This window comes from Macrobrachium nipponense, chromosome 35 (assembly GCF_015104395.2).
Source record: "Macrobrachium nipponense isolate FS-2020 chromosome 35, ASM1510439v2, whole genome shotgun sequence".
Taxonomy (NCBI): domain Eukaryota; kingdom Metazoa; phylum Arthropoda; class Malacostraca; order Decapoda; family Palaemonidae; genus Macrobrachium; species Macrobrachium nipponense.
In genome coordinates, this window is record NC_061096.1 from 59573307 (window position 1) to 59645395 (window position 72089).

Here is a 72089-nt window from a genome sequence, read left to right on the forward strand (position 1 = left end):
TATATTAAGTTCAATGTAGAAGGTATCGGGCCTGTTTATAATTGTTTTGGATTTCAAAGCATTAATTTTCTGGTACTGCATTATCATTTAATTTTTTTTTTTACCATATTAGCAATTATGAAATATGATAACCGATAATGATTATCTAGGAACTGGAGATCGCACAGAGATCGTACTTTACACTTAATTGCATTTTTAGTTCGTGTTTCGTGAAGTCATCAATGTAAATCTAAATGCCAGCAATATACGTGCACACACACACACACACACACACACACACACACACACACACACACACACACACATATATATATATATATATATATATATATATATATATATATATATATATATATATATATTATATAATAACAGGAGCCCATAAAAACACCAAAATATAGAGAGAAAAATACTATATTTCACAGAGTGCTGTCTCCCTCTTCAGGTATATGAATGAGAAAAGTTTACAGAAAAGGTGGTATTTATACCAAGAGATCCATCCACAGGTAAGTCAATTTAGGTCACCCCCACTGATAATCTTCCTTTAATCTTCTTAAGTGTTGGTTGAATGAAAATCTTTGTCTATCAATCTGAATCCCATGCTCCTTTTGAGTGTTCATTTTATATATATATATATATATATATATATATGTATATATATATATATATATATATATATAAAAGCAAATACCACAGGAAGATGATAGTCAGAAATCCAAGCGCTTTCGTCTTTACTAAGACATCGTCAAGGAACGAATGAAATACAATTGGAGAGAAAGTTATCAGGTAAACAACTATAATTTTCCTTGTAGGATTCGCTTATTTAATGAAGTCACGTGCATCTACTGTGATTTTTTAGCATATATATATATATATATATATATATATATATATATATATATATATCCACACATCAAAGGGTACTATAGTAGGCAGGAGAAGGGCGCAGGAACATATACACATCCATTTGATACATGGGTCAAGAAACGCGTTGACAATAAATGTATCAAATGGATGTGTATATGTTCCTGCGCCCTTCTCCTGCCTACTATATATATATATATATATATATATATATATATATATATATATATAGATATATATATATATATATATATATATATATATATATATATATATATATATATATATATATATAATTCAGTTCTGCCTGCCTTCCTTGTTAAAATCTGCTCCAGTACGTAACGGTAAATCTGTCAGCCTCATTTGTTTGAACAATACACACGAGAATTTTCCTTTTTGCTGATCGATACATTAGTTTCATGTCTGTTCCTATTGCAGTACCTATCTGTTTGTAAGTAACGTTGCAAAATTGGTAAGGGCTCTCTTACATGCAACTTTTATATATATATAAAAAAATAAAAAATAAAAATCTCTGAATATCATGATCAGCTGTTTTCACCAAAGTAGCAAAAGACCAGATCTGTGTTCATTTAACAGTTTAGCACATCCGTTGGGTGTGATTTTCATCGAGAAACCCTCCTCGTCCTCCTCTTGGCAAGTGTCGAAAACTCGAAATAATTGTCCTCTTCTCTCTTTGGAATCGTAAGCTTACTCCTCGTAGTGCGAATGAAAGTAAACATATTTTGCTTGAAAGAACCCTGTCACATTGTTGCAATATGATAAACTATTTGTCAGTATTGAACACATTCGCGTCCGAAGATTCTGGAATAAATGTTGCAAACGAAGATATCTGACAACATAAGTCTGGTGACCGAAAACGCGATGTTATTAAAAAAAATTGTATTGCTCTATGCCTCAGATTCTCTCTCTCTCTCTCTCTCTCTCTCTCTCTCTCTCTCTCTCTCTCTCTCTGCCTACATTGCACCACATTAGGTGCACTGATGGCAATAACCTCTACAGGGAGCTCGACAAACTCGCTTATTTGAGTGAACGATGCTCATAATTATGTGGCAAACTTTCTTAGTTTGAGCTAACGCAAAAATCACAATACACACACACAACTAGAGATAAGATCTATAGATTCTATACACACGCCCATACTTTAACGTATGAATCGTGGATTCAGAACATTAACTGCTTCGCACACGTATGCAGCATATACTCATCAGGAGCATGTCGAAACCCCTATAGACCTAAACTCACCCACACAGCCGCATTCACCGAAACCCTTCATAGATATCAATTAGGCCTCTCGTTTTCCTATGCCTCTTTCACTCACCTCTTCCTCTTCAACTTGAACTGTATGAATTATCTTAATTTTCATTTCAACCAAATCATAATAATTAATCATACTGTTCTTCTACCGTTACATCCATCAACTTGCTCTTCCATTTACTGTGTAATAGGAGATCATTTAGCAAACTCTTGTCTTTGACATTTCTTTTTCTTAAGTATATTTATGAGTTTTCTTTGGAAACCATATCTATCCCCAACTGCTGTTAATTGTCACGTGCAATTTAACCAAATTCTTGGCTATCTTCTTCCAGTTTGTTTCAGTATGAACGTCTAATACTTAGTCGTGGATACACTCCATGCACATGTATATATGTGATTTTAAGCCGTTATCGAGTTTACTAGGCGAACCATTTTTGTTCAGCTTAGAATGTTTATACTTTGGTCTAAAAATTTCTTTCGGGAGAAAAGACGATTGGAAGTAAATTCGTGATCTCTCTTGGCTCTGATTCAAGTACAAATTTAACAGTTCATGAGCTTAAATAAAAAAAACAACAACAGCACATTAATTCCAAACTAGAAAGCGATTACCGGGCCAGATTAAAACGGTTCTTGTAAGGAAATTAATCTCGTATACCTTCCAATGCAACCAAGAAACATAAAAGACTATAGTCCCATTAAATCTGAAAGTTCGACTCGGACCTACGATATCTGATTAGCGCATTAGGTGCAGATAAGACACCAGATATTCAAGCTTTCGGGTCTTCTCCTTGCCAATTTTCCTTATTTTTTCTTTTGTCGATCATATTATAGGAATATGATCGGAACTATGGTATTAGCAACGTGCCTGTCACGATGCCAAGCTACATTATTTACGCTTTTCGTATCTTGCAGTGACATATGTGTACTGGCAAGTCTACAAGGGTCCTTTTTGGCGCCAAAATGTTATATTTGTATTCCGAATACACTGAAGAAAGTTTTTTTTTTAAACCAACAATACAGTCTGTAGGGAAAAATTCTCTATCGCGAGAGTATATAAAATGTTCTGAAGGGTCCACAATAATAAAAAGTGTTAAGAGTCCGTGTATAAATTTCAAAACTTTATAAAAAGCTTTCGAACCCTTCCCTGGGTTTATCTTCAGTCAAAAAAAAAAAAAAAAAAAAAAAAGATGAGCCCAGGGAAGGGTTCGAAAGCTTTTTGTAAAGTTTTAAAAGTTACACACGGACTCTTAACACTTTTTATTACTGTGGACTCTTTAGAACAATACAGTCTGTCCTAGAATGACCTTCTCTTTGAGAGCCAGCAATATCTTTTCTTATCGTCCATTGCCTCACCTTGTTATCGTTGCTTTAGCTATCAAAGTGCTCACTTCCGCTGGAGATACTGATTGTTATAGCTGCATTCTCGACCAACTTTGGCAACTGAGCGATACATAACTTGGAATTACAACTATGCATGGAAGCACATTTCATGAATTTGACTGTGAAATAATGTAAAACAAAATGATGCATACCTTAGTATTATAATGTCAAGTGTCATGTCAATTATGACACGACAGATTATGGGATGGTGGAATGATTAGAATCATGGGATTATGCCTTGAGGCGTTTTTTTTCAACCATCACTCTTATACTTCAAAATAAATGTCAACAAACTCTGTTAAACAAGTTTGAATTTAGAAGCTAGATATAAATATTCAGTCGAAACAAAAAGAAAAGATGTTGTATAGTGCAAAGTTTCTTTTGTATTGTTAATATCGAAAATGCATAACACGTCAAATCTTCCTGCATGCATATATATATATATATATATATATATATATATATATATATATATATATATATATATATATATATATATATATATATATATATAATATATATATAATATAGATATATATATATATATATATATACATTATATATATATTTTTCTATATATATATATATATATATATATGATATATATATAATATATATATATATATATCATAGATATATATATATATATATATATATATATATATATATATATATATATAGTGTGTGTGTGTGTGCGTGTGTGTGCTGCATGTGTGAAAACCACGAACGCGATGACGACAGTTTAATCAAGTCTTTGTGCTCTTCATTAGTATGATATGGAATTTTCTCCCTTCCTTTGTGTTTCCTGAGTAATTACATTTAACTGCTTCATCTGAAAATAAATGCGTGTCTCCATATTCGAAGAGAAGACCAATGGCATAGTTTTTTTTCTTTTAAAGAAAAGTAAGTGAAACTGACGAGGATAAATCATTTTTGTTGAAGCACGTCACGACGAAGGGGCGGGGCCTTATTTTGCCAGGCACCGCGGCTGATGAAGGTAAACAAACACTTACACCTATACATTTCCGCCCCCTGCGACACTCGAAGCTATAACGATGACGAAATAAGAAATAAAGATTTTTTTTTCAAAACTGCATGCATACCGGAAAGCATTTCGTAATACATTGTGTATAACTTTTAATAAGCATCTCTTTCATGACGGAAAATATATCGAAGTTCTAACAAAGGACATTTCTGTGTAGTAGGTAGTCTGGTGGCTAACACACTAGAACCAGATGTGAAAAAGATGTGATATAAAAGAGAAATAAAGGACAGCAAAAGTAAAAATGATTTAAGGGAAGCGTCAATTGATTCGTAAATTGCAAAAGTGAAACCTACAATGTATGCCAATTTTGCGTCCGCAAATGAAGCTATGCATACATACATACGCACGAGATGGCGTACTTCCACAAGCGAAAGCCCCTACAGGAATATATTAAAGCTGAAAACGGTTTCATAGACCCACGACAACAAAGGAAACAACAAAAAATAAAAACCAGAACGTGTTTGAACACTAAATGACTTATTTAAAATGGGCACCGATTAGAACTTGAAACAACGAGAATCAGAAGATCAAAATAGAAACGTAACAGTGGAGAAACAAGATAAATCTTTGTCGAGAATGAAGAACATCGAAAAGAAAGACATGAAGGGTAACAATAGCATCGGCATATCGAGTAATAGTAAAAGGGCTACGCGTGCGCTCTCCAGCTTTTCCATTCACAACATTTGTGTTGGGGTTCCAACACTCCGCTGATTTGGCTGTTTCAATGAAATATCCTCTTTAATACATATGTATATTGTTCTCATCAATTGAATATATTTGAAAAATGATTACTGGAACACTTTCAGTGCACAATAGAACAAGTTATTATTTTTTTACATGACCAAAAACTCTTGGGTGGTGACTAACGCCGCTCGTATTTACTACCATAAATTTCAGTGACATGTTGGATTCAAAATTGGAGCTTTTAGTAAAAATAATGAATGATAAGGGTTATTAGAATTTAAGAAGTGTATTTACTGATTTTATAACGGGAACAAGAATATATGGGATGCATTTTTGCAAGCAAGGCGGTGACTTCTGTAGATATAACTCTGAAAGGACTCTTGGCAGTGGACTGTAGACCAAGTCTGACATTCTACTCGAGAGAATCACGAATTGCTGACACTAAGTAAGGTGTCTCACAAAAAAGATTAAAATCAGAACAACATCCGTACATCATTCTTTTACTAAATCTGCTTTTATCGAAATCGAATTTAATAAAATTACCCGTCATTTCTCTATGTAATGGGCAATGTACTATGGGCAGCGGTATGGAGTTTGCGTCTCAGTAAAACCAATACCACACACACACACACACACACACACACACACACACACACACACACACACAACACACATATATATATATATATATATATATATATATATATATATATATATATATATATATATGTGTGTGTGTGTGTGTGTGTGTGTGTGTGTGTGTGTGTGTGTGTGTGTGTGTGTGTCTGTGTCTGTGTGTGTAAACTGAGAACCTAAAGTCAATTTATACCCTCTGGCGAAAAAAATGATTATGATGTTATTGATTAGCTGTGTAAAAATAATCATTATATGTTGTGTCTGAGTGATTGATTGCACTGTAGAGTGGTTTCCTCCATGCATGACGTGTTGCGATCTTGGGGTTTGGTCATCATTTCCGTTACTTGATCTGAAGATCAGATTTTGGCGATATATGCTGAAACTTTAGGACGCAGTTTTGTGGTCGTATCAGTGTACAAGGTTTCTAATACTACAAATCTCTCTCTCTCTGTCTCTGTCTGCCTGTCTGTCTGTCTGTCTGTCTGTCTGTCTCTCTCTCTCTCTCGATATTTGTACGTGGATCTAAATCTATCTAAAATTGATAAAATTTTTAACAAAATTTCCAGTACTCTCCCCAGTCGTGAGACTCCATTAGACACGTGGACGATCACCATTGCATGCATGACGATAGTACCACTTCCAGCTGACAGGAACAATATTAATTTCCCTTTTGAAAAAAAAAAAAAAAAATCACTAGATATACTAAAGCGCTACAAAAGAGCCAAACGTACTAATATTAATCTCATTAATGTTTGGACGACTATATATATCTTACCGGTCGTGACTTGGCCATTCTTCACTATCATTCAATTTTTCAACATGCTCGAGTTCTGTGAGTCATACTAATACCGCATTTAATTTCAAAGAAAGGATTTGGGCGATAACGCAAAAATCTAAAGCTTTTGGATTAAGAGAATAGCGAATAATATTACACATACTTTCGGGGAAGTGTAGTGTGATTTTTGTAAATATCACTTACAAGAAAAATGATTATGAAGAACTTCCAAATCCGGCAATAATGTGGTCTGTTAATGATTGAAATTAACGGCAAAGGATATAATATTTCTTATAATCAGTTCATATTTTCGTCACCAATAGAAACACTAAACCCTGGATGGAGGGAAGAGACATAAACCGCAACGCCACATCAATCCAATTTACTGGAAGTGAATTTTAACCTATGTTAAACTTTGCTTTACTTTCATCCTTGCTAACTGAAAACCTTATTCAGAGTTACTACTAAAGCTTCTACCATTTCAATTATATGTTCTGGTAAATACTGAGGAAAAGGATATTTAAATAGGAAATTCTACAGTATTGAGTAACGATCCCAATAACCCTGGAGAAGCAATACAGCGTTCGACTGTTAGGCTAAAGGCACGTGGTAGAAAGCAATGAATCAGTAGCGGCCAGGATGGCAGATCTGGCGGTTGGAGGCCCTAGTTTACCTCTCACCCGCAATGTATCTGTCAGACCGAAGGACAAATTGCACGGCTCTCCCAGCACAGGCAGTGACGAAGGGCACGACGTGGGATTTGGGGATGACTTCGACCCCTTCCACGACGATCCTGACGAGCCAGATGAAGTGGACAGTTCTCTCTCGGCCCCCCCTGAGGAGAGGTGAGATGCCCACGGGTTGGGTTGTAAATAAACACTCGTCAAGCCTCATTTTGGCGTTCAATTCTCTCTTACGGGGATGTTACGGGGTCCTGGGTTATTTGACAGTTGTTGTACGCCACATTGACGCATATCTCGGTGCCCTTGAGGGCTGTGTAGCGTCGTGATTGCGAGGGCAAATCACGTCGTGGAGTTGTTATTGAAATAAACAGAACCAAGGAGTGTCAGATTTTGTGGAGTTTTCGCTCTTTGGAATGATTAGACGTGACGTTGATTGGGGCGGTTTCAGTGCAGTTGTTTTCTCTCGGTTTGCCTTGTAGTAAACTGCATCGGAAAGACTTTCATTCCTTGGTTAGTCCTGATTTTGGAAGATTGGAGAAAAGGGAGGTTGATGAAAGGGAAAAGTACGCAACCTAGGCTAGGACGTTTGCGGGCGTGATTCATTGCTGTTGAACCTCAGGAAGTCGTGTTTACCTCGCCCATATTATTTTGTACCCCCTTTGTCTTCTCTGCTTTATTCTATGTCCCACAGGCGCCTCAGTGGCATGGTCGGTTTGGTCGTGGCCTGTTACCTCGGTGGCCCAGAGTTCAATTCTCGGGCATTTCATAGAGGTGTGAGAGATGTTTATTTCTGGTGATAGAAGTTCACTCTCGATGTGGTTGTAATGTAAAAACACCATACAAACAAACAAGCAATCTATGTCCCTCAAAAATGCTGAGATGAACCAGGGATTCTGCCATCATAGCTGTGGCTGCTCAGCATAGGCTTCTGGAATATAAATGCCAAGTAGCCGAATCATCCTTTGTTTGTTAGGCAATTTATCTTGATTAAGCACATGGCTAAGATAGAGCACTTAATTAGTGATTACATAAGCCTTAGATAAAAAGCAATACTGGAAGCATTGCTCAGAATGAAATTTTAATATATATTTTATCATGGTCCAAGACTTACTGTGATGGATGTAGGTGTGTCAGAATTAAAACTTTGGTTCCTCTTGGAATGCGTGTAAAGGCTCTTGTTATACTCATCAGCTTACTGAACCCAAAGTTGAAACTGAGCCAGAAGATGTTTCACTGCTCATGAAACTCGGTTGATTCATTGCTTACGACAGTATTTCCAGATCATTGAAGTGGCTTTATTGCTGTTCCAGCAGACATTGTTGCAGTGAACAGTTATATTAATTTTGTAAACATACTTATGTTTTTATCATTTTACAGCATAAAGTTCATACACAGATCTATAGGCCATTTGTATTATATTAATTAGTAGTAACTTGTCCTTTTGGGAATTCATGTGTTCTGCTGTGTAGTCCTTTTGTAGTTCTTTGCTTTTCATTATCGGTAGTTGTTCTAGTCAAAGGGGCTTTTATTTTTTTCCATTGTTGATATTGAAACAATATATTTTATTCATTTTTAAGCATTATCTTATATTTGAAATTTAAGGATGTGCTCCTCTTTTGTTCAACAATGAATAACCGTGTACCTATGAATAAAACCAATAAGAAAATAAGTCTTGTACTTTGTACATTGTGAAAGTAAGTAGTACTAGTTAGATAGTTTATCACTTGTAAGTTTAGTAGGAAACATAGCATAGAATGTTTTATTTTATTTGATAGAGTATTCTGTAGTATTATAAGACATTAAAGATGGTGTGATTAGAAATTCTCATATTGTGTATGTTAAAATAATTTGAATGTAGATAGGAAGAATTAGCATAAGATTTACTGTGAGGAAACATTTGACCTCTAAAATTGATGATTTAGAACCATACAACAGCCTTGTCATTTCTTATCAGAGAGTGAGAATTAGTATTGCCTTAATATTCAAAGACATCTCCAGACACCCACTTCTGTTTGTTCTTAGGCATTCTGGGAGAAAAGTACAAGAGACATAGTGGGAGTAAGATAAATTGGAATCATGTTTCTTCTTCCTTATTAGAAGATCACAATGTTACGTGAATCTGCAGTTTTGTCCTAGAGAGTTGTTGATTTCCTGTAAAATGTTCTCTGTACTTTGAGGTCTGCGCTGTGCTATGGAAGTTATTGGGAACCCTTCAATAGACAGTTTTGCTGTCTATTTCGGCCTCAATGTTCCAACCTATATTTCAGCCCTGACAGAATAAGCAGCATGGTTTCTGTTGATAACTTGGAGCTATCTGTTCCTCTACCATTCATTCTGATCACTCCAGTTGAATGGTGTACATGAGATCTTGAGAGTGCCATTGACTTTGAAGAGTACATTTTAAGTGGCTTTGGCTTCTACCTGATGCAAGTTGTTTTTTTTATATGCTTTAACCAGCAAAATATGTTACACAAAGAATTGGAAGCACATTGGCTGTCCAATGAACTAAGCTTAGTAGCTGAAACAGACAACTACTTTCCATCCACCACTTTTGCCCTTCCCTATCTCTGTTCAGCTTGTACATGAAGAAGATAAGCTTGCATCTTGTATAAGCCATGAGAATATATTTTAAGACCAATTTGATGAGAATGTAGATGGTGATATGTAAAGCATATAGTGTACTTTCAACTGTTGAAAATGTTTTAATATTTAAACTATGGCTAATCATACCCATTAAGGAAAATAATGTGATATTCTTCAGACTTGTATCAGTCACCAGTCACTGGAGTCATTCAATCAATTTAGTTAAATAATTTCATGTCGGTGATATTAGAGCTAACTTTACTTTTTTATTTTAGATTACTGTTTTAGGTTATTAGTACTTTATGAAGGTTTTTGTTTAATTGTATTAAAGAATGCATTGTTGTAATGGTATAAAAAAAAGTTGTAGAATTTACCATAGCCATCTGCACATGTGTGTCTAAGTCATTCCTTTCACATGATGATGTGGTTTTGTATGTTGAAATACAAATTATTGTAGAAATTATTTGTGCTTTTTTCAGTTTACTTGTTCCTTGTGTTTGTAAATTCCTTTTCTTTAGGTATATTTCATTGTTATTGTTTAGTGGAGCATTTGACACTTGAATGATCATAAATATACTGTATATATATTCAAGGGACTAAGCCAATTTTCTTGATTTCAGCTGGTACCATGGAAGACTGGACAGAGCACAGAGTGAGGAAAGACTTCGGTTGTTTGGGAAGTTGGGGAGCTACTTGGTTCGGGAGTCCGACAGACGACCAGGCTCTTATGTTCTCTCCTACTTAGGGCGCTCAGGAGTTTCCCATTTCAAGTAATTATGTTCTTACTTTTATTTTGTTGTTTTCTGAATAAAATGATTAACTATACAGATTGATATTTAAGAGTTTTTTTTTCTTTAGTCTTAGGTAGGAAGGTACTTTTTCTAGTTTAATGGGACAAATATTTATTATGTCAGTATTGTCTGGTTACGAATTTTCATAATTTTTTAAGCTCTTGTATGGATAGTTATTTAATGTTGTTTCGGCAGGATCACAGCAGTATGTGGAGACTTCTACATCGGAGGCCGGCAGTTCAATGCCTTGAGCGACCTTGTAGGGTACTACACTAGTATGGCTGATCTGCTAAAACGTGAAAGATTAGTCCATCCTGTTCCTCCTCCAGAACCTGTGAATGATCTACGTAAAGTTGTTGCAATTCTTCCGTACACAAAGATGGCTGACACAGATGAACTCTCGTAAGTAGGCCATGATCCTGTTATCCTCATTGTCTGTACTTAATGAATTTCATTTGTAACTTGAGAGGTGAATATTTCTGCTTATGATTATTAAGAGTGGTTGTTTAAAAGGTTTCAGAAAGGTGATATTTTCTTCGTACACAACGAGCTAAGTGACGGTTGGGTGTGGGTGACTGCACATCGCACTGGTGAGCAGGGCACCATATTCTCTGACCTCGTGGAAACACTCGATGATGATATTGATCCTAACGTTGTCTTCTCGTGGTTTCATCCAGATATCACTAAAAATGATGCCATAGATCTTCTAATTAAGGGTTAGTGTGGATGTGTATGTGGAAAGGAATCTTAAAAGCAAGCTGATTTTATCCCTGTAATTACAGTAGGCATTTGATCTTGAGTTCTTGTCTCCTAAGGTCACCTATATGGTAACAATAGATACTTTTCTGATTCAGGAATCAAAAGTAAAGTCATTTAAGTTTACTAATTATGTATTGTTTCATGAACACATTTCAATATATAGTAATGTTTATTCATGGTTTCAGTACAAAAGCCATACCTGTATATTTACATAATTCAGAAGACTATTGTGTTTAGACTATACTCAATAATTTGTCATGTTTCTTGTAGATTTCTAAAAAAGCCTACTATATTAAATATTACTAAGTTTCTTGCGAAACTTTGCAAATTTTCCCATGCTTAAATGTTTAGTATACTTTTCATGTATATGTAATGATGATTTGTAGTCATTATAAATGGCCCATGCATTAGGCTGAGGTAAGTTATCAAAAAATAAGTTACTCAGAAGCCTCTTGGTCTTGATATTTCTGAATAAAAGACTGCAAATTTATGAATATAACAAATTCTTTTTCTTTAGGTAAGTCATTTTTCACAGCAAGTGTAACAATTGTGTTTATATTGTATTTTACAGCTGGTCAAGGTAGCTTTTTAGTACGACCAAGTGACAATTCCCCTGGGGACTACACGCTTTTCTTCCTAACCAATAATATTATACAGAGGTTTCGGATAGAAAAACGAGGAGTAAAGTATGTTAAGATTAAATCTTTTGCTGTTGTTTGTAATATCAAATCAAGCATGTACATTACTCTACAGTTGTCCCTTGAGATTTGCCGTGGGTTATAGGCATGTGAGGATGTGAATGTGCTAAATCTACCTCTCTGTCAATATGAAAAATGTCATAGTTAATATGAGAAACTTCTTGATCATGAATTTTGTACTATTTGGTTAATATGGACACTTTATCAGCCATTCACTAAATGGTAAATTTCTCATTAGTACAGTACAGTAAGGAAATACAGATAATGAAAAACCACAATGGTGTCTTTCAAATGAAAATGATGTAAAAGACTTGTCCTGCGCACTTATTGCTGAACAGTTGTGAGACTGGCACACAAATTATATATGTAGGCTAGACTTACCTGATTGTACATACGTATAACTATTTTTATTAATGAACATATGTATACATACTATACTGTGTTTATTGACTGCCATTGTTATCTCGTGTTAGAGTATTGGTTAAGGATCATAAGGGCCTTCATTGTTGTCTTGTACAGTTATCATTTATGTCAGTATTATGAATCTCGCCTTCTTTTGATCTTGATGTACTTTGTGACTTCTTCATGCCTTAGTGGCAAGGGACCACAGGAGCTGAATTAGTTCTTGATGGCTATCTCGTCAATTAAATCTTTTCTCAAATACTGGAAAAGATGCAAGAAGAGCAACATACTTGTGATTTAGGCCACTGAAAGTGTTCCAAACATGGCATTTGGTCTTTTATGTAGAGCATTTCCCAAATTTATCCATATTGCAAAACTTGGTTAAATTGTGTTTATGGCAGTTAGAAGATATTATACTAATATTATTGTTTTATTTTATACAACATTTATGACACTATACTGCATCTTTGGTTTTTCATGGTATGCTGCAAAACTCCCAAAAATGTGCCCATTATTCATGGTTTAATCATGAGTGAAAAATGTAAATATCTTGGGATAACTGTATAGTAAATAGTATCTGATGCTGTTTGTTGTTTGAATTACTGTAGAAATTTTAATAAGTAATTTCATCTAATAATTTAAATCCAATTGCTTGTTATGAGTGTAAGATACATATACTGAATCATTTCCCAGGTACCTGATGGGTGGGAGAACTTTCTCGTGCCTCGATGCTGTTATCAACAGGTATAAGACAGAACAGATTTTAGAAGGCCATACCCTTGGCAATCCTGTATGCAAGGTATGTGTATTCCCTGGATTTCTAGGTTGAGTTAGAGATTGAAGCTTTAATGGTTATAGTTTTTAATTTGGAATGCAAATAAGGACACTAAGTGATGGGTTACAAGGTTTTTTTTTATCAGTCGTTTGTTTTATTCCATTGATTTAGCTCCTTTTGGTTTACGGGGTTGCTATTTTATAAAAATTCGTCAATCTAGGATTGTTTGAGAATGTTATGTACTTTTTATTTATGACTGAATAGTTTAACAAGACTACCAAGCTGAATGGGAAAAATCAAAAGGAGCAGAGGAAAAATAAAATGAGAAAAGCAGTTTGCAAAGATCCTATATTAATGCCTACATGTTCTGTGCAAAATACACAGAAAGGAGCTCCTTATAGGGAGTTCTCATTATTGATTGCTTTATTTCCACAAAGAAGTAATCTTTTTTGCATTTAAGGTAGGATGGTTTTGTTCATTTATGGCTATTGTGGACTATCAGTACTTTCATCTTAAATCTTTTTTTAAATATTCATACCGTGGTTTTGCATTAGATGTATTATCATTACTTTTATCTTAAATATTTTTTTAAATATTAATATAGTGGTTTTGCATTAGATGAATTACTTTAAAAAATATTCATTCTGTGGTTTTGCATTAGATGTGTTACTTTTTTGGAGTGTTTGTTTGACTGTTTTGTGCTTAATTGTTTATTTAAAATTTATGAAACTTTTTTATGTTTTTTTGTTTTGTTGTTTTTGGTAGATATGATTTTAGTAGTTTTGAAAATCTTCCATTGCTTAGTACAGATTGGTGATGAATCTTTTTGCCATTTCAGCAATTGAGCTCTGGTGAGCGTTTAGGTCTGCCCATTGTCCCTGTGAAAGAAGTTGAGCAGCCAGAAAAGATATATGCTACGCTCAATGAAATCAGAGAAAAACTAGGTGTTACTAAGTTTAAAGGTAAGGCAGACCATGCTGTATCTTGTAAAACTTTGGTTACAGTGTAGAAATGTTTTCAAGTACTGTTAAAATGAAGAGATCTTGTGTTTCTTCTTTTTGATGTTTTCAGTGTTAAAAATGTTTCATAAAGAGTGCATAATACTTGGTAAACTGTTTCTTTTATAGACCTTATAAAAAATAGGTATATAGCAAATTCTTGGAATTTATAAGGTGTCGTGTGTGTGATACTACTGGTTAATTCTTTTTAAATTTTTCAGGTATTCAAAAGCAGGGTTGGCTTTATAAGAAGAGCAAGAAAAACAAGAAATGGAAATGCTTATATTTTGTTCTCACTGACATTCTTTATTATTATGATAACCCTAAGGTTAGTATAGAATTTATTATAATACACTGTATAGTACTTTGGATTACAGTGTTAATTGATTCATAGTATGTGGGTATGAGGTCTGCAAATGTCATGTTGCCACTAATCCTTCAGTCTTTAAACTCTGTTTTCATTAGATATAAATCTTGCAATTTGGGGAATATTTCAGGGAAGATAGAAATGTAACAGTTCTAAGTTTATTGTTACTAGTTGAAGCAAGTCGTGAATGTAGCCTTTTGTATAACGATTGCATTGTTATGTTTACAGAAGACATCAGATACTGTGCATTATCTGGGAATACTGTATACCGATCAAAACTATCTTAGGTAGTAACAAGTAAAATAAATAAAATAAAATTCTGGTGATTCTTCAAGTAGATAGATTTTGTGTGGAAAATGAAATATTTGTATGGTGAAGCTAAATTATATGATGTTTTTACGTTATTTTACAGCGCACTAAACCTCGAGGCGTGATCGACTTGAACTGTTCCTATCTTTACCAAGTTCATGACAGCTTTTTTGAGCGTCCTAATTGCTTCCAGCTGGTGGAGAGGGAACTTCCTTGTTTGGCCACCGTCACTTACTTGTGCTCTGACTCTCAGGTATCTTTTTTTGTCACATAGTTTTTTGGGTAAGTTTTTTATTTTTAAATGCTGTAGTAATCCAGCCCTTAATTTATTTTTTCTTATTTGCATTAAAACTTTTAATACATTATATTGCTATAGGATTCAACCTTTAACAATTATTAGTAGCTCAGTGTATACTTTATGGCTATGACATATAGATATAGTATTGATAATTTTCAATTACTGGGTGTGAGGTATTAGGTATTATGACGGAGTTGAATATTAATTTACATTGTTTGCGGTGTTCTGCCCATTCAAATGGAGATATATGGAATAAGTTTTTTCCTTAATTAATCCAGTTTCAGCCATAGCTTAATTCAATTTGTCACTGTACAGATTATATATTGCATACGGTTTTAACATTTGACTGATAAACTTGCTTTACTTGTTTCACCCAGGAATTAACCAACGACTGGATGGCTGTGCTGCGGCCTCTGTGTGTTCCCCAGATGGTGGGAGCACCCAAGCTACAGACCTTAAAGTTCATGAAATCCCTTCACCTTACCATCATGCAAGCTACACGTCTACCCTCCAAGATTGTTCCCAGCCCATATTGCCTTGTCTCTTTAAACCAGGTTTGCAAGTTAAAATTCAAGGTCTATATTTTTAGGTGTTCATGGCATAATTTTTTGTTAATTTGGGCAAGCAATATGACCTGTTAGCATGTTTCTGTTCTCAGGGATCTTTGGTCAAAGTTACTGGTGCTGTTATGCATAGTAAAGAGAGGTGGTACATTAGTTTCTGAATTCCTATTTGTTTTAGTAATCTTTTATATCACCTTGATTTTCCTGCCCTTATTGCTGATCTTCATCTTATTACTTCCAAATATACTTTTCTGACTGCCCTCACAATATGTTAAACACAGTCCAAAATTTTCATATGATAAAAATGTTACTTCCTCTGGGCTTATATCTTTCTTCACATTATAGTTCCTCAGATCAAACCCCATTTGCCTTTTCATACAGTTTTGCACACAACTTTATATAATTCAGAAAACTTTATGTAATTCACTACTTTTCTGTTTGATAATCCTGTATGCTTGAGGCAGAAAGTAATTGCATTTAAAGTTTTACAGTGCAATTTTGTGAGAGAAGTCATTGAAATATGTGAGTACAGAGCCTTGGTCTTCTGTCTCTGGCAGTACATAATTTGAAAAGACCTTCTAAATTTAATTGAAGGCTGAGACAAACTATTAATCAACTAGTATTTGAAGTTATTCTTTGGCATGTCGATTGTGTTCAGTCATGACCTGTTATAAAGTGGGAAAATGATAAATGTTAACTTTTTGGGAAAAATAAGGACGCATTCCAAGTGATTGTCACTCATTCCAGAATACAATTGAATATCTTTCATGTCACAGGACATAATTTCTATGCATTGAAATGTATTTGTATGTGAGAGTATTTCATAACATCATACATTCATTGCTATGATGGTGCTGAATGGCATTCTGGCAACAGCATTGGGCCTTATTGCCCAAATTTCTGATATTCATTCGTAGATGTCAGAGTATGATGAATCTCTGCTTGTGTAGACATTAAATGAAGGGAAAATGCAGATAATGCAACCAGTTCTGCAAAAGTCCTGGCTTTTTAGCTTAGAAAAGGGGGGAGGGAAGAGGATGCTGGCAGGTAACTCTTGGCTTATTTTGCTTGTTTCTTTTAACTGCATATATTTCCAAAGTTTACTGGTAATGTGTGTGTTCATCTGTAATGGTCATTATTAGATTAATAGTTAATCATAATTCCCTGTAGCAAGCATTAGTATATAAATAGTTTTTCATAATTTCCCTGTAGTGGTCATCAGTGCATAAATAGTTATTCATAGCAAATCAGTCAATCATGAATATCCCAAATCTTTATTTGTTATAACTCCAGACTTGCCACTTCTGAAATATTCAGCTTCTGAATAGGTATTGAAATTATGAATGGTAGTATAAACTTGTGCCCTGAAGATTATTATAAGATGTGAGAACCAAACTCAGTCTGTCACATGTCACACTGCTTTGCATTTCAGCAAGAGATGTCCCTAACTGTGCTTCTGTCCATCATATTATATAATTCATTCTAATTGATTTATCTTTCTACTTTATCAACCCACATTTTCACTTCCTCATTGTACGAGTGGGTTACGTGCTTGCCTACCGATTTGGTAGCCCAGGTTCGCTCCCCGCTCTGCCAATGCGGAATCAGAGGAACTTATTTCTGGTGATTAGAAATTCATTTTTATATTGTGGTTCGGATCCCACAATAAGTTTTAGGTCCGGTTGCTAAGTAACCAATCGGTTCCTAGCCACGTCAAAATATCTAATCCTTCTGGCCAGCCCTAGGAGAGTAGTTAGTGCTTAGTCATCTGGTTAAACTAAGATATATTTTTAATCCACATTCCTTGTGAATCCAGCTTCCATATGTCTTTATATTGGGAGATTATCAATCAAAATCTCAGGTGAGGCATTTTGGAGGTGGTGGTTTCAGGAATCACTCACTCCTTCCATCACTCAATTATCAACCTCTACCAGGCAAAATTTGGCATGTTCCTGCTTTGGTCCCCCTCATTTTGGGACCACCTTGACGTGGTGAGGGGGCTCTCGAACCTCAGGAATCTCTTCCCAGGTTCGAACCCAAGAGTCCCATATGACATTATATATTTTCGAGTAAACTTATGTGGACCTTTCCATTTTTTGCCAAAATTTTTGAAAGCAAATAAATGAGAAAACATATCATGGCTTAACGTGGAGTTAAATCCGAAGCTAAATAGTGAGAACTGTGGTAGATCCATCATCTACCCGACAATGTTCGGACCTGTTTTTCAGGCGGAACTATTCTGTGGAGCTGGACCACGGATTCCAGGGGGGGCCTGGTTCTAGGAATAGAACTCTCGGCATTCTATCCAGTTTGCCCATAATGTGATTAGGATGGGGATAATTGTATTAACATAATACTCTTAGTCCTAGCAAGCGGGTTCTGCTTACACTTGGGCCATACTAATCATGTTATGCCATCCCCTTTTGGGGTAGGTAGGATGCGGACATTTGGGAGTCCTTTCTCACTTGTGCCTTTGGCAGAAAATTTAACTTCGCGAAGGGCCAATGATATCTTTTCAAGAATTTTGTGTGTGTGTGTGTGTGTGTGTGTGTGTGTGTGTGTGTGTGTGTGTGTGTGTGTGTGTGTGTGTGTGTGTGTAAAAACTCAAAATTTATGAACTGTGAAATAAATGATTTGAGTACCCCTGGGCCCCATGATGGAAAAACTACGGCACAGTTGATGACCATTGGCACGTCACTCCCGAATTTCCTAGGTACTGCCACAAGTAGTGAAAGTACTATAAAAGATACAAAGGAACACCCTGTTCCAAGTAAAGCAGCAGAGCCAGAAAACCAAATAGAGTGCATAAATACAAAAGAAACAAACAAAAATAAATTGGTAAACTCCAATATCGTAACAATGGAACCATATGTGATGAACAATAATTCTGAATTAGAGACAAATAATCCTCTCAGCAATACAGAAAAATATAAAAATCATAATAGACAAGCAACATACATAAAACAAGGACCAGAAACAAAAATTACCGACTTAATCCCACATTGGTACATTTTGATGACCTCTTTGGACCAGATAATTGGTCAAGATTTCTAGTCCTCAAAGCTGACAACAAAATCTCAGCAGCGATGCTAGAAAACAAATTACTTAACATATATCCAACACAAGACATGGAATGCAGACACATCAAGGACAATGAATGGCTTATCCAAGTAACCAATAAAAAGCAGTCCACTGCCTTTTTAAGTATAACAGAAATAAATAATATAAAGGTAATAATTACAAGCCATGAAACATTGAATTATGTACAGGGTACAGTCATCCTACCCAATAGCGAGCAGGAGCTTCCTTCAAAACAACTATTGCTAGACTCCCTAAAATTGAGATATAACAATATCCACGATTTAGAAATATACTCTATTTTAAGTAGGAAAGATAAAAGTAAAAATATCAACATTGCCAAAATAAAATTTACAGGCCAAGACTTACCATTTAAAATAAAAATTCTTGGACAAAATAGAGAAGTTCGTCCTTTTGTTCCTAAACCATTACAATGTACACAGTGCTCAAGGTATGGACACACATACAAAAGATGCCGTAATAAAGCTATATGTGCAGTCTGTGCATCAGATGACCATACCACTAATTGGAACTGTAAACAATTAAAATGTATTAATTGTGGACTAGCCCATCACGCAAAATCTAAGGAGTGTTCATTTTACCAATATAACACAGAACTTCAGTTGTTAATAAATAGGACAGGAATGTCAGTCATGGAAGCCAGACTTGAGCTAAAAGTAAGAGGCGTTAACAATCCATCCAAAACCCCCACCTTTTCAAATGTGACTAAAAATCAAGACATCAAACAGCACAATGACAAACAAGATAGTATAAACATGGAAACTGGATTTCATACCAATAATACTGAAACCCAAAATAAAAGTGATATTACAACAACCAATACCACCACCAACATAGATGATTCAGTTATCCATGGAAAAGAACTTCCAATAGAAGAAGAATTAAATAATGATGATAATCGAACTGGCAAAAAGAAAAGAATTCTAGAAAGAACCCCACCTAAGGGAAAAAAAGTAAATATTGAAAATTACAATCAATCCAGAGAGACTCCAACTACACCAGGAGAACATTTTAAAAAAGATATTAAACTAACCTCATCACAAGTGGAAATACACAATTACCCTCAATCTCAATCAAACAGCCAACATCTGGACAGTAAAGATCACTCTTTACAATTTCCATCAAATAATACTAATGAAAATCATACCATTAAACCAAACCAAAATATATCTATCACCCCCCAACCATCCACAAGACCGAAATATCCCATTAACAACAACAAAACAAATAACCCCTCAAACCAACAGTCCTTATCACTACAGAAAAGGAACAATAGAATTACAAAACCAGACATTTCTAAAGCTAGACCAAAAACTTCTGAACCAATAATTAACATTACCAAACATGCTTCATCTTGTGGTTGTAATGAATGCTTTGTAAGTACATATAACCAACTAACTACCAAGACAGAGGACACAGTACGAAATTGTATTGACAATTTTACCAATTAAGGAGGTGCCCTTTAACACACCAACATAAGAACGAATTATGTTCTGAATCCTTAAAATACAAAAAGGAAATTATAAAATCAAAAATAGACTTATTAATATTCAACTATGAAAAACAAACAACTGCAGAATCTAATAACCAACATACAAATACAACGATTAAAAAACCACAAATAAATTCAAATGCATATAAACTACGAGATAAAGTAAAATCAGCAATCAATTTACAGAATTTAACACCAATTCCTCCCAATAATGGAATATAAAATCATTCAATGGAATATAAATGGTCTCTTAACCCGACTACGTCTGGGTGAATTACAAAGAATCATACGAGACCACAACCCAATGTGCATATGTCTATAACATATAGGAAGTAACCCTACAAATATCCAACACTATAAAATTGCCTGTTATTCACCAACTGACGGTGGAAAATTAGGCACAGCCATATACGTTCATAATAGCATTACATATGAACCTGTTGACATACCATCTATGCCATATCAAATAACATCAATTAAACTGTATATGCCTGATAAAAGTAAAATTACTATTTGTAATTTATATAACCAACCAAATTTCAATGCAAATTTCAGTGATTTTTCTGAACTTATTAGCAAAAGTATACAGGAACCACTACTTATAGTAGGAGATTTTAATGCACATAATCCATTATGGGATATTAATAACCCCACTGACACATCCGGAATCAACATAGAGAATACTATAATGAAACACAATCTGTATTGTCTCAATGAAAGCGAAGTTCCAACATATTTTTCAAATACACACCTAACCTTTTCTTCAATTGACATTTCATTATGTTCAAATGATGTAGCGGAGAAATTTGAATGGAACGTCCTAGACGATTCATACACAAGTGACCATTTCCCAATCATTCTGAACTACTTAAGTAATGTCAAAATATTGCCACCTACAAGATATAATATCCAAAAAGCTAACTGGGATAAATATTTTCCTATACACACGAAACATACCACCATTCCCACATAATGAAGATCACAATACTACATGTGAATCCTTCTCAAACTTCATAATAAATGCTGCAGATAAAAGTATTCCAAAAACCAAAACACATTCCACAAAATCCCCTGTCCCATGGTGGAATCCAACATTAACAACATTAAGTAAAATAAAACATATATTGAGTCGCAATCTAAACAGACTCAAAACTCGCCTTAAATCACTCAACAAAATGCCCTATAGTATAAACATATTAAACAAATAGTTATAACAAACATAACAATTAACCACATTAAACCACTATATAACAAATATACAGCCAAATTTAGAAAAACGGTAATAGCTGAAAAAATCGCATCATGGAAGGAATATGTCTCAAACATATCTTCAAACACATCCACAAGGGATGTCTGGCAAAAGATAAGGAAAATCAATGGAAAACATATAAGACCTCCAAGAAGTGCAATACATTTAAATGGAAAAATATACCATGATACTTATGAAATATCAAACATAATTGGGAAACATTTTGAAAACATCAGTGCTTACTCCAGCCTAGATACACATTTTCAAAGTATCAGAAAACAAAAAGAAAATATAATACTCAATTTTGAAACTTGAAGACCTGGAATATTAACTATATTTTTTAACATGGATGAACTAGATAATGCCATCAACTCTTGTCATCCCTCTGCACCAGGATATGATAAAATATCATTTGAAATGATAGAAAAATTAGCTCCTATAGCTAAATCATATTTATTAAAATTTTTACAATAGTATCTGGCTAAAACGTGTCTTTCCTGATAAATGGAAACATGCCATAATTATTCCAATAAACAAACCAGGAAAGGATGCAAGTAATCCATCCAATTATAGACCGATATCTCTAACAAGTTGCCTATGCAAAATCTTAGAAAAAATGGTTAATGCACGATTAACGTATGTAATAACCAAAGAATCCATTTTAACACCAACACAATCTGGTTCAATAGCTGGCAGATCAACCCTAGATCCCTTAACACATTTAGAAGATCATATCAAAAAAGGCTTTGAACAAAAGAAATTAACAGTAGCTATATTTTTTGATATAGAAAAAGCATACGATACAACATGGAAACATAACATCATGCAAAAACTCCACTCCAAGGGACTAAGAGGCCACTTACCAATATTTATTAAGAACTTCTTAACAAACAGAACTTTTCAAGTAAGAGTAGAAAATTCCTACTCAGTAACCTATAAACTGGAAGAAGGAATCCCTCAAGGTAGTGTCTTGAGCTGTACATTGTTTGCTTTAGCAATCAATGACATTACTATAAATTTACCAAGTGGTGTAAAAAACAGTTTATATGTTGATGACTTTGTCATTTACTATACGAGTAGTAATCTGAGACATGCTCAGAGAGTTCTCAGTACTGCCATTTCAAATATATGTAGTTGGGCAAATTCAGTTTGGATTTAAATTTTCAACTGATAAAACAAAAGCAATCGTCTTCTACAAAGACAAAAGGTGGATGAAGAACCAAACAATCAAACTGCATCTTTATAGCACTGAAATACAATTTTGTACAAAAATCAAGTATCTAGGAGTAATATTTGATCAACATTTAAATTGGAAAGAGCACATCAAATACATTAAAGCCAAGGGCATCAAAGCCCTTGCCATATTAAAAAAGTTATCACACACTAATTGGGGAGCAAAGCGAGACATTTTATTAATGATATATAAGGCAACAGTCTTATCCATAATAGATTACTGCTGTCCAATATATTCATCCGCCTCAGAATCTGCATTAAAATCTCTCGATGCAGTGCACCATGAAGGCGTGCGATTGTGCACAGGAGCTTTCCGATCGTCCCCAACAAACTCACTTTTGGTGGAGGCAGGTGTTTTGCCCTTAAAACATCACCGTAATTTAATAACAATACAAAGAGGTCTTTCAATGCAAGCAGGATCGTCTCCTGCAACTTACTGCTTCCAAAACTGTAATCAAGTAACAGCAGTTAATAGTACTAGCTCTTTCCCAAAAAGAGCTAGATACATAATGAACATACATAATATGAATCCAATTTTTCACCCACCAATGGAATTGCCACCACCATGGATTTTAAATAGAGTAAAGATATGTACCTCCCTGTCTTACCTACTCAAAAAACAAATGACAAGTACGGAAATGTACCGCCAACATGCTTTGGAGCACATTAGAAGAAAAAGGCGACAAATTTATGATATATACAGACGGCTCCAAAAATAATGTTGGAGTAGGAGCATCTGCATATTCGAAAAATATGTTAAGTAAAAAAAGCCTACCTTCAATATCATCAGTATTTACTGCTGAAGTCACAGCCATACAGATGGCTCTAGATATGATATCTGAGGCAAAAGCAAGTGTCTCTGTTATTTTCAGTGACTCACGTAGCGCTATAGATGCAATAAGACAGTATAAACCAGGAAACCAAATAGTACAGGAAATTCAAATAAAAATTCATCAACTCCTCCAATCAGGAATATCAATGGAAATATGTTGGATCCCAGCACACGTGGGAATAAAAGGAAATGAATATGCAGACTCTGCTGCCAAATTAGCCTGCACTATCCCTCCAACAATTTCATATGCCCCAGTGTCAAACTGGGTAAAATCAGTTAAAACATTAATTTACCAGGATTGGAAAGAAGAATGGGCCTCTGTGCCAACAACAAATAAACTTAAAAATATAAAAACTGGAGTCTATGCATGGAGGACATCCTCACAGGAGGAAAGAGCAAAAGAGGTGATCCTAGCAAGGCTACGTATAGGACACACAAGATTCTCACATGGTCACTTGATGTCAACACCACATGCTGACCCAGTGAAATGTAACAGATGTCAAACACCCATGACAGTACAGCATTTGCTTGTTGAGTGCCCAAATTGGACCCAGCAAAGATCTATTTATCTGCGGAGTTCGGAAATGAAAAATATTCTTGCGGAAAGCAGGGATTTTTCAATTAATAAAATCATAAATTTTTTAAATAAGACGGGTTTCTCAAATAAAGTCTAATTTTTTTTTTTTTTTTTTTTTTTCTCTCTCAGGATTGATCCCTGAGAACCAGCCCGAGAAGAGTCTACTTGAGACTCAGAGGTCTGGAAAAACTAACACCTATTAATAATAATAACCTGCTTTGGTGTCATTGGAAGGGCATTGGTCATCTCAGTGTATTTATTCTCACAATTGTGGGTTTTATCCTTTTGCTCTTGTAGAATGTTGATGTAGCAGCAATCATGAATGGGAGCACATGGCAATGCCAGCCTACCTTTGCTATCTTGTTGCTTTCAGACAAGCATAAGGAGATGGGTATATATTCATTCAAGCTATTAGTCTTGGTGGGTCAAACCTTATTGCTAGTGAATGTTGTACCCATCTCTTATCTTCTTTAATCATTTTACAAGTCTATTTTCATTGGCACAGATTAGGTTCTGGGCATCTGCATCGTATTGAATGGTTGATCTTCAGTGGTTTTGGTTGTAACCTATGAAGGTTCAATCCAGTGGTTTTATTTTTTGGTTGTCCAGCTTCTAATAGTACCCACTGGGAATATCTATGGTAGTTGTTACCTCTCCTGGCCCCAAGTAGTCTTCAAATCAGTCAGTTAACTTAAATATGGGATCCTTCTGTACTCATTCTGCCTCCATCACTCGATATGCCCTCTTTTATTAAATCACTACTTCTTTATTAATTGAAGATTTCAGAATTTGCTGATCTGGAGAAATTGCAACTGTGCTTTGGGCTAGGTTAGCATGAGAAAAAAAGTTCTGTTTTTAAAAACTATATAGGAGCTGTATTATCCTGTTAGAGAATTGGGATCACCCATCAAATACAGAGCTACATAAAGGCCACCCAATATGGCAAAATTCATATATTAAGAGTGCCATAACACATTATACATACTGTACTACAAGTAAAACACATTTTGTTTAAATGCCCAAATTTCAATAGACAGTGATAATTAAAGGACAGATCCTTCATAGTAATTTTATCAGGATCTAAAATATTTTCTGTCTATTCAGTTGTAGATTTTAATGAAACTGTAATTTGTCGTTTTTCAAGAACAAACCCTGTGTCATAATTCGAGAACCAACTGTTTGTTTCAACTCTGAAAGTGTCAAGATTTTTTGCTGGCTGGTTTGGTTAAACTGTTGCACCATCAACAAAGCACATCTTTTGTGATCTACTAAGGTATGATATTTCAAAGACAGAAGACAAGAAACCTGCTGTTGTGACAGGTGGACAGATCTTAGAAGTAGAGGAACATTTTGGTTATTATTCTTTATATGCTGCAATTTGTATGAAATGATAAGTAGCTAGACTACTAGTAAATGATGAGAGGGGCAAAAATGTGTGATTGGTACAAATGGCCTAGTGCACTAAACAGCTGAAACATTTACATTGGCAAGGAAAGTGAAGGGGATTTTAAGGTGTTACTATTAAAGATTAGATTCATGATTAGATTGCAGTGGGAAGATACATGTAAATGAGACACTCGGAGGGATGTGTTGCGCAGAGACTGGAAAGTAGACAGAGTTCTCAAAGCTTGAGGTGGTTTGGAAATCTGATGAGTAGGGAGGTAAAAACTGCAGTGGATATCAAAGTAGAAGGGCTACAAGTAGAAAGGCCAAGGAATCATTGAAAAGTGAACAGATGAAGACCTGGACCTGATGAAAGTTCAAGTTAGAAAGAGCACTGCACAGATAAGAGGAGAGAGAACTCATTACACATCTTAATGCATAAATGGAAAAGCTGACATAAAATTCCCCATCAAATTAGCTGTCACAGGGCAGCAGAACTGACAGTTTGAAAGAAATGTATAAATGTAGTGCCAGGTACAGATAGTACATACATTATATTTGTATATTGATTTATTTTGTTTCATTGTTGAGGAGGACATTCCATCAGTAAAGTGTTTTGTTTCTGGAGATCAGAAAATGGGATATTATCCATTATGTACATAAACTAGTTTGATGTAATTCTGTTTTGGATGTTTTCATTGCACAATGAAGTTTTTCCAACAAGGTTCAATAACAATAGGTACTGACAGAACTTTCAAAGCAGTTTTGTGATACTTGAAATTTCATGCCACTGTTAGTCTATATCAGTAGGTATTTACTAAATTATTATTTTTAATGTAGAGGATTAGTGTTATATGTGTTTTAATTATTTCCTTATTTAAATTATTAGATGCATCTGTTTTCTTAAATATGGTGTATTTTGCATAATTTTAATGTAGTTTAGCATTACAACAGTGTCTTCAAAAATATTCTAACATCCTTCCTTGTAGGTGAAAGTGTGTCGAACAAGACCCAAGCCAGGTCCTGACCCTGTTTGGGATGAGGAGTTCATCCTGGATGATATACCTCCAGATGTTGTTATGTTTACCATAACTGTATATAACCACGGCAAGCGAAGCAAAGACTCTGAGGTGAGCCGCCTTGCGTATGCTTTTATGTATGGTATAAATTAATACTCTTCATTTCTCTAAATGTGCATGAGTTTTAGGAAGTCACATCATCGAGATTTTTAACCAAAGACTGTTTATTGCTGTTTTATTGTACTGTATGTTTGTTCTGATTTGTCTTGTTTTGGGGGATTTACTAAGTAATTTCATTTGAATTTTCATAATTTTGCTGATTGAAATGTTTTATTAATAACAACAGGTAGCAGAAGTAATGGTTGAACTGAACACTTTACAAAATGGTGAAGAAGTGGAAGAGTGGCATCCGTTAACCGGTATCACCCCGGTCGGTGACTGGGGAGCTGTCAGGCTAAGATATAGGTATGAATAAATGGTAAAAATTTTTTACTCGTAAATTAGAAAATGATAGATAAGTTGGAGCCATGCATTCTTAGCTTACTACTGCTGATCTGTATATTAGACAAAGTCTGTAGAAGCTTGGGAAATTCAAAGCCCTGGATTGTGGGCATATATATGTTAGGTTTTTATGGAAAAAATAGCTTTATCGTAGAATTTCAGTGCTAATTTTTGTGTACTATGTAAAAATAGGTGCGAGAGTTCACTTGATTTTGTTTTATGTTTCAGATATTTCCATGACTTGATAATGCCTTGTGAAGAATACAACAGCTTGAAAGAGTTGCTCCTAGATCCAAGTCTAGAGGCAGTGCAGGCCCTTGCTGACGTTTCCCACCGGGATCGTAACCCCTTAGCTACCTCCTTACTTCGAATATTCAGGTTTGTTATGTTAATGTAATGCTTTCATTTTTTCCTTGAATTGTTTTGAACTAACACTGCTCCTGTCTTACACTGATGATTAACAACAAAGCAAGAAAGACAAAACATTTTAAGATTCAGGCAGTTACATAAACCCCGGAGCATTTATCAAAAGTCTTGAAATTTTAAAGGTTTTATGTACTTATGATCAGGTAATTATTGGTAAAGGTTCATAATTATTTTTTTTATTAGAGAGAGAGAGGCGAGGGTTGCAGGGTTGCAAAATCTTCTGGTTTAAAGCATTTTCAGGCAAACTTCAAGGAGTGAAACAAAGATTACAAACAACAATTAAGGTTAAATTGGTACATAACCATTTTAGCATACATGGGTCATTACATTTCGAATAACTTTCAGGTGAGGAACAGCTGTCTAGGATTAACTTTGGTACTTGGATAAAACCAGGTGAAGCAGTGGACAAGTAATAACTTAACACTAGTTTCTCTTTTAGATCTTCGACACTAGTTTCTCTTTTAGATCCTCGAACAGCTCAGTGTGATTAGGGTCAGAAGTGTATATACCTGAGCTTAATGCAGATTTAAGGAGATTTCTAGACGTAATAATTTTACATCTTATTAACTACTATGGGAGAGTTCAATCCTACGTAATTTTTTCTTTATGCACAAGAAGAGCATTATGTATTCAATTGGCCGGGTACCTCCATAAATTTTATGGCTCTGTGACAAACGCCTTGATTACGTTTAGGTATAGCTATTGAACCTTTCAGTATTGTAAATGGTTCTTGATCTTAGTTATCACTTTTCTACAGGAAGAAACAAACTGTTGAATTGTTTTAGGACCATGTGAATGATGTCTTCCCTTGATTTTGTCTCAATCCTTGATAATTTAGTGCAGAAATTTAAGATGCAAAATATGTCCATGTTTTCCTTGGCTATATGAATTTTTGTTTTAGGGAATTAATTGTCCAGGATTTGTGAAGACTGCAAAAGTGGGCAAATGTAAATGATGAGAGTTTTGTGGAATAATTAGTACTGATTTTAAGAAACTATTAATTTTGTCAAGTAAATGTTACCATGAAGTTCAGAAATTTATTTTTAGGTTCACTTTGACAAGAAATTTTTTATAATTGCTTTGCTTTTATTACTTCACTAATCTACAATTACGTACTGTATTCAGTTTTTTCTGAGGAAACCAAAACCAGTATAACCAATATGTTAGCATGAAAGCCAAGTTTTCTGAAAACAATATAAGGAAGTACTATTACCAAGCACAAACACATGGTTAGTGAGTTTTGTAGCACACATTTTGGCAAGGTTTTATAGAGATCCCTGTGCTGATGACACAGTGGCCAGAGGTGCCAGTAGCTTCAATACCTTATCACAACCAAGAAAAATTAGTAGTTTCTTATCAATTGGAGCCCTAGTGCCTTGCCATGCTGATCAGTCACCAGACATATTAAAGTGTTTTATGTTTAGCACTGAAATTTTTAAAGAGAGCAAACAGTGCTTTAGGGTTAAGTGGTTGTGCATAGTACAGTTCTTTCCGACAGAATTTCAGATCTGTAGTCTTCACTATGGGTTGTGATAAACCTCAAAAATAAACAAACAGAAATATCATGGCAATTGAGTCACATTTTTTTTATGATGAATAGGAAATCTTTCTCTGTAAGGAACAACAGTTCTATTAACTGTCATCTACTTTTAAGATACCTGAGTATATACATAGCCTCCAAGACCAAAGTTCTGAAGCTTATTTATAGTAACCATGTGGTTAACCAAGTAAAAGGAATTCCTGAAACTAGTTGGAAAGGTTTAATCATTCCATTGTCATGGATATAATATATAGGTAAAAGCTCTTGCACTGTATTCTATCTATAGGTTAGTTTACTAACATATTCATCTGAAAGATTGAAGGTAATGAAATTTATCTTCAGCAAAAGATCATCAATAAGGAAAAACCATGTGGTACTTCAGAAATATTTGTGTGATTTCTACAAAACAGTTCCTGCTGATGTTGTGGACTGTGGCATCATATCAAGATTAATATTCTCCTATCTAACAAGCAGTACTACTTCCCTTGTACAAGTTACATTGCTTTGTAAAGAGAGTCTTTGTTTTGTTGCTTGGCCCCAACCCCCTGTAAAAGCTTAAGTATTATTGGAAACATTGTGATGCTTTTGAACAGTTGATTAAAAATTATTTTTCCAGCAGGTGTAGAAGTTGATTTTGTTGGTGCTGTTCCTGTCCTTTACCGACATAATTATAAGAATATTTGGTCTGTCAACTTTGCAAGTCAAAGTGCACTCCATGGGAGCTCTTGAAAAAGTTATCAGTTTATCCCCTATTAGTTTTTCCCAGTCATAACCAAAAATTTGGCGTGTTAACATTTAGGAATGAATGCCGAGAGCATGATCTTCTCCAACGACTAACTGAGCACGAGATTGAACGAGAGCATGAAACTAGTACCCTGTTCCGTGCTGCCTCTCTCACCACAACGCTCCTTGACCTCTACATGAAGTCGACTTGCACCGAGTTCCTTACCGAAGCAATTTCTGACACCATACACAGGATCTTAGAAGCTAAACAGTCATGCGAGGTATTTGATAAAATTTTATTCACTGTATGTTATAGTTGGGTAAAAAAATTGTTCCTTATAGTGTCTAGGTAATTCATTTGCTTTTGTCTTCTATGTAGTTCAGTACTGATATTGAAATTGATTTAGTTTGTGCATTGCATTTACAGTAGATTGTAATCTGTTTTTAAATTTATTTACAGCTCAACCCTACAAAAATGGACAACCCGATGGATGCGTGTGCGAATGCCGAATTTTTGTTGAAAGTTTTAGATGACATTACACAAAGCATCTTCTCATCTGCCTCAGCTTGTCCTATGTAAATATTATTTTCTGTTTGTTTTACAACAAACCCATTTCACACCATTAGTGCATTTTAGCCAACCATATGAAAGGTAAAATAGATCTTCAACATGGTCCGGTTAAACTATTTTTCATTAATGACTCACTCATGGTCACAAAATTATCCCAGACACTTCAGGCCCTACTAGAATGTAAAAGAAGAAAACAAATGGCTGACAGTATTGTGCATGTTTGAGGAGATCCCAAACTTTGTTATTGATGTTCTTATTTGCTTTAGTTTTCATTTAATTTCTTTTGAATTCAGTTTACATCACAAATATAGTATTGTTAAAGTGGGTAATGTGTATGGGATGATTTCATGACCATCAGATTAGCTAATTATAAGTGTGAGTTTTATAAAATAATGTTTTAATAAAATTCTTACTTTTTGTTAGCTACACAAGAATGCTTCATTCATATCTCTTTGTCAAGTATGATTGATATTTTATCTTGGCTTTTACTTTCATGAAACTTTATTGAATGTTAGGAATATCCAAACTGTGCTTTATTTATTACATACATTTTCACAGGCCTTTAAGATACATATGTGGTTGCTTGCAACGTAAAGTCTCCGAAAAGTGGCCGGAAGACAGACTAGTAAAAACAAGAGTAGTATCAGGTTTCATTTTCCTGCGTTTGATTTGTCCAGCTATTCTCAACCCTCGACAGTTTAACTTATTACAAGGTTAGTAGTGATGTCTACTGTACTGGGAACATGTTTGATACAATAAAATTTTGCTTTTGAAGGTTGTAATAGTTTCCTTTTGAAAAGTGTACCCATTTGTGCCCTAGAAGTAAGATAAGAATTAAGATGAAAATGAAAGCCCTTCACTTGCTTTCAAATGATCTGAAACATTTACCTGCTTACAGAACCACCACACCAAGTTGCTTCACGATCGCTGATCATGATAGCCAAGTGCCTGCAAAATCTGGCCAACCTGGTGGAATTTGGTGGTAAGGAGCCTTACATGGAAGTCGTTAATCCATTTATCCTGAAAAACAAGGAGCGGATGATTTCATATCTTGACTTGTTGTCGGTAAGTTTTCTTCATAAGTGGATGAAGTATTTTGTGTATGCTTTGTTTTTCATTATTCCAATTATTGCAATTCAGTATTTTGGAATTTATTGGAGTACAGTCACTCAAGTATTCCGAGGGTCATGAAGTAATTGTTTGTAATTGAAGGGTAACATTTCAGTATAATAATAATAATAATAATGATAATATTAATAACAATGATAATAATAATAATAATCCCTACCTAAATTGAGATTTGGATAGCTGGTTTATTGGTGACCAAAAGTAATACATTCTTTGAAAACCAATGTTTTGTATACAAACCAATTACTTACAAAATTTTCTCTCCTCTCTACCTCTCTTTCATATTTACAAAGGTTAAAACTACATAAAAAATCAATTGGGTTAGCAGCCGTTAACTTATGGGCCTGTACACAAATGTCAATTTTTCGACAAAATGAAAAGTAATGACTTTGTGTGAAAAAATAAGCAAAAGTTATTTCCTTTAATACTGTATAGTTTTCTTGTTACTTTTGAATGTCAGGTTGCCCTTCTCTATTTGTTACTAATGGGCATAATGGAATTATCTTTGCAGAACGTGGGCGAGCGACCTGAAATTGAAGAGCAACCTGTCAAGAGTGAACCATCTCGAGACCTGGCTCAGTTACATCATATTTGTGTTACACACCTAAATGACCTCACAGCTAAAGCAAAAACACAGGTTAGTTTTTGTCAGTTTAGTACTTGTATGTTGTCCAAGCATATTTAAGAGTAAAACCCATTTTAATAGTAGTCTTGGCTTTTTTTAAGGATATTTACATTTTTTGTTGAAAACTGAATTACTTGCCATTTGTTGCATAACAATATTTGTACATCTTATTTTGTCCATTTCATGATATACATACACTCATTATTTAATATAAAGTATAAACCATTGTATTATTCAGTTACTGTATACAATAGGAGCATTTTTTAAATTTTTTATATTCCCTTATCCAATTTTCTGAAGGGTATGTAACATTTAACCCTTTGGCTTCCTGGCATAATAGACACGTCTGTTGTATGTGACTCTATGTGTTTGCACTATACAGTACCAAAAACAAAATCAGAAAATATTAAAATCTGTATAAAATTATTAAGTCTTAACAAGAGGAAATTACTCACTTTCCTCAAAAACTTACCAAAAAAAGTATTTGGAATAGAATTTTCATTTTTGTTTCATAATATAAGTATGATAGGTTGCTGTATATAACAAGATTGTGATTCATTATCATAAGGGCAATTATCATTTGGCTATTAATTAAATTTGGAACAGTTAGAGAGGGCTTTGCTTGATGAAGTGAGGTGCTATATTAATGGGTATATTTAAAATAAGATATTTTTCATAGATATTAAACCATGCAGACCATAATTGAAGACCAAATCTAGTTTTGGGACCAGCAAGGTAATCTTTTCTGCTGTCAGTGAAGTGATAAGCTCTAGTATAGTATTACTGTAGATAGTATTTATGAAGTGAACAAAATTTTTGTTTTGAAGTTCACTCATTATTATGATGAATGGCAGTTTGTTTCTTAAATCACTGATAGTTGGAGTATTGTATTTAAACTGTCTGAAAGCTCAGGTCAACATATTATGTAATTTCCTTATTATTTCTCTTTAGGTTACGTTGAAGAAGTTGGTGACTGTGACAGATATGTTGAAGAAACATAAAGAAAAGTATCAAGAGATGATGAGGTGATCCTCGCCAACTCCCGGCCCTGTGGACTGCTGAATTTCCAGCAATTTGTTTCAGAGCCGGGATGTTTGCGAGACAAGAGCCTGTGCCTGGCCCTGTAAAAGTGGTAATGCTAAACAGTGTACGGAACTGGGATGCACATGGTCAATACTGAAATGACTTACTATATCATCTGACCCTGTGGAATATAGCATTAGCCACGGTGCTTGAATTGAGTAAGGTGACTTTTTAGCTTTGCGTGTTAAGTTATAGTGCAATGCTGCGCGGAGGTGGAGTCATCCATTGTTACTCTTGAGTGCTCTGCTGCTGTGAGGTATTAGTATTAAATTGGTGTTACCACGCAGGGATCAGGCAATAAGTGTGTCATCAGCAGGACGAAGTTTGTGGCTGCACTTGATTTATCCTATAAACTACCCTCTTTTCCCTCCCATGTAGATACTAGTGTAGTGGAAGTGCAGCCTCAATATTGCATGGTGCCAGTCTCAAAGAAAACTTAATTTATTCACTGATAATGAAGCAGCCTAAGACATGCAATAATCATCATTTTGAGTATTTTGTAGACATGGTGCTTTTGTCTACTCTCGTATCATATGTTCAACAAGGACGCTCGAGAGGAAGGGAGTGAGAAAGAAAAAGTGCGCGTGTGTGTGCATTTGTGCAAGGGAGAGAGAGTTTGTAGGGTGAGTTGCTTCACCCAAGTTTGGAGTCTGGTGATCTTCCATGATTTCTTTTAGATTTTTTCTAGTATGGAGTTTTTTTTTTATAGTAATGAAATAGGTATATTAAAGGGCACAGGTATGATAGCAGAAGCACAATGTTAAGAGTCAGGTGTGCATATAGTCTGAGTACATTGTTATATTATTTTGAAATCCCTTGGTCTGTATCTTCAGACTTGGGAGAAAGAAAAGGAAATAATATTTCATCTGATGTGATATTGAACAATGTGACAGTGGAAAATTTAGTCATGGAAGTGACTGAATAACAGAAAAGCACAGTAGGTAGAAGTGCAAGGTCTAATTGTTTGCAACATTTTGGCACAAGTTCATACTGATGATTTAAAGATATTTTAATTGTGGTACATTGCAAGAATATGGGTAATCTTTTAAATTGGTAAAATATAGATTTTAGATATGATTTGAGCCAAATTGCTGTGATCTCTTATAACTTGTGGATTTTAACTGTGGACGTCTTGTATAAACTATTTAAAGGTATAAAAAGTGTATAGATGGCGTTGGTGCTAATACGATGGCTTTGGTGGTGGATGTGGATTGGCGAAAGTTAGCTCCAACCGTCACAACTGTACAAGGTTTTTTGATCTCACCAGTGGCCTATTATGTATTCTGTTGTATTGTGTACTTTTGTTTCATTGGTGCCATACAAAGGAAAATTTGAAAAAAATTCCAGAAAAAGTAGCTATTAAGGCTTTTGCAGTTCATTCAGTGAAAGAGAATGATGTCTGCATCTTTACTCTGCATGTATATATGTATGTATATGTATACACATATATGTATATATAGATATATATATTCAGAAGATTTATGACTATTTTTTAATTATAATGTTGACGAAGCTTTAATGATTTTTCTCCGTGCTTTGCGATTATATTTTATATGAGCAAATACTCAATTTTTTAATTATTGAAATTGATCAGACGATTCCTTGAACACACTTCTAATTATTTTTAGTGTTTATAATACTGTTATTATTTTTTTAATTATCATTATTGTTGATTATTCTAAATGCTCAATTTGTAACTTTTGATATCTTTTCCTCTTAACGTAGATGCAGTTGGTTGATGAAGATTAAAGGCAGTTTACCCATGAAGCAGTTGCTAAGGAGGCTATCCCAAGTCTGAAAAAAGAAGTAGAAGTTCAGGTTAGCATGTGTGTGCATTGATATTGCATAGGGTTATAAGGACACTTAGTTTTTTGTATTGCCTACGAATTTACCAAGGGGTTGATTGTCGTAAGATTTTATCGTGTTTCAAGGGGTTTCATCCTATGGGGCGTTACTATTCCTATGATTCTGCAATAGGGGAGAATGTTGTGAGACTGGATTTTTGGCAGTAGTGGTGTTGATACAAACGCGATGAAGAGTGAGGGAGTATTATTTTCAGTTAAGTGTTGAAACAGCAAATCGAATTCTGTTTGTCTTGAACGGAAGTGTTTTTTGGTTGCAGTCCTTAGATTACTATTTTGCTTGTATGGTCAAAGTTTTACTGTAATGGTGAATGGCAGACTATTTCATGTTCATAGTGAAGCCTTGAATCATACTTTGTGGCACATGAATGAAGTAAATAGATTAAGAAGAATTACCTTATTACTGAGCATTTCAGAGTCATTCCTTTGTCTTTGATTTGAACTTGTCATACCTAATTTTATTGTGGTGTTATAGTGGCATGTGTAGGTGACTGAGTAATGTTACTGCTATTGAAAATACCATTTGCTGGTAACTGATGTTTTTAATTTTTTTTTTTATATACAAATTACAGTTTGCATGTCAAGAACTGTAAGTTTTGTTTTATTTAGTTAGTTTTGTGTATCTGGGCTATCTTGGTGTTAGTTTTGTGCTCATGGTTGTCAAACAATTGGCATTGCTGCAGGTTTTCATTAGATGCTGGGGATAATCCTTTTGATGTTATGTATCTGAAGTCACATAAGCAAAGCTATTATTTTATCAAAATGCCTTTTGAAAGTACATTTGTTTTCCTCTTCAAGGATGTGATTTTTGAAAATATTAAGTCAGGAACTAAAGAATCTATTTAGCATGCCAGACACGCAACATATCTACTTCGAAAAGATGTCTTGATTTTTTTGTGATTGTCAGTGTTCAGTTTCACAGAGGTGGCTGTTTTACTTGTGAGGTGATGGAATATTTTTTGAGGATTTATTACAGTAATTTATTGAATTTTTTTGTTTGAAACTGAATTTTTGGAACTCAAAGAAAGACTTTCAAAGGAGTCTTATCTGTAAAGTCCTGGGGATCTGACAGTATATACATATATGCATGTTTACTAACTATGCATGATAATAAGTATGCCTTTCCCATAAAATGGGTATCTTTTATCGGGGACATGTTGGCAGGGATTACATGCTAAATATGTATAAATGTAATGGCCTGTTTTGCTTTCTTTTGAAAATTTACAATAATCTGACAAGATATTCATAGTAAGCTTATTACTTTCACCAAGATTTCTCCAGCAAATCTTTATCATTCAAATGTGAAACTGCAATAAACTTAAGAACTTGCTTATCTAAAAATAAGTAACATGCCTAGTGTTTCTGGAGCTATGCTTGTTTTGAAAGAAAAGTCAGAAATACTGCACCAACATCACACTCAGATGATGACATATTTGATTTTATAGGTTTCTAGAATTAGAACAGTCAAACCCTTTTGTTAGGTGGTACTAAAATTTGCATAAGTACATATTCATGGATTACATTTACTGTATGACTTTCATGATTTCTTATGTTACTGTTGATGGTAGCTACACACTCAGTTCACCTGAATACTACATTTTATTGCCCTAGATATTGAAGGGCTATATTTTATCACCCTAAATATTGAAGGGCATCATTTAATACATACTTTTCTATGTCAGAAGAGAGGAAATTTACACAAGCCCTGCAGTCATCTTTTTACGTGCTCAAGACCTATTACATTCTTAGTCAATAGCTACAAATACAGTGGGTTGATTGTTGAACTGAGTTTGTTATTCTTTGTCATGCGATCAGTCACAGTTGCACAATATTATTATTTATTCTCTTGGTCCCTTTTTTCTTATTTCAATTAATGGGAATCATATGAATCATTTATTTGCCCTCTCTACCCTGGTGATAAAGTTTAGTTGGTAATGAGCGCATATAGGAATAGTATGTGTATGTACTGAACATTTTTAGGTATTAGTAAGTGATTTGCTTTTGTTTACAATTTTTATAAATAAGTGCCATAGGTATGCCAAGAAAGGGTCAGATTTTTGAAAGAAGTAACATTAGACAGGGTAAGATTGCCAAATATGAAACGGCTGCCATCAATTGTGCCATTTTACTTTTATGGCTTTGCAATGTTTTGATTTTCAGCAGTATTGAGAGTCTGTAATCTTATTGGGTTGAGTATTTGTTGAAATCTCGTTAGTCTACTGCAGACTTTTTTCCTGTCACGTTGGTTTAACTACCATTACCTTTTCTGTTCAGTTATGAATTTCATATGAGTTATTTTTATTTATTCTACATTAACTTGAATATGTATAGTAAGGAAGTTTAGCTCCAGGTTATAACGAGATTCATCTTGCTTAAATTTAATAACTTACAGTTTTAAAAGCATTTAATGTCATTTCAGATTCATCTTAAACTCTTGCTCAATTTCATATTAATCTTCTATTTCTTGAGTTGCCTTATGTCTGGGAAATACTGCTTAACTCTTTTGTGAGTGTAAGCATTTTCCGGTGTTGCACATTCCTTGAATTTTTTAGTGACTGTTTGACATTAGTATGGTCTTGTTACAAAAAATTAAAATCTTCATTTATTCCCATTCCTCTCTTCAAGGAGGGAACCTCATTTGATCTAAAGATAAATTTATGATCCAGAGTTTTAGGTACTGAAAAATGAATATGAATATCATTCATATTTCTCATGTATTTGTGTTTTCATCTGTTATAGGAGTGGTAAGGTTTTTGTAGTAAAAATTATGTTAGGATGCAAAAAATGATTTGGTTGCCATCCACAGGAAATGCTAATGCCCCTTCTTTTAATTGCCACCTTTTGGTGTTCACTAATTTTGAAGGAATGATGAACAAGGATTATTTTTATAACAAATTGTTTGTTACCTTACACCTGCATTGCTCCTGTGCCTGTAATTGAATGATAGTATAGGTCAGGAGGTTATACATCAATAGAAATTTTATTTTCATTAGTTTTACATCAGCAATTGAAATCTGTAATTTTTGTTAATTAGAATTTTATACAAAAAATTGATGCGTAAATTTTAGTAGTTGAAGTGAAGCCTTTTGATGCAAAGGAATCTCAAAAAAGTACACTTCTGGATAATACTTTTGGCTCTGCTCAAAATTACCTTAGAGGAACAGTATGAATAAGTTGATATTTGATTGAGATACTCACCTGTCTGTGGGAGCCACACTAGACGAATGCAAGATGGCCAACACCTATATTGAGGAAGGGCTGTATCTCTACTCTTTGAACCAGTTTCATGGATAGTTGTATTAAAACACAGGTTTTCAAGGTTGTGAGAGAAATAACAGAAGTCTGGCAGCTGTTTGGGACCAGGGTAATATTCAAGGTCATTTTTCTCTTGGATTACACTTGGAGTTGAATTTAAAACCCAGTTGTAAATCTTTATATTGTACAAATTTATATGCATTTGCACTACACTAAAACTAGTTTAAACAATTGCAGGAAAGTACAAATTAAAATTCCAAATAACTATGGTAGAACTCTTTTAGAGTATCTTTATTGGAAATACTTTAGGATTGGTAGATTAGTTTGCTGGGCAGACTTTCTTACATCATTTGCGCCTGCATGCCCTTGGGGCAACTTTGAAAAACATATGCTCTGCTTGCTTCAGGCACATGAGTCCAGAAAGGTGACCACTTTTTGCCCTTCACTTGATGTTCCATGATGTGGGTGCAAGCAATGGCTTTGTAAAGAAAAGATCACAAGATGTACAGGAGAATACTCCATGATAGACTAAGCTGTATCATGAAAGATTTTGAAATTAGTCTTAAAGAATTAAATAGAATCCTTCAACAATCTAGGGATATCCATCTTGGGTTTGTTCAGGAAGCCAATCAGAAGGATAATTCACGTATGTCAATGAAGTCTGTTCTCCCTTGTGATCTGAGGTACTTAAGATAATGAACTTGATAGCATGAAAGCCTTGTACTGTTTTGAGATTACTAGAAAATTAAAGATAAGAGCAAGAGATTTGGTTGAATTTTGGAATTTTAAAGACTAATTATATAATGTAGAGCACTATACTGTAGTGAACTTTTACCATGAGCTAACTCTTGGCTAGATCATCTTGGTAACCTACCATCGTCATGTCTTGAATTAGTAAGGAAGGATGAGATACTTTGAATTTCAGCATTGTTTGTTTTTGTTTCTCTTACTGTTCCATTTTGAATTTCATAGGATACCAGCTTCCATTTACAGAACTAACATTTAACATTGTTCTTTTTATTTATTATAGAAAGAGGGAATAGATATTTTACCCATTTTCAAGGGTTTATGAATACATTATAGAGCAGGAAGTTTGTCTCCAGGTGGGTGCAGAAGTCATAGATAATTGAATTCCATGGTAACGTTTTGGGTACCTTGTTTATCATTTTTTTTCTTATGACTGACTTTGTTATAAGATTTAATGCTTTCATTGTATATGTACTGTAAATATGTTTGAAAATTTTCAGTTGGTCGTGCTTGAATTTTATCAAGACTATTTCTATATAAACTTGGGAACATGAAGTAGAGAGGTATAGCTTTGAAATACCATCAGCCAATTATTCCTTCCTGTATGTAGGAATTTTGAGTGTGATATACAACGCTTGGGGTATTATTATATTTAGAATTTTTCACTGGTGAATCTTTGCTTTTGTGGGCCTATGTATTTTTCTTCAGAGTCTTGTGTAAGTTGCATGTTGCTGTACAGCATATAAATAACCTCCAGTGACAAAGCTATTAACTGCCATGTTGGACTGCACTTGTAGTCCTTAGTAACAGATTTGTTCCCAGTAATCCATTCTCTTTGATGAATTTCCTGAGTTTATTGACACGTAATATGTGAACACTTCCTTTCCTCAACATAACCTCAATTATATGTCTTGATTCTCTTTTTTATTTCTTTATACCTATAAGTTTTGTATATTATAACTGATTTTGATGGGTTTTCCACTGTTGATGACCTCTGTTATTGCTCGTCGCACAATTTTTTCTGGTTAATTTTTTTTTCCCCTTTTTACTTTAGAATATCCTATTATACTTTGGGATACAAAGTAAAACTTGAAATTGTCTTCTTCTACTTCAGGGTAGTGGGTGTTGCCTCCCTTGAGGTTGGATAATCTACCATTTAATAACTTTTGTCAACTCTGTGCGCACAGTATGATGACCAGCCTTCTTAAAATGCAGTGACCCTTAGGTCAGGTCTCAAAAGTTATGGTTTTACAGTATTCAACTTCATTTTGTAACTTATTAATTATGATAATGTGATAGCTTAATTGGAAGGGTGTTCTCCCCTTCAGTCTGTACACCTTCCTTTCATTCCATTTGTACATCTTGAACATTATACAAGTGAATAAAGTTTGTGGAGGAGATATAATCCTTTTGTAGATATTTAAGGGTCAAGAATGAGTTAATAAACCTTCTTCTCAGCCTTCACTGTAAATAATATAATGCTGTTGAATATTGTGTTCATTATTTTTAAGTGGGTTATGTGAGAGGTTTGATGTAGAACTATTTGGGAATAGCTAATGTTCACTAGCCTCTTCCCTCTCATTTGTAAGAACTGGTGATTTTTTTTTTTTTTTTTTTTGTGGGGAAATGTAGTGTAAAAATGGAAAATAATATTGCACTATTATTGAAGTAACTGTGTAGGACATCCCATAGATTGGACTTGAATTTCATGCCAGAAAAACTCAGGATAAAATCTTGGTTATTTTATTCTTTTGAAGTTTGGAACAGCAGCTGAAACTGGGACCTTTTTGAGGATCCAAAAACATTTCAGGTTTGTTAGCTGAATTTGATTTTTGAACATGGGGAAATAAGTTCCTCCTTCCTATCTCCTCCCCATCTGAGCCTTCTCATCTGCTGTAACTATTCTTTTATTTGAGATTTTGATGTGGGAGTATAACTTATTCTGGTCTTGCATATATCTTATTTTATTCCTCTTTATGAACGATGCAAAATTTGCTTGGGACAATTACTTCCTGTAATGCTGTACTACTAGTTAACACATTAGCATGTGCTAGATTGTGGGTTTAAAACTGTCATTTTTATAATACTGAGTATACTTTGATTTACTTGATAAATATAAAAGGGAATCGTAAGATTGATGTTTAAAATTGAACTGCAAAAATTGTTCTAATTGCTTTACTAGGTTCATAAGCCCCATTATGCTCTCTCTCTCCTGTATTATCTCATATTCTCTCTCATAAAGAATTTTTTAAATTCTGTAATCAGATTTTTTTTAGTGTCCCATTTTATGCTCAAAACTGAATACGGTAATCTGCTTCCGCTTTCCTTGTATTTACATGGCTTCCTTTCTTATACCGTTTATTCAAGCCCGTAACGCTTAATAATTAGTAGGACTCGAGTCTTAATGCAACCATTAACACAATTACAAATGTCCCAACCATAAAGGAATGAGAAATGCCATTTCATTAAGAAGCAGTACTATTGTTAATAAGGCACTGGATTTTCATGAATATTCCTGTATAGTGGAATTTTTCAATATAAAGGGACCTTGAAGTGATCTTCACCAAGCCAAACATTAAATTATTAATTTTGATTAAGAATTGTATATTTACTCCATAGATTCAAAATCTCTAGAAATAGTGTATTACCCAAGGTCACAATACCAGGATTGACAGGAGTTTTTGTATCAATAAGTGTTGACGAATTTTGTATATTTGTGTATGTAGAATCACCCATAAAACTATTTTATACACTAAGCATCAGTATGTAATGTCACCTTTTGAATGATAAATAACTTACAGAGTTGATTTATGAGTACAGTTAAGTTGAATACTATAGTTATGTACAAGACAAGATTTTCTCATGTAGGTCCAGTGTTACTACGTTATGTTAAACTACCTTTTTACCAAGTATTGAATCATTATAATAGGAACAGTATAGAAATTATTTTTTTTTATTCTTAGCATTTATTCTTAGCAGAATACCCTGGCTGTAATTTTTTTTATATTTATATAATTCTTAGGAAAAACTCAAAATTTTCTGGCTATCACTAGAGTTACTTAGAATTTAGAAAGTTTAGTCCTCCATATTTTTACAAAGTGAGAAGGAAAAATTTTGTTTTTTCTTAAACAGGACGTTTGGATTTCATTGTACCATTTTTGAATTATTTCTTCCAGCCTCTCTGCCTACCTTTGTTACTAAAGAATCACTATTAGCAAGACAAAAGCCTTACAGTAAACAAAAATTAGAAATTTGTAAAGGATTTTTGTGCCTAAAGATTCAGAACTATAAGTGTGTTACAAATGTATTTGTTACTGGGTTGTATATGCTTAAGCTCTTGTTATAATTAATGTGTCATAAAATTCAAAACCTTGTGATTAATTTAAATTTCTAAGAGAGTTTCATGTGTTGCAGTTTCATTGAGAATTTTTTTTTTCAAATTTGATAGAAGTTTTAATTCTGGAAAAGCTCTCTAAATTTTAAAATTTATGTATTAATTTATTGAGTTCTTTGTATAGAAGGTAAGAAGGGTTGGTATTGCAATAGGCAGTGAATGTTTATGGAAATAAAATTTGATTGATTATGTATTATCTAATTTAGTTTTTACTCTGAAATTTTTACTTGATCTATCGAAAGGCAGTTTTCTTTTAGCGTAGAGGATACTGGCTTTTAAACAAAGATTTGATGCCCGATTGACCTACATTTTTCCTATCTTAGTGTATTTTGTATTGATTTTTGCCTTTTTTTTTATACATCTGGACCAAACAAACTTTTTTTAATAACTTAGGATTCCATTTAGGTTCGTAAAGATTGCCAAGATATGTATATATAATATTGTTTCCAAGTGATTTAAGACATTTTTTACCCAGTGAATGAGCAAGTAAAATACTGTATACATTTGTGTTCCTTAATGATGTAGCACTTTGAAGACTTCTTGGTTTCTATTGCCTGTTCCTAATTCTGACACATGTCTAGTTTCCATAGGTAAACTATTTTTGTGAATTTATAGGATGTAAAATAATTTCAGTCTTTTGTTATTGTTTATACAATGATGCTTTAACAATATAATATTAGAGTGTTGTGTGTCTTTTATGTCAGCCTGTTATGATTGTAGCAAAAGTTCCTTTTATATCCAACTGCATCACCTTTATATTTTTATTTTTATTCACATGACTTGCAATCAGTCCCAGTGTCTATCTTAGTGTACTTTATCCAGTGTTTTCAAATCACATTCCAGATTAACATAAGTTGGATTCTTTGATAGTGAAGTGGAAAATCTTTTACAGGATTTTCGCCTCTGTGGCGTGGTTGGTTTGGTGTTTGCTTCTCACCTCGGTGGTCGCGGGTTCGATTCCCAGCCATTCCATTGAGGCGTGAGAGATTGTATTTCTGGTGATAGAAGTTCACTCTCGACGTGGTTCGGAAGTCACGTAAAGCCGTTGGTCCCGTTGCTGAATAACCACTGGTTCCATGCAATGTTAAAACACCATACAAACAAACAAACAAACAAACATGATATATACGGGAGGAAAAGTTTTTGCTATGTTAGTAAGCCCTACTCATAAAATTTAGTCTTATCTTGGTGGCTAAAGTTACTAAAAGTGGTATGTATACCCAAATGGTAGTATTACTGAGGTGGCATGACTTTGAAGGATTTATATATATATGCTCCAATTTGTAAATTACTGATGGTTGTGGGAAGTTACCTAACATTTCATTACAGCTTCCCTGCATTATTGTTAACAAGTAAACTTGTTCTTGCAAAGGATGAAACTCATGTAGAAACTGCCATGAGTCTTTGAGGTTTTAACGTTCTTAAGACCATATGCCAGATTAGTACCAAAAATGCACAAGACCTTATTCATGGGACTACCATAGAGTCGGAGTGGGAAAACCTAATTCAGTTCCAACACCTCTGGAATTCAGTATGTGCTTATTTGGAACTGACAGCTTGTCAAAGATGTCATTTTTGCATGAGCAAGCTCAAGGACCATGGTACTAATTAGATTCTTAGAGTATCTAACAATATAGCTCACAAATTGTATGAACTTCCAAATTGTGAATATGCACAAAAATTAACCATACAGTTTGGCTTTAGTAATCTCCCTCTTAACTAACAATGCAGAAAAATTTTCACGTATAGCATGGTCATATTGCCACAAAATGATTGGAGAATTTTTTTTATTAAAGGTTCACTTGGTCACAAATCAGTTACAGGTGGAATCCAAATTGCTTCAGCATTGGCCAAAAATATAATTCATGCCTCACGAATTTCCATTCCACTTACACAATGTTGAATTGAAGTCATTAATGAACATAAGAGAAATGCCAGTGAAAAAAGTCAAACTGAAACGAAAATCTAATCGTTTCATAACAAACCCAACAATTACTTTAGATGGCCTGTTGGCTGGGTAGCTGTGCTTCAAGTGTATCGCCATGTATTGTAAGCTCTGGGCAGATAAAAATGTGGGATTCATGTAACGTGCTTCTTAACAAGCTCTAATCATAGCTTTTGTTAATTTAATTTTTTCATATTCATAATACTTATAAATGGTGCAAATGTATTATGATTATTCTCCTTTTGTCATTTGTCTACTACTCGTGTGTTTAGTGGATGATCTGGGGAATGTTACAGAGGAGAGAATTTGGTAAATTAAACAACATCCCTGCAAAATTAAAATAAATTTGATTCAGACTCTTCTCTAAACACTAGACTACAAATTATCAGGACAAGGAAATGATGTCTGATGTGTGAGACAGATAACTAAAATAATTTTTGGATATTAATGCCCTAAATATACTAAATAATGAGTACATACGTCATTGTTTTGAGGGTTAAGTACACGACTTATAAATTTCTGGCAAAGCTGTATAGGAGAAGCATTCACCAAGAGAAATACTAGCGAAGACTTTTTAGTCAATAAATAAAACCTTCAACCAATGAAAGGTGATTAAGAAGGTCGAATTGTAGGAAACTTTTGATTGACCACGGAAATTCTTTTGGCGCAGGCGCAGTTCTAAGTCTGTGTTGTGGTAGACTGGAAGTGGAAAGTTGCAATATCAAGTAGAAGCTTGTGTTACGAGGGAGGAACGTGAGGTAAGAATACGTGGTATTTTAAGCGTGTGTGTTTATAGTCTTAGGGAACATTCGTTCTTTACTTACAACTTTAAATAACTTGAAACTGTGTATTGGAAGGGTTATTATTGAGACGAAATTTTATTTGCAAATATTCGACAATATCTTTCGAAGCCAAGGGCCCATTATTTGATTTGGTAATATTGCCATACCTTGTGTTAATTAATATCTTATGACTGTTGAAAGTGTTTGCTGTCCGAGATAGAATTTTGATGTCAAGGAACGACCGTTAAAAATTTCAAGTGAAGACGGGGGCAGGAGTTCACGTCACCGATTTCTTCAAGGATTTTGTACTAGAACAGGAAGTAAACTCCCTTTCAATTAAATGAATGCCATGATAATTAATATAAAGAAAGTTACAAGAGATTGTTAAATTTTATGCAGATTTCTTTTTTTCTTGTTGCGTTTATGCTTCAAAACAAGTCGTTTACCTTGTTTTGAACTATTCATTTTGGGTAGTATCTAGGTAATGCAGTCACCATACCCTGTGAGTAGCCTTTTGAAGAACAAAAACCTTATCACAATCGTATTTTCTAAGTTTTGCATTCTTATTGTGCTTTAGTTTTGCCAGACTTTAAATGGAATCTTTCGTAGGTCTGCAGCCTCATTCGACAACTTAAGAGGCATAAGCCACAGAACATGTTTTCATTGTTTCAGTGGTATCTAGGCATAAAAGGCTCGAGACTGGGATACATACACACTAAAAAAAATCAGTTTCGCGCATGTTAAGTCCAGAATTTTGACATTGCGCCATGTCTCCAACAATCTATACTTGGCTGAAATATAAGTAAATAACGAATTACAATGAAGCAATACGTATAATTTTAGATAAAGCAACTTTTTTCTTATTAATCGTTAAGGTTACTTAGATACTTGAAATTGTAGGTGCTTGTATAAGTTGATGGCAGGTTCAACATCCTCATCCTCCTTTAACTGATAACAAAGGAATTTGGTCTTTTTACTTTTACTCCTTGTGGTCGAGAATATCGTGGTCAATCACAGAAAACACTTGTGGAGTGTTATACCACTGTAGCTGTCCTGTTAACAAATAATTTGTCTTGATTGGTGCCACTGAAAGGACTCGCTGTAGAGTTGAACATTTTATGTACCATTTCCCTCAACTGTCGCCTAAGCTATACTTTTTTTTTTTCCAACTGTCCATCCGCCTGTGGTGGTCGCGCATGGTAACACTGCGTCCCGGGCTTTAAATAGTTACGCTGTCTAAGTTTTATGTAAATAAAAGGATATCTGGGTGTACATTTGAAACTGAAAAGTGTTTTAATAATTTGCTGTATGCGAATTACACCGTTAATATTCGAAATAGGATATTATTATTATTGTTGAGTGTAAGCTGAATGTAACCATCTAAAGCCTGGGACGCAGTGTTACCATACGCAAACACCATAGGCGGATGGACAGAAGGAAAAAAAAACCAAGTATAGCTGTGATTTATTACCTTTTATGGTTAGCCAATGCTTGTGGGTTGTAGTCGGGGCCGAGAATGCCATAGACCTAGCAGCCTCATCCAGTTTGGAAGAAAGTTCAGGATAAACGCACATGTATAATGTGGGGATACATGCCTTTCCCTGTTGAAACTTATGCTTCACAAAGTTAAATTTCGCATTTTCGTTGTCAGCGTCGCCTGTTTTATGTGTCACCAGTATGTGATTAGTATGAATCCTTAGAGATTACACATCTTTCAAGAAAGTGCTGTATTATTAACAATAAAAATGTTAATGATATAATTTGTTATTTAAGAATGATTCAGTTTTAAGAAATAAGATTTTACAGACGTTTTAAGAATTATGAAGACAATAACTTTCTTTAAATGACCTGCAAACATGACAGAGTAGACGAAATGTTTGCATGGAAACAGGTTCAAAATAAAGATATGAAAAGATAATGGAATTGTTAAAAGAGACCATTTTTTTTTTTCATTTTGGTATTGCATCTTTGGCAAATTCTAGTTTTTATTCATTGTCGGTGTAATGATTAGATGTGAAATTTTGTATTTTAAAAACGTTCAAGTTTGGAAAAGTTGCTTGTTATTATTTTAAATAATAATTATATAACTAATTTCTGTAACTTTTACGACCGTGTCTTCATAGCAAACGAATAATAATGTATTTCATAATTGATACTATATACTGAGCAGAGAGAAATTTCACACTTGTCTGAAGACCATGGACTATTTCTTATGCACTTGGAAGATATCACCATTTACCTTAATGTCATTATTTTACAATGAGCTTTTAAATGATCTTGTTCTGACTCAGATAAGTTCTTCTAGATGCAATGTAAAACTTGTTAAATATAAATTCAGTCCAAGTTCTCTGTAAAGATGCAATTATTATTGTATCTTTTATTAGTTCCGTCTCCCACTGTGAATTATGTTTGTTTATTGTTTTACAAGTCGACTTATCAGAAGCTCCTTCAAGTAAAATCTAATTTATTCAGTGCTTAATACTTATTAAGGATTAATCTTATTTATATTCATTCCCCTGCAATTTCTGTTTATTGACATTTGATATTTTACTAAGTTTTACCTTTATCCTCTCGTCAACTTTTTCTACTTGCACAACTGCTAGTTTTACCAAACGAACAAAGGATATACAAAGCCTTTGTAAGCTCTAAATTTTTAATTAAATTACACCGTCAATGGGTACCATTACTACTCAATATTAATTAAATATGTAAATAATGTCTTCTAATTTGTGTGATGCATCAACAAAAAGCATATTATTCATGGAATTTTAACCACAGACAATAGTTACATATGGCAAAATTTACCAAAATTGCTACAGTTTCTATGTAATATTTACAGTTTGATTTGTTTTAGGAAATTTGCCTTAATATAGAAAATTTTATTGTCAAAGAGGGTAAAAATGTATTTTTAATCCAGATGTTCTATCACATTGGTAAAATTTCTTATCTTGCGTAAAATCGAATGCTGAACCTTCGGTATAAACAAATAAAGTTGTCAATTACTATTTACCGTTACTATTTTATAGTTATTTTAATTGTCAATAGATGTCTATAGCGACGTTTTCGCCTAGTTTCTAAGAAGACAACGAGCCTAGAATTAAATGTGACTATGAAGTATTGAAACTGCCAAATGAATCGAATAAGTTATAAATATGGGTTTATAATATAATATTAATGTAACTAAACATTTGAAAGGTATTAATTATGTTTCATCACTTTGTGACGAGGTTCGTTCGGTCCATTTTTTTTAGGGTCGCCGGCCGTCTTGCTGCTGCTCTTGTGGCGAGCCTGTCAAGTTTTCAACTACATTGCAACCGCCTTCTTTAATTTCTGGTAAAGTCTAGCTTCATTTTGGTGGATGTTTGTATATTCTCTAATTTCTTTGGTTAATCCAATTACGGCACTCTATTTAAACGTTTTTGTTATACTGTGTTGGTGTATCAGCTGTTGCTGCTTTGCCATTGAGGTTTGTAATCTTGGCCAATGTTCCCCATCATCGCCATGTAGAATTTGTTGCCCAAATTGGTCGTTCTTTATATTATACCGAAAGTAGGTAGTTGAGAACGTCGTTATTGCTAATAATTCCGAGAGCCTAATATTCCTAACTGGTCATGAGTTGTATTCCCTAGTGTTACCCTAGATATGCTGGCCATAAGTGCCATACTGCATTCATAGTGGGACTTCATAATGGTTAAGTGTTGTACGTGGGATAAGCATAATTTTAAGCTTAGCCCCATGACAGGTCAGTCAAATCAAGTCACATAACCAACTGATAATACTCAGTATATCAAGAGCATCGTTGGTTTATAAACAGTGCAGCGACCTTGGATTGAATTAATACCAATAAACACACATTGAATGACTAAAACAGCGTTTGAGTTCACCTGTTCCTTCGTTGAGAACGCGCCGCCGCGGGCTGATCAGCTGATAGTGACAGCTGGGCAGCCTGGGCTTCTGTCAGGAAGCCTAGAAGAAGAAGAAAAAGAAAAAAGTTCAATCCGTCAAAAAATGGAGAGAACATAATCAATATCTCTAAAATGTTCAATTTAATTTGTGTTATACTATATGTTTATGCACAAAAATTGAAGACATATCGAATATGTTAGGTACTTTCAGGACATTTTACTAATAATTTTTTAGGCTTGTTTTCCTCTTGCATAAGTGGCGTCGCTATAGACATCTATTGACAGTTAAAGTAACTACTGAAAATTAATGGTAACTGGCAACTTTTTTTGTTTACATTGAAGACACCTTTGATTTTAGGTAAGATATATGAAATTTTACCCTTGTCATATAAGAAATGCAAGGAAATACATTGTTATTTTCTTGGAAGTTAAAGTATATTAATTGGAAATACAACTTTCTACTGGAAGCGGCTGACATCTTGTGAAACCACCCATACCTAAGACATTGCTGCCATTGGAAGTGTTGTCATCAAAGCATTGTGGTATAGATATTCTTTAGAAATCACCAAATGGCCGAGTCCTAATCCCTGAAAAAACCAGAAAAAATGATAAAACGTATCTACATGTCTATCATATACTCTTTCTTCCATACAGGATGAAACTGCTACAACAATGCCCCCTCCCTCGCCTTGTTGCAGCCCAAAACAATCAGCTAACCACCAGGATCTAAATCACAGTTTTGTGTCAATTGAGGAACAACGGATATTTTGTGAAACAGGGCATATGATGCATGCCTTGGCCACCTGCCCACCTATGGGATTGCACTCCTTGGGCACTTAAAACATGTTATTTTGAGGTAATATTGGTAAAAATGTTCAAGTAAATCAACTTAATTAAAACCTACAAAAATATAATTAGTAAAATATGTCTTTCAATATTGCAACACACCCCAGCACTCACTAGAGATCAATTATCCCCCTCCCCTCTCTCTCTCTCTCTCTCTCTTCTTTGTATAAGGCAGTTACACACAGTAGCCCAAAAGAATGATTTAATTTGATACCTCCATACGGTTTGAGAGAATGACTAAATAGTGACACCACCACCCAGAGAGAGAGAGAGAGAGAGAGAAGAGAGAGAGAGAGAGAGAGAGAGAGAGAGAGAGAGAGAGAGAGAGAGCAATCCACTGGGAACTAGCTACACTTAAGCCTGTTTATTCATTCTTTCATAAGTTTGGTCTAAAACCTCAAAGGAATTTACTTCCGGAATGGTCATTAATATGCTCGGAAATTCGGAATGATTTATAACACTCACTGAATATTCTATGGATTAATGGAACCTCATAATGTATAATAATAATAATACAGTAAACATACGAAGGTAAACAGAAACAATACTACGTTTAAGGACTGAAGGGCTCATCTGAGAAATGGGGCAGACCCTCCTTCCAGCAAACGTCTTACTATTCATAGATCCGTCTAGATGGGAAAAAAAAAAAGGAATGAATTTATCGAAAACATATTTTACCACAGAAAAATTGTCTTTACCGTAAACAAGAGCAAACACAGGCAAAAATGAGAAGGAGCAGGGGAGCAGTTTCATAGGTACAGCCATGCTATTACTACTACTATCGCTACTTCTGCAATTTCTCAAGTTGTCAACAGGGAACCGTAACTAACACAGCTAAACGTTTCTCGTAATGTAAAGCTGCACTCTGGTAACTATTTCTTGACTTTTATGATAAAAATGCAGAAGAACTGCATACGCTTGGCCCATTTCATCACTCGCGACCTATTTAAATACTTATCCATCTCCTTCTAAGGCTAACAGTAATGGGACAGCCACTGTGGGAAAATGTTTATTCGGAGGGGAATATGAAAACTAATAAAATATATATACCTAGGGAAGCATCGTTACCTAACCTAGTGATTTAGTTACCGAGACCTACTATCTATTTGATCAGGAGCAAAAGTCTCTTACTAACCTAATCTACGGCGCCATAGTAAATCATAGTGTGATTAAAGGGATGCACCCAAGCAAACCTACTGGTTGGCGTTATGTCTCCCACCCAGCCTCACATGATCTAGGGCCTTTGAATTGTGAATAGGGTAAAAAACCGCACGGTACAGGGGTGGACCATGTACGATTAATGTGTACAACCCCAAGAAAAGTACATTATAACGCGTCCTGACACTGGAGTGGAGGTCTTTAGCTCCGTTTCTCACCAACAACAAGTCGCGTCTGATGCCCATCTCCGGTGTCAGGACGCGTTATAATGTACTTTTTTTGGGGTTGTACACATTGATCGTACATGGTCCACCCCTGTACCATGTGGTTTTTTACCCTAGTTACCGAGACCTACTATTTAATCAGGAGCAAAAGTCTCTTACTAACCTAATCAATGGCGCCATAAATCATAGTGTGATTAAAGGGATGCACCCAAACGTAAGCAAACCTACTGGTTGGCGTTATAAGTCTCCCACCCAGCCTCACATGATCTAGGGCCTTTAAACTGTGAATATATAGCCTGCCTACATACCTTGGTTATATGTTTTTGCCTTAACCTACCTTTACCTTAAGTTTAACCTACAGTCTGGCACTGGGGTTCCAATTTTTTTGTTAGGATTAAGGGAATTTATTGTTAGGATTAAGGGGAACATAGGCTAACTGGTAAATCCACTATTTTTCACAGAAATTAAGATCATATAAAAAATATCAGAAAATGTTATTTCACATTCAAAATTGCTAATTTCCTAGGCAATTATCATTTTTGGAATCAATATGTATGCATATACAGCACAGTTTTATGTTAGGTTATTTTAACCACTCAGGGAAACAAGCAGAAAACCTTATTCTATTTCATATTTAAAACCACTTACCTTCTAAGAAGGCTAATTGTTTTTACACCTCGCACTCATTCAAATTGGTTATAAGTATTGGGAGTAGGTATTTACGTCCCATTAGACAACATGCAAAAACTTGTGAGGGTAGAATAGGGTTATGTGAGTTTTCAAAAGTTTGTAATGGTTCAACACAAGTTGTAGCTAACACATGATTAACCAGCAAAGAAAGAATCATTTACTTTCAAACCAGAAATTATGCTATGCTGTTTTTCACTAAGGTTTTACTCTAAACTGGTGATAGGTTTTGATTCCTCATCTTCATTTATAAATAGTTGTGCACCAAGACGGGGAAAGGCAGATCAGCTGTATTTTGTTTCTTAAATTTCATATGATGTCTGTTTCTGTTTTATACCTGATGGGAAGACAGCACCTTATGAATTCCCTTATTTTTTTGTGAGATGAATACTGTACTGCAGGGTAATATAAGTCATTGTTTATCTTCTTGTAATTTTCAGTTTTGTTATTGTTACTGCATGATTGAGTTAGTAGTCCTGAGGTCTGTTTGATTTTGAGTGTAATAAGCTTTCACGAGAATTTTTTTTTTTCTTTCAGAAGCTCATGTGATTTCTGTCAAAAGATGGTGTGACAGCTTGAATGTTTATAATTATTTTGGACTCAAGAAAACAAGATGTCTTCTGGTAGTGGGCCCGAGGCTGCCGCCATTCAGGTCCTTACGCGAGCCGTTCAGCTTGACACAGAAAAGAAGTTTGCTGAAGCTTTAGCATGTTATGAACAAGGCATCAGATTGTTACTCCAGGCAGCTAAAGGTATTTTTTAAGTTTCATACAGTTGAAGTTAATTAAGTCGTGATGACTCTTGATGTCAAAAACCCTTTTGGCCTTATCACAATACTATACTGTATATTACAGAATCTTTTACCTTGTTATTAGTAATAACCTAATAATAGCATTGAAAAATGAATTAATTTTTTGTATAAATGACGCTTAATTTTTTTTAATATGTACTGTTCTATTAACTGCTGCATATTAATCATTTTGTGTAGAAGTGAAAGATGAAACCAAACGTAACCATTTCCGAAAGAAAACTGAAGAATATTTAGCACGCGCTGAAGCTATGAAAGAAGCTGTGAACAAGATACGTACGCTTGGACGCACTCACAAACAGGTGTCTTATTCAATTCTTTGCTTGTCTAACAAATGATTTGTCCTTCAAAGTCATTTAAAGTTTCATAATTATATATAATGTAATAAGTTTCCTTTGAATTATAGTGTGATGAATATGTTTTAAGTGTTCTAGTGTTGTGCAGCTGTGGCAGTATTAAAATGTGTAGATATTTTATTTAAACTTTATACCATAAACTAATATTACTGTATATAGTTTTTTTTAAAGTTTGTTATATCAAAGATTGTGATGATATTTCTATTTTACAGATTCAAATAGAAGATAATTCAACTGGCCACAGTTATGAAAGTATATTTGGGCCTCTAATTGACAAAACTCTCTCCTCTGTTGTAGTTGAAGATGCCTACATACGTTACACCCACCAGGCAAGGACTCTTAATGTTTTAGCAAATATTGTTAGTAAATATAATATATACTTAGTATTTATGTTACAAATCTGTTTCACTTGCTAAGATTATGGAACTTTTAATAATTTTTATGAGGTAATTTCTTTGGGATAATCTGTTGAGGACAAGTGTACTTAAAAAGAATGGCTTATTCTTATCTGTAGAGTCAGCGATATGTTATCCTATGCCTTTTGCAAGTTCAAAATTGATGTGCATGTAGCAGTGCATAACTGAATTTTAAAAAATTCATAGTTTACCTTAGAAACTGCTTTGTCAATGGACCTCTGTATTATCTGTAATGTACTATGTTGTTTTGTACATGAACTTCCCTGCCAGATATATACTTAGCTTAGGTCTCTGACGTCACGACAGAAAATTCAAAACTCGCGGCACACGCTACAGGTAGGTCAGGTGATCTACCTTACCCGCCGCTGGGTGGCGGGTGTAAGAACCAGTCCCCCTTTCTTGTCAGATTATTTTCTGTCGCCGGCTGGACAACACCTGTTGTTCAGTCCTTACGATAGTTAAATTCTTTCTCGTTGCCGACGAATTGGATTTTGGTGAAGTACCCTTTGTTTGTTGGCTTGGCATACGCTTTTTGGATTGTTATTTGGATTTTTCTTTTGGCTTTTTCTTAGAATTAATAATCATGGATGATTCTGAAGTTAAGAAACCTAGTTTATTTAGGGTTTGTTCAGTGAAGGAATGTAAAGTTAGACTTCCTAAAGCTGCATTAGATCCTCACTCTGTATGTACGTCTTGTAGAGGGAATGAATGCTCTTTTATTAACCCTTGCAAAGAGTGTGAGAATTTGGATGAGGATGGTTTGGAAGGTCTCTTTCTCTTATGTGAGAAAGTAGAGAAGGATAGGGCGCGCAAGGCTTCTTCAAGGAGCTCTAGTAGATCGAGGGTGAGTGAGATTGACGCTGAGAACCCTGTAGTAGTAGTTCCTTCTCCAGTTTCAGCCCCTGCGCCCAGCGTTGAACCCGAGATTCGTTTTCGGAAGTTCCTTCCGGGAGAGCCTCGATCAGGAGTAAGGAGAGCCTCGCTCGCTCTCGAACAAGGTAAGAGTGATAGTGCAAGTGATCAGTGCAGTGCCCTAGTGAAGTGGAGGGTGCGTCTGACCGGCTCACTAATGCTTCCAGGCCTAGACCTCTTCCAGACTCCCAGACCCAGTGGAGGAGGAAAGTCGAAAGCCCGCAGGAAGGTTAGGGAGAACCCCCACGGTCAGGCGTCCCCTTGGCAGATCCTGTTGCTCGTTCCCAGGCTGCCTTGGATCGAACCAAGAAGGAGTTATTGCGCCAGTGCTTCTCGTCATCTTCGTCGCCTTCTCCTAAGCGTAGATGGAGCGCCTCGGAGTCGTCTTGCCCTCTCAAGAGGCCCTGGAAAGCTCCTTGCGCCCTTCCTTCCAGCCCTGAATCCTTCGCGGAAGAGCCAGAAGTGGAACGCAAGAGAGCCAAGAATTCTTCTGTTTACGCTTCTCCTGTTCGGTCTCGGACTTCGTCTCCTGTAGAGGAATTTAAGAGATCTCCTGCGCGCATCCTGGCGGGTCTGCAAGCGCAGATTGCGGCTTTAGCTGATTCTATTGCCGGGACTTCTCATCGTCGGAAAGACGCCTCGCTTCCGGTGAAGAAGTCTAAGAACGTCCCTTCTGCTAGCTCTCCTCCGGCTAGAGAAGTTTTTGAACCTCGTAGCAGGAAGTCAGAAGTGCAGACTGAAGTTCGGGATCAAATCTCCGAGTAGGATCCCTCTCTTTCCAGCAAGAGTTTGAGCATGTCAGGCGTAAGGAGCCGGACAGGCTCTCTTCTCAGGATTTCCGCTCCTCTTCAGTTAGGCGTCAAGAGCTTGACAGACGTCAAGAGCCTCGTTATCGTCAGGAGCGAAGGAAGAGTTCTTCGCCTGGTTGCCGCTCTCCTTTTGACGGACGCTCGGAGCCTAGTAGGCGCCAAGGGCTTCGGACAGGGACTCCTCCGTGGATGTTTTCTCTCCCCGTGGCAGGCGTCAAGAGCTGGTAGGGGTTTGGAGTCTGATAGGCACCAAGAGCCTGGCAGGCGTTTTGAGGAGGGCAGGCGCCAAGAGCCTAGCAGGCGCAGAGAGCCTGATAGGCGCTCTCCCTTGTCCAGGCGCTCTTCTGTGGAATTAGACTTTGTTTCCGACAGGCGAGCTTCCACTAGTAGGGCGCTCTCCTAGCAGGCGCTCCCCTAGTAGGCGCTCTCTGGTAGGCGCTCCCCAAGTAGGCGCTCTCCTAGTAGGCTCTCTCCAAGTAGGGCGCTCTCCTAGTAAGGGCGCTCTCCAGGTAGGCGCTCTCCTGGTAGGCGTTCTCCTAGTAGGCGCTCTCCTTTTAGCGCTCTCCCAGTGGACATTCTCCCAGTAGGCGCTCTCCGAACAGGCGCTCTCCAAGTAATAGCTCTCCTCCTGGTAGTAGAGCTTCTAAACGTCATTCTTCTGAGGAATACCTTGGGGATTCTGAGGAAGATTTGCCCAAGGATGCTTCAGTTTCTTCATACAAGAGACTGACCGACCTCCTCTTGCAAGATTTTGGGGAGTCTCTTTCGGCCGTTGCTCCTCCGTCACCTCCGTCCTTATTTTCAACGACCAATACGTCTAAGAAGTCTTCAGTCGTTAAGATGAAACCGACAGTGTCGATGAAGAAGGCTCTTAAGAATTTTGACGACTGGTTGCTTTCCAAGGAAGAGAAAGGCAAGACCGTATTTTCTTTTCCCCCGTCCAAACTTACGGGTAAGATGGGGTTCTGGTACGAGTCAGGAGAGCCCTTGGGTCTGACTCTTCCCTCTTCAGCAGACTCGGGCTTCTCTTCGTTGGTTGATTTCCGCACGTCGCTCGGCGCTTAATTCTGCGAAGACGACGTGGGGTATGAGCGAGTTGGATCACCTTCTGAAGGAATGTTCCGAGTCTTAGAGGTTTTTAACTTTCTTGACTGGACCCTTGGAGTCATGGCTAAGAGGACTCAAGATCAAGACACTCTTTCACCTGAAGACCTTCACGGAGTGCTGTCTTGTATGGACAAGGCAGTGAGAGACGGATCCGGGGAGATTGCTTCCCTTTTTGGCGCAGGAGTAGTAAAGAAGAGGGCCGTTTTCTGCTCCTTTCTTACCAAGGTCTGTCTCTCATGCACAGAGAGCTTCCTTGTTTGTATTCCCAACTTTCTCCGCAACTCTTCCGAAGAAGATAATTAATGACATCTCCAGCTCGTTGTCAGCAAAAGCGACGCAGGATATGCTGGCTCGCTCAGCTAGAATACCGAAACCTTCGTTCCAACAGAAAACGAAGAAGGAAACTCAGACTAGGCAAGAGCCCTTTCGAGGAGGTCCTTCGTCCTGCTCTTCTTCCTCCAGAGGTTCGAGACCACCCAGAAGAGGAAAGACCTTCTCTCGTCTATTAGGGCCAAGAAGTAGCTCGCCTGTCCTCCAGACACTGTAGGTGCCAGACTTCTGAACTTTGCGGATGTCTGGGCACGGAAGGGGGTGGACAACTGGTCCCTCGCTATCATCAAGAGGGATACCTCATTCCCTTTATCTTGAGACCACCTTTGACCACCACTCCAAGGGAACTGGTGGCCAAATACAAAGACCCTCTAATGAATCAAGCCCTCGCTCTAGCAGTAGAGCTGATGTTGGAGAAAGAGGCAATAGAGATGGTACAGGACCCTCTTTCCGCGGGTTTCTACAACCGTCTGTTCTTAGTTCCCAAGAACTCAGGAGGATGGAGGCCGGTTTCTGGACGTAAGCGCCCTGAATGTCTTTGTGAAGAAGAGGAAGTTCGCTATGGAGACGACTTCATCAGTCTTAGCAGCTCTTCGTCCCGGGGACTGGATGGTCACTGGACCTTCAGGACGCTTACTTCCACATGCCGATCCATCCTTCTTCACGCAAATTTCTAAGATTCATGTGGGGAGGGAACGTTTTTCAGTTCAGGGCCCTATGCTTCAGCCTTTCCACAGCCCCCCAAGTCTTCACTGGGCTGATGAAGAACGTTGCTCAGTGGCTTCATCTCGAGGGAGTGAGGATTTCCCTCTACTTGGACGATTGGCTAATCAGGGCCAAGTCCAAGGAGAAATGTCTGGAGGACTTACGATTAACGCTGAATCTAGCAGCTTCTCTGGGTTTGCTAGTGAATTTCGAGAAGTCACAGCTAATCCCCAGTCAAGAGCGTATCTATCTGGGGATTCTGATGGCTTCTCAGGTTTTTCGGGCATATCCTTCCCCAGAGAGGATAACCCGAGGTTCAGAGAAGGTAGCAATCTTTCTAGAGAAAGATGTATGCACAGCGAGGGAGTGGATGAGTCTGTTGGGGACACTCTCCTCGCTGGAGCAATTCGTTTCTCTAGGGAGGTTGCACCTCAGACCCCTACAGTTCTTCCTGACGAGGAACTGGAACCGAAGATCTCAAGGTCTAGACTTTGCGTTCAAGATCTCGCAAGAGATAAAGGAGGATCTACGTTGGTGGCTAGACCCTCTCCTGTTCAAGGAGAGGGTCTAGCAGGAGAGGGTCTTGCAGGTTCGGAACCCCAGCCTAGTGTTATATGCGGACGCATCGGACATAGGTTGGGGAGCTACTCTCGGGTCGAGAGAAGTGTCAGGCACCTGGATGGGGGATCAGGTGTCCTGGCACATCAACAAGAAAGAGCTAACAGCAATTTGGTTCGCTCTCAAAACCTTCGAACCCCTCGTAAAGGGAAAGTCAGTTCAGATCAACTCGGACAACACTACAGCCCTGGCTTACATTCGGAAACAGGGGGGGACTCACTCTTTCTCCCTGTACAAGACAGCGAGATCGCTCCTCCTGTGGTCGGAGGAGAAGATAAGTCTTCTCACCAGGTTCGTACAGGGAGAAAGAAATGTCAGAGCGGATCTGCTAAGCAGAAGGAATCAAGTCCTTCCCTCAGAGTGGACTCTGCACTCAGACGTATGCCAGGAGCTGTGGAGGACGTGGGGCAGGCCCCATCTCGATCTATTTGCGACCTCCAGGAATGCGAGGATAGATCTATACTGCTCCCCTATTGCGGACCCAAGAGCAGTGGCAATAGATGCATTCCTGATGGATTGGAAAAACCTGGATCTTTACGCATTCCTGCCTTTCAAGATTCTAGGGGAAACGCTAAGGAAGTTCGCAGCTTCAGAGGGAGCAAGGATGACTTTGATAGCTCCGTTCTGGCCTGCCCAGGACTGGTTCACAGAGGTACTGGAATGGCTGGTGGATGTTCCAAGATCCCTACCACTAAGAGTCGATCTGCTCAAACAGCCCCACTTCGACAGGTTTCACAAAAACCTCCCCGCTCTCAGTCTGACTGGATTCAGACTATCAAGAGTCTCGTCAGAGCTAAGGGCTTTTCGGCAAAGTCTGCAAGGGCTATTGCCAATGCACGTAGACTTTCCACATCTAGAGTCTACCAGTCGAAGTGGGACGTTTTTCGACGTTGGTGCAGGACTCATAAAGTTTCCTCCTCTAGTACCTCTGTGACTCAGATAGCAGATTTCCTTATCTTCCTGAGGGAAAAATGCGGGTTAGTAGTCTCCACCATCAAGGGCTACAGGAGCATGCTTTCCTCAGTTTTTCGTCATAGAGGATTAAACATATCCGAAGACAAGGACCTCCATGACTTAATCAGATCATTTGAGACGGTTAAAAGAACCTCCTACTTAGTTCCTAGCTGGAATCTAGACGTCATGCTGCTCTTTCTGAGGTCCTCAAGATTCGAAGCTCCCCATACAGCTTCGTTCAGAGACCTTTCGATGAAAACTCTTTTTCTCTGTGCGTTAGCTTCAGCGAAGAGAGTCAGCGAGCTGCAGGCTCTAGAAGGTGAGGTAGGTTTTCAAGGAGGATCCGCGTTTTGCTCTTTTCTTCTGGCTTTCCTAGCCAAGAATGAAAACCCTTCTTCACCATGGCCCAGGAGCTTCGAAATTAAAAGCTTGTCCTCCTCAGTTGGGACAGAAGAGGAGAGATCTCTTTGCCCGGTGAGAAGCCTGAAATTTTATCTTCAAAGGAAGAGAAGACTTGCTGCTAATGAGAGCAATCTCTGGTGCTCTGTAAGGGACCCCAGTAGGCCCTTATCAAAAAATGCCCTCTCATTCTTTATCAGGAATGTTGTTAGAGAAGCCCACACATCGTGCAGTCAGCAACAGTTTAGTCTTCTGAAAGTCAAGGCGCACGAAGTGAGGGCCATCGTGACGTCTTTGGTTTTCAAGAAGAATATGTCTTTACAAAACCTCATGAAGGCCACTTTTTGGAGGTGTGAATCAGTCTTCTCCAATCCCTACCTAAAAGACGTATCGATTACGTATGAAAAGTGTTTTGGGCTAGGCCCTTACGTATCGGCGGATTCAGTGCTGGGGCAGGAAGCTGAAACACATCCTTTTTAATCTTTTTCCCTGTTAGTTTTTAATTTGCAGTTTTTGGTTGTACGAAGGAGGTTGCAGGAGGCAGCTCCTTCTTTCGTATACTAATATTAGTAATTGGTTAGGTGATCGGTTGTGCTTGAGGCTCCTTGCGGTTGGTAGTGATAGGCTCTGGCATGTAAGCGGGTTGATCCCCATTGACCAGACCCTGTTTGGATTCTGCCAAGTAAGTGGACTCAGTTCCCATTGGTAGACCCAAAGAGTTCTTCAGCTATAGGTCACGCCCTCGCTGAGACTCTTTAGGCAACGCAGACTAATAGACAGTAACTATGAAGTCTTCTGCCTAATTCAGGTAAGAACCAAGGGTTTATTTTTATTCCTTTAACATGTGTTGTCCCCACTTTCTAGGTGAGTATGTGTCTATTTCCCTCCACCAAGGGTGTCAATCAGCTAAGTATATATCTGGCAGGGAAGTTCATGTACAAAAATGATATTGTTAGTATACAATAAAGTTTTGTACATACTTACCTGGCAGATATATACGATTGATGGCCCGCCCAGCCTCCCCTCAGGAGACAGGTGGAAGAAAATAATCTGACAAGAAAGGGGGACTGGTTCTTACACCCGCCACCCAGCGGCGGGTAAGGTAGATCACCTGACCTACCTGTAGCGTGTGCCGCGAGTTTTGAATTTTCTGTCGTGACGTCAGAGACCTAAGCTAAGTATATATCTGCCAGGTAAGTATGTACAAAACTTTATTGTATACTAACAATATCATATTTACTGAAATTACCTAGTTTAGTAAATTAGCTGATGTAATTATTTACTTACAGATTTATAACTTTCTTCAGTTCTGTGAGCTCTTAGTGCATAAAGCTGAGTGCTTGCGGTCCATTTGTCTCCAAACCACGCGTGATCCTAACCCGGCAGAACATAAGTAAGCAGAATCTGTACTTGTGGCTTTCTTGGAATCTCATCTGTTAAAATTGAAAAAAAATTACAAAATAAATAGTTAATAGTACAGTGTATATATATTTGTGTTAGGTAAAAATAGTCTTAATGAATAAATATAAAAGAGGGTCATTCAGGTGCAATATGCGTTGAGAACATTATGCTGAACGATCCTAAGTTATCAAGCCTTACAAGACAAGATTACCTGTCCTAGTGCTTTTAATTTACTTAGTTCTTATGATGAAATTATAAAAACAAAGTTAATTTATTATTGTGCTATTAGACAAAGCCATTAGAAGTTATAGTTTATAAAAGAAACTGCTATCTCTTTTATAAACATAATGATATAGTATGTAGTTATAGTTTATAAAAGAGACTGCTATCTCTTTTATAAATGTAATGATATCATAGATATTAGCAAATATTTTTTATTAATGATCTATTAGCAAATACTTTTTATTAATGAAGTTAGTTTGTTTAAACTTGTGCCCTTGTAATATATACCGTATTATTTTCATACAAATCCAATTAGAATTAGCCTCATAAGCAGTTTTTATTTGACTCCTAATTTGATTTGAAATAAATAGCAAAATAGAAAGCGATAGTGAGAACCAGATCAGTACAAATATAAAAAAAAACATGCAAACTACAACCTGGTATTGTATAACGACTATTGCCAATCAGACATAGGAATGTACAACAACATACTAAAATTTAAAATTACCTGTATCAAGTAAGATAAACTATGCTGGTATGTTAAAATTTTGTATGAGAAATAACTTTGTTGATTTTAAGAATTTTTTCAGAACTCAGCATCAGAGATTAGAAGAGATTGGAGCATCTCTGGCAAAGCACAATGTTAAGTTATCCATTGAATATTCTGACTCTATTCATGACCGAGAAATCAGGTAAGCATTGGTTTCTTTGATGCATGGTTTTATTAATAGCATTTAAAAACCAAAGTTTTACAAATGCCAATTACTATTTCATGTTAGACTAAAAGTGTTTACTCTAGAACTGACATTGATTGCAAATTTTTTACACTCCTTGAAGTGACAGCATTTGTTAGGCCTTATCATCTGTGTAGGGGTTACTGTTATTCAATATGTCATTCAGTCACGGCTTGTGTATAATCTTGTGGTAACCATGTGACTACAGTAGGAATATATGTTGCATAAAAACTAATCCAGATCACTGAATAAAACGTCTGGATTCTCATTGGGCTGGCCCAAAAGACATATTGAATAACAATCTAACCTTTGAGTTTTAGAGAGTTAAAGCTGAACGCATGTGGGAAGACAGTAAAGGATAAAAAATTGAAAACAAAGGCACAGAATCTACATTAATGCTTACAGTTCTCTGTGCATGACACTGTAAGTACTCCTGTAGCCCCATTTGAGTTGATTCTGTGTAGTGGTATCTTCAGGTACTTTTTCCCAGGTTAATTCTTTTTAGGTCCACACCTCACCTATAGTTTTGGTACAGTTAATTTCACCAGGATGCAAGATGGTACTGCTAGACAATTGGTAATTATCCAGTGAAGTTTTTTAAGCTCAGATGTTTTACCTGTCATCAGCCTCTGTCTTAGAAATTTGCAGTCAAATGCAGGATGTCTTTGTTCAGCAATACCATGCTAACACAGTAATTTTTCCTTATAATTTCAGATTTGACAATGGCTGGATTATCAAGATTGGACGAGGACTTGACTATTTTAAAAGGCCCGAGTCAAAGTTTTCAATAGGCTGGTCAAATCACCACTTTCGAAAGTGTCACCAGACAACTGTAGACATATTTCATCAACAGACTGTGAGATAAGAATTCCCCAGTTTATCTGCCTTCGATTCTGCAGATTAGAAAGTGCCTTGTATTTTATATCAGTGATTACAAGAATGCATTTTATTACCACTCCGTAGAACAGTCTTAAATCTCATGTTCAATTTCATAGATTTCATTTATACATTGAGATTCAGAGGTACTATAATATAGTGTAGGGAAATAAATGGACTGTGATAAGAAAAGGCTTCAATGAGATGTATTGTTATCCCTGTTTCATCCAAGGTGAACATTTTTCCTTTAGATAATTTTAGGTTAGCTTTTACTGACGGTATCACAAAACCTGATCTCATAGTATAGTGCTGGCACGGGTTTAGAAAAACTTGTTTTTTAAAGGGCCTTCACCTCTAGATATATTTTAAAGAACTCTATACTGGAACACAATGAAATGGTGATTTTCTTGCCACATTACAAATACAGTAGTAACTGTACTCATATGTTGCAGTGAATGCATGAACATATGTATGATGAATTATTAGGGCACTTTTAAACTTGACTTGAAGAGTTGTGATGATGAAGAGATCAAATTCTTACCCTAAAAGATTTTTACAGTAACAAAATGAATTGTATCGATATCAAAGTTTCAAGTAGTATTTTCGTACATGCTCAACCTGACCAATAAAGTTCCATTGACACTGCATTAAACTTTGGTGTAACAGAATATATTCACGCTCACATTTATCCCACAATAAATTAAGGTTTGCACAGTTAAAAAGTGAAATATAGTGTTAAGTACCAGTATTATTAAAGTATAACAGTGATTAATTCTGATTATGAATGGGTTACGTTCTACATACATAACATTTAATTTCCCCTTACAATTTAGAGGGCAAGGAAATTAATGGTGTGCCATATAATATGATTGTTAAAGTATGGTCAAGTGTACAAATTTAGCCTGCTGACTATACCACATGTGATTTTTGTTATGCCTAGCAGGTCCAACCATGAGACATCAATTTAAAATAGTGTGGTTTCATAACTAGTTTAGTGTAGATATTAGATCAGTTTAACAAAATGTATTTCTATTTATTTTGAAATTTCTATTTCCCATTGCAAAGATAGTGTAGGGAGATCTAAAACTGAATACAATTAGCTGACAAGTAAAATCAAATACAAAAAGTTGTATCATTTGTTATTAGTACCCTGTGATTGATACACTTGAAAGATGTCTAGAAAAGGCGTCAGAAGTAATAATACAGTACATACCAGGCATCCTTTCTACTTATAACTGGCTATATTATCCACATAGGCTAGTTTGAGAAGTTCTTACAACTGCCCAAGTTCATTCGTAAGATTATACTCTATTTCAAGTAACGATAATGTGTTTCGATGATGTAATGATAAATCTTTCATGTACCCTGCCACACAAATATAGAACAATAATGTGTTAGCAGGCCTAAAATCTCATATCAGAAATGAACGCAGTAGTACATTAGGCTTATACTTATTGTTTAGGTAGGCAACTGTCATTATTATTATTCAGAAAAATGAATACTTTGGGAGAGCAGACCCATGGCATGGTTAAAAATGAAAGTTTCACTGTTTGTTTTTCTTTACCATCTAGATAATAACAGATAAGAAACTTAATAATAACCTATAGCTGGGAGAGAGTGAAAATCAAGGAAAAGAGGGCTATTCATAATTTTTCAAGAACATGCTTCCCAGAATAGGGATGCATTTTATATGATGGAAAATATGGTATTTATGTTACCTGAGATCTAAGGATTACAAAGTCATAGGTTTCTTAATCTTTTATCATAGTAAAAATACTACATGTGCTTGTAGGACTGTTTTTTATAATTTTTTAACTAAATATAGGAAGGGTGTCTCTGTCTTTAATGTCATGAGAATTGATAATAAACTTTGTGACGAGCAAGTTCTAGTTTCATTATGGATCCTAATTAAGTATATAATAGAAATTGCAAAGAGTTACTTTTAGGATATGCATTTTTGCAGTGTCGTATCCAAAGGGGTTATTGTTTGTCCTTGCACATTTTCAGCTGGAGATATAGCTTGGTTATGCCTAGACTCAGAGTGGTTTTGATTCTAGCAAAGGTAGAGTCCTTGATGTTGCAGGTAACTGAGAGAATTTAAAAAAGGCTAGGACAATAGTGGTATCTCTGAGATGAGTGTTTATCCTCAGTGTCCAGATGGTCACCAGTCCATTTCTAACATCGTAAGAGCAATATATAGCAACCGTTGTGTGGTTCAGACCATGAAACAAAGTTTGGTTATCCTTTGTTCAGACAAGCCCTCGAATGGCGTAAGGGCCTACTTACTTTGTCACATGCAAGGATGAGATGTTTCTTGCCGTTGACAGAGGGGAAGGAATAATGGTGTGAGTAACTATAGAGGATGAAACTGGCAATTGCTGGGGGTTTTACAGCTGGTTGTCATTCGTTCCCAGTATCTCAGAGGGATGGAAGCCCATTACTGACCTTACTGCAATGTTATTCGCAGCTGATTCGTTTCTGGATGAAGAAATTTGATTGGATCATTGCTCTATACAGAATGGCAAATTTTGGCTTCCCTAGACCTGAAAGATTTTTTTTTTTCATTCTTAAGGCCTTTCAGTTCAAGGTCCTTTATTCTGGTCTGGCTTCACCCCCACGTGTTCAGGTGTGAGTCACAAGAGCCCTCTGGTAGTTCAGGTAACTCTGCAGAACTTTGGTGAAATCTCAGCTACCTCATCAATATTTGCCAACACTTTGGCCTATCCATCACCAGTGACAAGTAAGATCTGACCCCAGCAAAAGACAATTCAACTGTGAATGGTGTTGTGGTACATCAACATTTCTGCCACAGACTGTGATCAAGAGGATACGCAGTCGCTATGGTTTCTTAAAAGAGTACTTAAAAACCTCATACCGCTAGTTTGAAAGTGGATGGCTGAGCTGTGGTTAATACCTTAAATTGTAAAAATATCAATGTGCCAAAATGAGGCTGGAGAGTCATTGGAGTGAATGAAAATTGATCACGCAAACAACTAGAGGGAATCATAACTAAAAATGATTGAATGCCTATCATGATTGCTTATGGAAATTAATGAAATTGAAAAAGATGCCAATTGCTGGAAATGAAGTGAATATTTCCGTATTATTCTAAGAGACACTAGAGAAATGTAAAGGCTAGCAATCCTTTACATTTGCCCAATGCAGAGTTCAATGGGGACTGGTAAATAAGTTCCCCATTTGATTCAAGGTTTACAGGTTATGCAGAAAAATGCTGGTAGTTAGGTAATGAATGACCCATGAGAAGGAACTGGGAACTAAAGGAAAACGGTAAACCAGTTTGATTAACACACTTTGCTGGCTTCAAAACAGCAACTTGGGAAGATGTGGTCTGCTGGGTACCTTAATATCACATCTCCACCTAAGAGTTGGGGCGACCCCATAATTACCTTTAGGAAGGTAAGTGATTTTTGCCTTTGAATGGTCTGTAAACAGTAATGACCATGATGAAATAAAACTATCAAAGTTTGATATCTATTACGAAAACTATTCCTTTGGCAAGGAATTCGTATTCCACAAATGAGGAAAAAAAAAAAAATCATGAGATTTTAAAATTGAACCAGAATGGAGCCAACAAAAATACTACCGATGGTAAGATTCAGGAATCTGCTGAATGCGAGTTAAAGAGAGATGCTTCCAGCCAAAAATTTTAAAGAAATGGACGGAAACCAGTCTTGCGCAACATCAATCAAAGCTGGGAAGGTTGGATTACCTGCACCATGGCAATATAATGCAAATGCAAAAGGATAACATTGAAACGCGTAAACCGAGTCACTGCTTTTACACCAGATCAACACAATTTTACATTAATGTATGATTATTATTGTTGCGCTGGGAAAAGTTAGTTACGAGAATTATGTCTGAATATGAAGTGCTTTTGTTTCACATTAGGATGTAGTATAATGGACTCGCAACGGCGCATTATGAGCGCTGTATCCGAACCATTATCGCTCAACGCCAGGCATCGGCCAAAATTCTATAATGCAATCCATTCCAATGAAAGCTGATTATGCGGAAAAGCTTTCAGCAGCTGTCCGTACAATAAGCATATCGCGAGAGCATTCTTTCCCCCATCTTTGTTCTCGCTGGCATCCACGGAGCCTTGCTGTTGTTGCAGATTAAGCTGGGTATGTGCCAGCAGGGACTCTTGCCCCTTTGAGCACTTTATTATAATACGGTTCAAGAGCAAGAATATAAAGTTAGGAGAGAAAAAAAATAGTCACTAGACATCGTCCTTGGAAGCTAGGCTGAAAATTTCAAGATACGAACATCATCAACACTAATACACTAGGTCTAGGATAAACCAACCACCAAGGCGCACATCACAAACACTCGAATAAACCTCTAACATATCTAAATATACCTTTAGTGTGAAGGGCTATACCTCCAAAACTCTTTCATGTACTTCATACGCAACTGGATGTACTACATCCAACCGAAAAATACATTGATATTACAATATATTACAAAATAATATACACGAGGTAGCCTCGTAAGCGTGTACTAAGTCACATCAGATAAGTTAGTCCCAACCCATCTGTAGAGAGAGAGAGAGAGAGAGAGAGAGAGAGAGAGAGAGAGTGTCGCGCTCGTGATTGTCTTCAGTGTTATTGCAGTCTTGCTTTCTGTTACATTTAATCAAAAAAGATTTGGTGTTCGAAACTTGAACGACATTCCCATTAAACCATCTCTCGGTCTAGTTGTGCTTAGAAAGGAATTAACCGCCGCATTCTTTATGTTCGAATTGATTAGGAAAGAAGTTGGGAGAATTCTGAGCATTTTAATCGAGCAGAGATTAATTATTTGACTAGATCTGTGCTTCCCGCCAGCCCGGTCAATCTCATCATTTTACTTGTTTTCTTTGATGGAGAATTGATTCTAATATCTTGAAATGTAGATGGAAAAGAACTTCGAGGAGCAGACTTTTCTTTGACGCATATCATAGACTATATATATATATATATATATATATATATATATATATATATATATATATATATATGATATATATATATATATATATATATATATATATATAAATTATATATATATATATATAATATATTATATATAAAAATGTATATATATTTACAATCAATATTAAAGGCTTATCACCCAGAAAATATAGATAACTAATCTAGTTACTCTGATTTTCTAGAGTCCCTGAAGCAGCCATCGATCTAAACATATTTAGAAAGTTTTGCAAGATAAAAGACCCATCACACATCAGAAGAGAGAGAGAGAGAGAGAGAGAGAGAGAGAGAGAGAGAGAGAGAGAGAGAGAGAGAGAGAGAGAATATTTGCGTTATAATCACACGTAATTTTTGTTTTATTTCAATTGCAATACAAATACCTAGCCATTCTGATAAAACGGCAGTAGCCTAGCCTAGGATATGTCGCTCCAACATCAAATGACCTCTAATCGCACCGTCCCGGCAAATCCAGAGAGGCTCTTGTTGCTCTATTACATTTAAGATTTATCAGCCAGAAATGAACAGCTTCGAATTTCTGGTGTAATCAAGAAACCGGATCCACGAAGCCTCTTTGACATTTCGAGGGGAAGGGGAGGGGAGGGGGAGGCGGTTGTTTGTCGCCTTTCGTAATCTCGGTTAAATTGCATCGCTGCGATTCAAGGTGGAGAAATAGTACTAGTCCTTTTGATACGTAAGGTTCTGACGAGTGAAATCTTCATTTGTCAGATGTTGCATTGCTGGATTATTTCTAATAGTTTGCCTTCTTCGTTTTAATATTAGTTTTTTCCTAGTTTTTCCTCTTTTGTGAATGGGGTTTCTAGTCTGTGAGAGACTGATTACTACCGGATCTTTCCGGTGGTAATCAGGATGATCTATTCAATTACCAATTAAACACTCACCTCTCCTTGTCTTCTTCAACAACGGCCCTGATTATCCGTTCGTTAGTAATAAGGCCCTTTAATCGTAGAGAACTTCGTGTTTCATTGACGGAATGAAATGTATATCTAAGTTTACTACTGAACACACGCATTTGGGTGGGTTATATTAATCTTGCCATTTTTACCTCGCTACCTATTTCGACTAGCTATTTTCGCTATATATATATATATATATATATATATATATATATATATATTATATATATACATATATATATATATATATATTCAATGAAAATGGGACAGCTAATCTGATAATGAATAAATCTACATGCGATGGTCACGCCCTACCTTATAGAACATTATACGAAATATGTCCCTTGATAAACAAAACGATACCCAAACAGGAAAAAAATCTCCATGAGAAGTCTACCACCAATAAATTTCCATACTTAGAGCAATTAGGCTAAACACTGATTGATACAAGGGACATAACAGAAGCGCAGACAATCCTACAGGATACGAAGAAGAAAAAAAAAACGCTGTACTGATACTGCAATAAAGTCATCATCATGAAAAGATAAAACTTTCTCTGGAATGTACAAGATCCGAGCGCGTTTTTGACTGGAATACTGGAATGGTGCTTGGCAAATTGACAAGGAATCAACTGGTATCAGCGGTGATGGGTCGCGTTAGGCGTGAGAGCGAATGGGGCTACTTACTGGTCGTCAAATTTTGTAGAATTAAAAAAAGCTCAGTTTGAGATTCAACCACGAGCGTAATATTTCTCACGTTATGGGAATTCATGTCAGGCGCTTGCATCTGTAATCCTACAATCAGGATGCATGATTCTAGAACTGAGTAGTAATAAAATAAAACCAGATGGTTGGTTAAACTACCAAATAATCAGGGAATACAGAATGTACAATAATTCGCTGATGAAAAAGAAAAATGAAAATACAGAAGAGAGAGAGAGAGAGAGAAGAGAGAGAGTAGAGAGAGAGAGAGAGAGAGAGAGAGAGAGAGAGAGAGAGAGAGACGGTAGAATAAACTACCAAATAATCAGGAAATAAAGTACAATAATCCACTGATGAAAAAGAATGATGAGAATACAGAAGAGAGAGAGAGAGAGAGAGAGAGAGAGAGAGAGAGAGAGAGAGAGAGATGTAAACTGTAATTGCCACTGCGATCGGATGACAATATTCCATCATGAACACAATTGACTCTCTCTTCTTTGTAATGGGTTTAATTTATCAGAACACAAACGGTCTACTGACGGTGAATGTCCCAACCTCTAAAGATTTAATTATGGCATCTGGCTCTCCCGATATTAAATCATGTTAACAAACATGAACGAGCGACTGTGTGGAACCGGACCGAAGGCTATCAAGTTTCCGCAAAATACAGAACCTTTTTTGTAAATTAAAATGAGGCTGCAAAGTATCTGATTTCTTTTTAGCCGTAAGACAACGGCTCCCTTTGTTATTCCTTACTGCCGGAAGCACTCACGTCTCGCAGTGTCTTATCGATCAGGAAGCAGTCAAAAGCAACGCCGTCGTGGTTCTTATCATGGAAATGAGAGAGAGAGAGCGTTTTCCATTTGCCAAGAGAACTATTGCTGCTGCTTTTGTATACAGCCTCAACGACATGCGAGGGTTCTGTTTGCAGGAGAAACAAACGCAAATGATATCTCCTCCTCGGAGAAGTCGAAAAGGTTTTGTTTGTCTTCTTAATCAAACACAAATTGCCCGAAAATTACGAGAAGGGATGGGAGATAGGGAGGAGGGAAGATGGAGGAGGAAGGAGGGAGGAGGAGGAGGAGGATAAGGAGGTGAAAGACACGTGGGGATATGGAGGAGGGAGGGAATGGGCTGACTAGAACTAATTTTTCAGCATTTTGTGCTCGGCAAGAATGAACCACAACGTCATTTCTACATTCATTGTTTCGCGTTAAGTCTCCTCCTTGAAAAATGAACAAAAACCTGAGATTTTGGTACAATACGTTGTTGCGTAGGAAGTAAAATACTAAAAAAAACATTACTTTGACAAGAAAACGCAGCGAATACAAACTCTCACAGCCTACCCCTTTAACGTACATATACCTCTGGAAGAGGAAGAAGAAGAGGAAGAAGAAGAAGAAGAAGAAGAAGAAGAAGGTGCCGAAGAATGAGTTTTTGTGCGAATGACTGAATAACTTTCGCAAGAAAGAACTTTTGAGAACAACTGAAGCCAGGCGGCATGAGAGAAAAAAAAAGAAGAAGAATGTATCAAGACGAAAGTGAAAGTGGCTGATAAATGTAAGCGTGGCTCCAATAATAATGAAATTAATTTCACTAATTTAAAAAATAATTATACAAGCGTTTAAGGTAACGGGCGCTGTGTATGTATATATGTGTGTGTATGTGTATACACAAACGTTATATATATATATATGATATATTATATATATATATATATATTAAGATATATATATATTATATTATATATATAGTATCTATATATTATATATATATCTATATATATGATATATGTGAAATTGTAATAGCCACAATGCCCACTGAACTTCTTGAATTCTTTGCTCTAAGCCTAAAGATCCAAGCGTATCCAAAAATGAGCAAAGAATTCAAGAAGTTAAGAGGGCATTGTGGCTATTACAATTTCATATGAATCTGGTAAAAAAGTGACCAGTAGATTCTACATATATATTTATATATATATCTATATATATAATACCATAATATATATATATATATAGATAGATAATATAATATATATATATATATATAAACAGACTAGCTGTTTGTGATGCAACTGATACCTGGTGTATTTAACACCCGTTGAAAATAAAGATTACAAACACTTAGTAGTCTCACGCCACTGAATACCAGTACTAGGCCTAACATCAACCCATTACCCTTTTGAGCCGGACTACTAATGAGTATTGAACGCTGCATCAACGTGTGAATGCGGCAACTCTTATGACAGAATTTGGAAACTGCAACTGGTATCAATGATTTTTTTTTCCAGTATGCCAATGCGAAAATGGATTTCCGCTTGTTTGTCAAGGCGATATCACGCAAACACGAACTTGAACTTCTTCAGTAGGGCCTAAGGTATCGACTACGTGGTTTAAAGTTTGGCTACAAAATTTTATAATAGAGAGAGAGAGAGAGAAAAAAACATAAAAATATAACATACTTGCGTGACCAGCTTCCGAGACCGTTTCAATTTGTTTCTTTTTTTCCTTGTTTTTCTCCATTCCGCATGTCTCACATTCTTCCAGAATCGAAGCTAGGACGACCATCAAATGTACTGACCTGGAGAACAGAGAGAGCAAAGTTAAAGAAAAAACAAAGAAGTAATATGGATATGCAAAGTTATATTACTGTTGATATGTAAAAG

At 36.0% G+C, this 72089-nt stretch overlaps 2 protein-coding genes across 3 annotated transcripts; both read left to right on the forward strand.

The window, feature by feature from the left end:
• Window positions 1-7276: 7276 nt before the first annotated feature.
• LOC135208829 (ras GTPase-activating protein 1-like) lies at window positions 7277-43310 on the forward strand. The gene is made up of 19 exons (XM_064241390.1): window positions 7277-7504; window positions 10546-10695; window positions 10912-11118; window positions 11230-11432; window positions 12047-12161; window positions 13269-13374; window positions 14189-14312; window positions 14570-14676; window positions 15128-15277; window positions 15700-15876; window positions 26740-26880; window positions 27116-27234; window positions 27499-27648; window positions 30036-30240; window positions 30420-30535; window positions 31089-31243; window positions 31429-31595; window positions 32170-32295; window positions 33235-43310. Exons 1-19 carry the CDS (start codon window positions 7299-7301, stop codon window positions 33310-33312), a joined length of 2802 nt encoding a protein of 933 aa, XP_064097460.1. The 5' UTR covers window positions 7277-7298; the 3' UTR covers window positions 33313-43310.
• Window positions 43311-48631: 5321 nt separating this feature from the next.
• On the forward strand, window positions 48632-64701 carry LOC135208830 (MIT domain-containing protein 1-like). Of its 2 annotated transcripts, none has more exons than XM_064241392.1 (7): window positions 48632-48684; window positions 52709-52923; window positions 53160-53281; window positions 53548-53664; window positions 60875-60978; window positions 61799-61900; window positions 62657-64701. In XM_064241392.1, exons 2-7 carry the CDS (start codon window positions 52785-52787, stop codon window positions 62805-62807), a joined length of 735 nt encoding a protein of 244 aa, XP_064097462.1. In that variant the 5' UTR covers window positions 48632-48684; window positions 52709-52784; the 3' UTR covers window positions 62808-64701. The 2 variants fall into 2 exon arrangements, with proteins under 2 accessions (XP_064097462.1, XP_064097461.1); XM_064241391.1 differs by lacking the exon at window positions 48632-48684 and adding an exon at window positions 50857-50970.
• The last annotated feature ends 7388 nt before the right edge of the window (window positions 64702-72089 follow it).

What these genes read in the sequence shown, in the direction of transcription:
- LOC135208829 (XM_064241390.1), top strand. Translation starts at nt 7,299, where the DNA reads ATGGCAGATCTGGCGGTTGGAGGCCCTAGTTTACCTCTCACCCGCAAT. An exon ending in CATAGATCTTCTAATTAAGG is followed by an intron (nt 11,433 to 12,046) that starts GTTAGTGTGGAT and finishes TGTATTTTACAG; the next exon opens with CTGGTCAAGGTAGCTTTTTA. An exon ending in AGGTGTTACTAAGTTTAAAG is followed by an intron (nt 14,313 to 14,569) that starts GTAAGGCAGACC and finishes TAAATTTTTCAG; the next exon opens with GTATTCAAAAGCAGGGTTGG.
- LOC135208830 (XM_064241392.1), top strand. Translation starts at nt 52,785, where the DNA reads ATGTCTTCTGGTAGTGGGCCCGAGGCTGCCGCCATTCAGGTCCTTACG. An exon ending in GTTACTCCAGGCAGCTAAAG is followed by an intron (nt 52,924 to 53,159) that starts GTATTTTTTAAG and finishes CATTTTGTGTAG; the next exon opens with AAGTGAAAGATGAAACCAAA. An exon ending in CCTAACCCGGCAGAACATAA is followed by an intron (nt 60,979 to 61,798) that starts GTAAGCAGAATC and finishes GAATTTTTTCAG; the next exon opens with AACTCAGCATCAGAGATTAG.